We start from the raw sequence: 66827 nt of genomic DNA, 5'->3' as shown, positions 1-66827 counted from the left end.
ACGGTGATCGTTTAAAATTCCATGTAAACACACAGTGTATTTTAGTTTCACGTGTTGTGTACGACGTTTTGAGTGCCAAATCGAACAGAACGCGGCGCGACGACCACCGCCCTTTAAATGTTTATTCTATATTAAGCAGTCATTATTAAAACAATTTTTTGTTAGTAAATAATATAACATTACAATTACTAATATTCAGTTTTAGTTAATTACAGGGGCATTGACACTACGATGTCGCTGTTTGGACTTTGTACATTGCTACTAGTATTATAATTTTCACCATTTAAAGGGCGGTGGTCGTCGCGCTGCGCATGTGCGACATTTGTGTTGACAAACATGGATTTTCCCACAATACGATGCGCTCTTCTAATGGAAATTATGAGTACGATTTTTGACCTGGGCGCGACGTGCACTAATTACCGCTGGTCAATCATACCAAGGAAATTTCATAGTTAAAGCCCAGCAACGTCTCAGTTTGTACTCGTTGTCAAAGACGCCATCTTTGTTCATATAAGTCCCATATGCCCATGCGTGGCGCGACGACCACCACCCTTCAACTCAGTTCTGTGCCTTCTACGCCAAGTGACTGGGTCGGAGAGATGCGTGGTAAGGTTATTACGAGGATACCACAACGTATCCACTCAGGCAGTACGCGGTCGCATCGATACTCCACGCATATTTAGACATGTTACAGAAGTTGTGTTACAGAATGTGAATGGCTAGTTTGAATTGTGTTATGTATTATAGTTCGATGTCATTGCGCCACAGTCACACACGGCATGCCGGTATACACGGGGTAAGATTCACTTAAATGCGCATGCGCTTTGGTTTATTTGGAAATTAGCAGAACTCACTCGCTAAAACCTTCGTGTTCAAACATCCGCCATCTTGGAAATGTAGCGTAACTTGAATAGCGTAACTATGCAGAAACCCCAAGCAAAACCGCAAAATTACGACGCCGTAGCATTTTAACGATATGGTGGCGCATAATAATTATTTTCAATACACTTTTTTGTCGGTTTTTGATTTTTTTTAATAGGATAGCGATGCCATGATTTTCCGACTATTGTTATGATGAGGTTCAGGGGTGGATAACAAGAGACGAACTGGTGTACACTATAACAGATGACTTTATTGAAAACTCCTGCCGTGGTGTGTCAAAGCACCCACTTATATACACAAGTTTTACATTCCTTGCATTTTGGCGAAAAGTGACTTTGGCCTTGTACATGATTGGGTACTAGGGAAACGAGCTGATTGGTAAATAACTATTAAAGACGTTGTTTCATTGGCTAAAATTAACGCACTATGATTGGCTAAATTATTTGCATTATATTTATCGACTAGTTATATTTCCGATACTATTCACCGTAATCAATAAACAAACAAAAATGTGAACGGTTATTAAAATATTATCCGTATTAACCTATCATCACCTGTCTCTCACACCGACCCGTTTCCATTCACAATACGGCTGCCTGCGTTTTAGGATTTACGTCATATGGCGACTACTTCGATGACGTACATTCCGAAATACAATAGCCATGAACTCCCACGCACTACACTTGCAGCTCCAACAACAGCGCCACGGACGACAGCTGTTGAAAACACGATCAGGTCAAGGTGGCCGTGGTTGGGTGATTGCCGAATCGCGACCGTCGGGAGCTGAGGTTCCGTCGCTCAAATCTGTTTTGTTCTGTTTGTGGTGAGTCGTAGGAAAATCAAAAATTTACATGAATAAAAACGGAGGGTGTAACAGAGGGTTACGATCGTCTGGTTATTCGGGTTAATCAGCTCCCTGGTTTAATGGTGTGAAAGCTGGGGTAACAGTGTGTGATTAATAAACAATGGGTACACTATGATTGAAAACAACCATGGTGGGTGTAATGGGCCCGGCCCCCCCACTCAGGATCCATAGGGGGCCGCATGCGCGTTCCCATTTTCTCGGGAAAAAGGGTACTTTTTGACGATCTGTCTCGGGAACATTTTCCCGAGAAAATCGTAGAAAAGGGGGTATTTTTTGCTTGTTTTCCCGAGATTCTCAAAATAGGGGGTGTATTTCAAAACACTTCCCGAGATATACAAAAAAGGGGGGTTTAAAAGGAGTTCTAGACTGAAAAGTTCCCTAGATAGGGGGTGAAATTCATCGGAAAAGCCCGTGAAAGGGGGGGGGGTTAAATTTTCTTCTTTTCCCTAGATGGGGGGGGGGTGTCAAAAAATGAGGGAACAAGCATAGGCCCCCCTAAATATAGGGAGTGGGGGGGCGGGGTAATGGGGTGAACATTTAGTCCGAAACCACCACTGAAAGGAGAGTTATTATTCATACGAAGGTAATGGACCGTCACACCACCCAGGAGAGTTACGTACATCTACTTGTTGTGACACGCCTACCAAATACACGTAATTCAAACGTGCGTTGCCAGGAAACATGGTTTTAAAATGTGAGGGATATCAACATCGGACATAATGATATGCGCTGTTTAGAACTCGAGCGGGCTGCCTCGGCGATCGCCCTCGCCGTGTCCTCAAAGCCGCCCTCGCCGTGTTCTGGTGCGTTCCGAATCGCCCTCCTTTAGCCCCGGTATGCCTAGAACAATTAGACCTGTCCCCGGGTGTTTCCAATCGCCCTCGTCGTGTCTTGTTGTATCCCGAACAAACCCGCAATGTTCCGACGTGCTTCGAACTACCTCGGCGCCTTCCGATTTTCCCCGAACCACTTGCTTACGTCAAATAAAGAGTTAATAATCTTTAGGTTGACACTGACAGATTGTTTTAATGAATAAATAATGAAAACCGTCCTTCCGTGCTGTCGACCATTTTATATTCAACACAAGCGTTTCGAAGCAGAGTTTTTTGTTTTAATTTGTATCAAACGCAATTGAGAATATTTGAAGTCGCTGTATAAGAGGCAACCTTCGGGGATGGGAACGATAAAGTGAAAAGCACTTTATATTCAGGGATCGACCATTTGAAATCATGGAGGGGGATGTTTGTAAAACAATGTACATTTCATACACCTTCGTAATTTCGAATGGTAGATCCCAATATATATATATATTGTAAACAACACTTTTCGTTGGACACCCGTTTTATACAAACCCATAACCTATAGCCTCTGTATGACAAATCCTAAGTAGAGGGAGGGGGGGCATGGGTTATTTTCGTTCAACGTAATTGCAATATTTTTTTGTTCGTACAACGTAAGTAGAAAAAAATAAATTCCGTAATTCTGTAATCACAGGCTAGACGTACAACGTAATCAATCAAATATTTTTTTCGTACACTGTAAAAATGTGTCATTTTTCTCGTACGTACAAAAAATCACATCCGAATAAAAAAATCGTAAAGAATAATCCAGGGAAATTACATTTTAGAAACTGTAAAACGACTAGATGACACAATTCACTACAAAATTGAATGTCACGACGTAAAAGGCCCTCTAACCGAATGAAGAGCATTACGAGGGTAATATGCGCATGCGTCTCTTCACACGGTGCAGCAATGGCGGAGAATTTGAGTCGGAGAGCTCTTCGGACCATTCAATGTTCCATTTGTTAACACTGTAAACTGTAAAAACGTCTTTTTTCTTCGTAAATTGTGAAAAGCCCTTTTTATTTCCCGTAAAACTGTACCAGCTACCCTTGCCTCCCCTCTAAGTAGCGATTGAATGGCAAGGTTGACACCCCACTCCGCGAAGTGCTCACGTCATGATCTACCGTATGACATCATCGCTCATCAGATCAGCGAGGATCATCATTTCAACAAATAGAAGTGGGTAAAAAGAGCCAGCTGCTATCAATTTCTTTTATTTGAAGCAGGAGGATCGTCACCTGCGCACGCGCGGGAATTGAGTCCAAGCGACGATAACAACACACGCTAAAAACGCAAAGGCTCATAGCGATAACGCATTTAATTTTTTTTTGTACTGAGTATTTTTATTATCCTCTTTACTTTTTTTTATTTTACTTGACTATGTTCATCTTCCATAGAAAAAATAATGTCAATAAAGTTATCTTATAAAGACGAAAGATACATTCTTGGTCAGAAACATGACTGGCAAAAATACAACTAATGCTATATTTTGACAAGAAAGTGTTTATAATTCAATGAGTTTTGAGAATGGATGCCAATCCTCGGGGGAGCTACGTCACAAGACGTCCCACCACAGGGAGCCCAGGAACTATAATCAACTGTACGCACTCCCTATGATCGGGGGGGGGGCGAAGCCGTAAAGGGGAGTACTAGATTACTTTCTGTCTCATTTTGAAGTTGCTGCAAGTTATCTCTCACATTTTCTCAGGGACTGTGCAGCAGATGTCAATGAAACTTGACAGGTTGATGAACAAGTATGTGTTACATGGCACTATATATTTTTTTCAAAATCTGAAAATCCTAAGTGGGTCTTTTTCATCCAAAATTACCTCTCTCTACTGCACTGACAGAGCAACTGAGCATGCTCAGAATAATGATTCTGTTATATTCAGATTCAAATTCATGAATTCCTGATTTCAGATTCACAAGTTTTACCAAATGTATTCAATGTATTCAATCGATAGTGCATACTTTTCAGAACTCAGAGCCCCATAACTTAGAACCACAGTCACTTGGGGGCTGAAAATCATTAAATACTAATTTAAAAAATATATCAACTGCTATACGTATATAACAAGTTGTGAAACATGGCACCTAGTAAATCGACACACTGTTGGTTTAAAATTTCGATTTCTTACCTTAAAATGTGCGCATACTCATTTTCAGCCAATCAGGCGTGCCGTAACAGCGAGTATTTCCTTGATTTACCAGAACTCTGTGCGAATCCCCCTTGATTCTGGCTGCTGGCCATTTTCGAAATCGTCGGATATCATCAGAAAACGCGGGATTTGTGCAGTTTTGAATAAAACCAACTTAGCGACTATGAACAGTGGTTATTAACGTAACACCTGATCCCCTCTAAAAACAAAATCGCATTTCAAGGTAAGAAATCGAAATTTGAAACCGCCAGGGTGTCGATTTACGAGGTGCCATGTTTTACAACTTGTTTATTTATATACGTACAGCGGATGATATTTTTTTTAAATTAGTATTTATTGATTTTCAGCCCCCAAGTGACTGTGGTCTCAACAACCATCCCAAAATAACGTTTTCTGAGAGTGTTCGGCCTTTGTTTTCACCCTGATGGTGAGATTTTACACAGCCAGAATCAACACGAACAAGCTGTGCCTGATTGGCTACTTAGCCCTAACACCTAACGATGAGACCAATCAGAAACCAGCTTGTTTGTTGATTTTTTTTTTAAACGTATCACATTCCACCTTGTGTTATATATATGCTCCGACTCATCTGTTACAGATGTCGATTTGAACGGTGTATATTGCTTACCACAATGTATACCAAGTTGATGTTGCAGAAAAACTTTGCTTTGCGGTATTTTTTGTATATACTTGGTTGCGCTACGATATATATCTGTGAAAAGGCAAGTCAACAAAAAAAATACACAAATAAACAAAAATAACAATAAAAAAGATGGGAATTCAACAACAACAAAATAATAATAATAAAAAAAATACACATATTAGAGTTTATGTCTACATAGGGTTTTAATCTGATTAGGTTAATACAATATTGCACAGACTGTTGAATGGCATTATTATTCAAACTAATTGTTTTTTTCCAAACAGACCGTACTGGAATCACGGTTACTCGGTCAGTCGTGGTTGTTTTCAAGAACGCTACACGTTCACACAATTGACTTTTTATTTGTAGATTTTATCTTCAATGTTTGTGAACATAATAGCAGAAACAGAACCTATCGTGGAACACAGAATTTTGGAAAAAACAAACAAAAAAACTCTGTTAAAGCGGAGGGGTCGTCATCTGCGCACGCGCGGGAATTGGGTCCCCAGCGACGATAACAACAAATGCTAAAAACGCAAAGACTTATGAGTAGACACTTGTTTGTAAACAACGACACGCTATGGCCGTCTGCCGCATGAGCAGATGACGACTCCCCCGCTTTAACTATATAATGAGTGAACACACGGCAATGTGATAATATCATTGTGCGTGGCTAGACAAGTATTTTTATTCACACAAATCTATAAGAGCTGTTAGCATGTTCAAAGCCTGTGTGTCTTAACCTTTCACTTCGTGTCTATTTATGTGTTCACAGACGCGGCTCGGATTAAAAAAACAAAACGAAAACAATTGCCCCGTTCCCATAAGTTGCGCCCTCCAGCGACGAAGTACTTCTGTGATGGCAAAATGACGCGGAAGGGTTTGAGCATGATAGAGGGGGCAAGGGGGTAGCTGGTACAGTTTTACGGGAATTAAAAAGGGATTTTTACAATTTACAAGGAAAAAAAGACGTTTTCACAGTTTACAGTGATAAAAAATGGAACATTGAATGGTCCGTAGAGCTCTTCGACTCAAATTCTCCGCCATTGCTGCACCGTGTGAAGAGACGCATGCGCATGTTACCCTCGTAATGCTCTTCATTCGGTTAGAGTGTCTTTTACGTCTTGACATTCAATTTTGCAGTGAATTGTGTCATCTAGTCGTTTTACAGTTTCTAAAATGTATTTTTCCTGGATTATTCTTTACGATTTTTTTATTTGGATGTAAATTCTTGTATGTACCGAGAAAAATGACACATGTTTACAGTGTACGAAAAAAAATATTTGATTGATTACGTTGTACGTCTAGCCTGTGATTACAGAATTACGGAATTTATATTTATATTTTTAGCTCCATGGTGTAAGTAAGTATGGGACACTTTTGATCGTTGTTTTTTTTTATAAATAGTTTTTTTCCCACACAATATTATTCTTTTTCTCAATTTCTGACAACAGATTCTATGATGTCATACTTTACCCACAATCCTTTGCTTGAAAATCAAGATGGCTGACTACATAATACTGATGAAAAGTTGAATATCTAGAGAATGAAAAGTGATATAAAAAAACTGTAAATTGCATTCTCCTACATTTATATAGCTTTTTCTTTAGGGGTCATTATGTTGTTTGGATTGATGTTTCCTTTAATATAATAGTTTACAGTAACAAATATGTACAACACTGAACAACTGAAAATAAAACATGACCGAAATGTGGGATATTATGGCGTTTCTATTTTCAACTCTTCAATGCCAGTTGCCAGGTTTTGTTTGTACTATTTTAATAACAAATAAACCCAAACATTTTTAGCCAGTTCACTGTCTTGATATTTATAGAATTGAGCAGCGTTGACTGCTTATGTTGAATGATCATAATAGACCATTTTCCGTTCACTGCGAGAATCACGCGTTATGCGTGAAATAGAACGTAAAAACCAATCTCCCAGGCAGATTTCTATTCCACTTTCGGTGATCTAACCGCAAGGAACTCTAGGAAGGAGAATGCGTAAAAACAGGACAAACAAAGGTCATAGCGTCGTAGTGGCGTCAAACATCGCGTGGGATTCGACAAACGCGAAAGTATATCGGGGCGCATTTCCATGCTTAATAATGTGCTGTCCACATTTGATGATACGCAATTTCGATTAAGTAATGGTATCCGGAAGCATTATTCTTCTGTCGAAGATCGGCCGGTCGATGTGAGCTACGAAATAAAGAAATTCGAGTTCAAAATCAAATCGTTCGGTTTTTGCGGCAGACGTTCGACGCGCGTCTTTCATGCAACTCGCGAGATCTCGCAGTTGAACGGAAAATCACCTTTTGGCTTCTATTTCTAATAATGATATAATATTTTGCCAATTCATGTTCTATATCTTCGTGGTCTTCAATACGTGCCTTAAAACCAAGAAATGATAAGATTTTCACTTCTCCCCTATATTTGTATATGTATGTTTTTAAACAATAAAATAAATATATTCAGAGGTACATTATTTGGGGTTTGCAACTCGCATAGTACTGTATGGTGACATCATGTCAAGATCCCATTCAAGTCTCTTCTCGTAGATAGCGAGACTGAGGCTACGACCTTCTGACATAACATATATCAATGGTCAAGGTTTGTACTGAAAAAATAAATAAAACTTTTCTTGCCACTATCATAGTGAAAAATGTAATACATCGAAAATGTACAGAAAATATAGTTCTCGTAATCCGTCATTTTGATCCACCTGGACATCCCAGTATCCTAGTTACCTCGAGCATGCGCATTCGCATTTTTCTGAGAACGCTTATGTGAGAGAGAGATTGTAACGGGATCTTGGTATCATGTCACCGTAGTTGCAAACCCCAAGTAATGTACCTCTGATATAATATTTTTCACCACATAAATGCCAAGTATAATATTTTGTACATTACAAACTGTATTTGAAATTAAATTACAGTTTTGCTGCAATTCTTCCCACAGCGACTGTACACAATTGCATTATACAATCACGTGCTCCATGGTTTCAATTTCTGTATGACACATAGTACATCATAGACTGGTGGAGGGCAGTCTACTAACTTCCATTCAAAAAAGCATAAAATAAATTACATTTTCTGGTTCAAAGCACTTATGACTGTTATTATAAATTTGTCCACGTTTTCGGTATTGCAGAATTAAATCCATGAAATATGTAAGTAATCTCCAGCCCTTTGTTTGTCAGTAATTCCAGTTGTGAAGATTGCTCCTATTGTCGATTAAATCAATATTTCCATTAATATTTTCAAATGCCAAGGATTTAAAATAAACGGGGGAAACTTGTAAAAATTTTGCCCATTCAAAGCAGATATCTAGAAAGAATGTAGCTCTGCGTACAGTGCTGTGTGTACGGGGACGCGTTCGGTTGATAGATGTCCCCACCACAGCCCTGCGTACCTCCACAGACAAAGTCCGGGAGCGCACCGTAATTGGTGCGCAAGTTAAAAATAAGTAGTTTCCCAGCCGAAATCGGCTGAAATGACGATAGTTCTCCGTAACAACCATTACAAAATTATCTGAAACTGAAATGTCTTTAAAAAGCGACTAGTAAAGACGGACAAAACGCCGCCATTTTTAATTTCATTCACGCAAGAGAATGTGTTTGTTTTTAGGGCAAAATAGCCGATTTCATTCACAATTGGACTCCGAACTGGGAGTTCTGGATATATCTGGTGATCGATCATCATTTTTGGTACCTGGGTATGTTATTTCATTAAAAAAAATATATTTTTCAAAGTCCCGGACTTTATCTATGGAGTCACTTGGGGGCTGAAAATCAATAAATACTAATTTTCAAAAAAAAAATCATCTGCTATACGTATATAAATAAACAAGTTGTGAAACACGGCACCTAGTAAATCGACACCCTGTCGGTTTCAAATGCCGATTTCTTACCTTAAAATGCGAAACAAAAAGTGTAGAGGGGGTCAGGTGTTATGTTAATAACCATTGTTCATAATCGCTAACTTGGTTTTATTCAAAACTGCACAAATCGCGAGTTTTCTGGTGATATCCGACAATTTCATGATCGAAAATGGCCAGCAGCCAGAATCAAGGGGGATTCGCACAGAGTTCTGGGTAAATCAAGTGCGCATACTCATTTTCAGCCTATCAGGCGTGCCGTAACAGCGAGTATTTCCTTGATTTACCCAGAACTCTATGCGAATCCCCCTTGATTCTGGCTGCTGGCCATTTTCGTTCATGAAATCGTCGGATATCATCAGAAAACGCGGGATTTGTGCAGTTTTGAATAAAACCAAGTTAGCGATTATGAACAATAGTTATTAACGTAACATCTGATCTCCTCTAAAATTTTTGTTTCGCATTTTAAGGTAAGAAATCGACATTTGAAACCGACAGGGTGTCGATTTACTCGGTGCCGTGTTTCACAACTTGTTTATTTATATACGTATAGCCAATGATTTTTATTGAAAATTAGTATTTATTGATTTTCAGCCCCCAAGTGACTGTGGGAGGTACGCAGGGCTGTGGTGAGGGACATCTATTAACCGAACGCGTCCCCGTACACACAGCACTGTACGCAGAGCTAGAAAGAATGGCGAGACAATTTTTTTCAGTTTCTGTACGTACGTAAGTGCAGAGAAAACACATCTTGCACGATCACCTGCCATCCGGACTAACCTCTGTTCTATTATAAATTGTTTATCGGCGGACCATGGAGGTCTGTTTATATCTCCATGGACGGAAGGACGGACGAACGCACATCTAAGCGATGTTGACGATGTTTAATGGCGTCGCCACATCCACCATCACGACACGGTTTACGTCATTGAAGCACGTCGTAAGAGGGCGTGAACACGAAGTGGTTTATTTCGCGGCTCTTATTGAATTCATTCAACCGCACAACGAATTGAATGGAGGGGTCGAATATTTTGATATACTTATCGTTTTTTCGTTCATTTTCTTGTGGTGGTACTGCGCATTTTCCAAGCCTCGACTGATTACAGGCGTTGGTTGTGTAACTGATTCAGCGAGTTCTGCTCGGAGAATGGCCGCTATAGTAGGGGGCGCTGTTTATTTTTTTTACAACGCTATTCAGCTTATACCGGTCGACTGTTGCTGTACGCGACGAGTGGCTGAGATGGCGCCGTGAAATGGACACACAGCTACAGTGTATTAAACATGTCACGGAAGTAAGCGTCTGTAAATGTCTGCGAATGTCTAAAAAAGATGCCCACAACATCAGTAATTTATACAATTTTAATGACATCTGAACCGAACCAAATAATCAACAGCAATTTAGTGATCGCGTTGTCCCAGTTAGAGGTGGAAATATGTATGCAAATCTTTTGTGGCGTGTTGATAATAAATATATCAATCAAATTTGTTCAAATTTAAAGCGCGGTAGTCGTCGCGCTGCACATGTGCGAGATATATGGGTCTCATATAAACAAAGATGGCGACTTTGACTGTTGCGCAGATCAACGAGTACGAACTGAGATGTTTCCAAGATTTAATTAAGTTTAATTTTCATGTTATTGGAAGGCATCGATGGAGTCACCGGCGGTAATCAGTGCAAGTCGCACCCAGGTCAAACCTCATACTTGTGATTGCCATTTGAAGAGCGCATTGGATTGTGGGAAAATCAATGTTTAGCAACACAAATGTGGCACATGCGCAGCGCGACGACTACCGCGCTTTAAGAAAAGAGTGTCTGATCGAAATCACTCGATTGGACGATGGTTGTATATACTGCCATCTTACGGTCGTCCTGTTTTTATTTGTATTTGTACAAATTCTACACAAACCCGTCGCTAGGGGACGCAATTAAGCGACATTAGCTAAACTGCTTCATAAAAACAGTAAAAAGTCTACGTCATGTGCTACCAATATGGGTTACATTCCCGCGAAAATTCTCTCGATATGAGTCGACCTTTTTGGGGTGTAAAATTCTGACCATTTGTCGCATTCGAAAAACCAAATATTTTAAAAATTGAGCTTATTTTTTTTTCTGTGCACATTTTGTTCGCGGCCATCTCTCGCTTTTTTGTAAATTTACGCCAGACGTGTCAAATAGCAGCCCCATAGCAACTCGTTGTTCTTTGCATCAATAGGTAAAGAATATAATTGAACCATTTGAAGTTTTTGGTGGTGGGAGGTTGGGACGGACGAAGAGGACCGTTTTTTTGTGGATATCTAGAAAGTAATGTATATTTATGTGGGGGAAAATGTAGTCTGTCCGGCCACCCCTAAAAAGAAAATGTTCAAAGCTTAATGACTTTTTCAGCGATTGTTCTTCCATCTAAAAATAGTAACTTACTTACGTTGATGTACACGTGACCCATCACTGACCTTCATTTTGCTGACAAATGCCGATTTTGCTTTTTCACTTTAAAATCGGAGCAGACAACGGTTCTTCCGCAAAATAAAATAGTCCTTCCTACTTATTTGATTCAAAATAACTAAACTATAATCATTTTGAGTTGAAAGGTAATTATTTCGTAACATTGAAGTGCCAGAAATAAACGTATTGCGTGAAACATAATAGAATCGTGATTATTTCGTTAGTCGATCGGACGTCGACCAATTACCGCGGAGTAATATTCAAAGCAAAGCGGCGCGTGTAAAGTGTTTTTCAACAATCTATGCGAGTGTGGCCATTATTCTCTTCTTGAAAAGTGGTTGACAGTTTTGCTGACGATATTTTGTCGGACTTCAAGTTCACGTAAGTTTCTATTTCAAGTGTATTTCTTTTGATTTGTTGAGGCAGCTTCGCCCGAATTATTCAGACTTGAGTGGAGTATTTAAAAGTATGCGATGTTGTGATCAAACTTGCCATCTGGATGCGTCCATTTCCGGTGACGCCACCCTTGGTTTGTCGTCTTGTTGAACTTTTCGAAAGCTGTGGCAACTCGAAGTGTACGCTGCCCAATTCAATACATGGCGATTTCACTGAAATAATGAGACGAGATTGAGTGAGTAAGACAGTTTCTAAGACAGCCTCGTATGTTTCAAGGACCAGGTGAACACACATAAAACTGATAAACCGATCTTTGATAGAATTGACGAGTCTGAGTGATTGTATCGGTGACATGCGAAAAGTTAAAACTGAACAACATTTCTCGGTTCTGACTACATGAACTTGTATAACGTTATAACAATATAATCGTTATTGAATTGTATACTTGCTTGTCATTTGATAAAGTTGTACAATGTAAAGCAGAAAAAAAACAAAAACATCTACACACATATGAAAGTTATTTCTTACGATTTTCGCAGCGAGTTCTGTTGCAACATTTTTGTATCATGGTCAAGGTAAATTTATTTTTTGGTTAAAGGTTGATCAATACTAGTTTCACAAAATTATTTCGATTTTATTTTAATATTTTGTTACCAGATTACCTTATGCAAGATGATATGATAAAAAATTCTATAATTTCAACAATTGTCAAATCCAACCAAATGATCAATTTGATTGATTGCTTTTCGAAAATGTTCAGATGCCCATTGATAATTTGTTTCAGTAAGAAGTGTAATATTTATAAATATTTATACAAATCTGTTGTGGTTTTGAGATTAAACAAATCAATAAACTTAGTAGGATATTGATTTTCTTCCTGGCTTGGTAAACTGGTAGCATAGAATATTTTTGTAGTTCCAAATTGTAGTTCACCATTACAGCAATTCCAGGCACTGATTTGACGCTAAAGTAGTGCTAATTGTTGATAACTTACTACAGTAGGTTACACACTTTGTTTTCAAATTTACAGAAGTTGTTACAAATAATGCAGACAGCATGTCTGCAATTTGAAGTGCACTGGAAGGAAGCTCCGCCCATAAAAGTGGCGGTACATTAGATTTGAATTTCTCCTCCAATAAACGATCGAGGCTCTCAACTTAGTTTCGTACTTCAATTTGCGTCACATGTTATGTATGTTCAGTGAGAGGGCATAGAGTGGTGGCACTGTAAAGAACGTTATTTTACAGAACCAGCTGACCGTCTGATCATGACAGAATTATTGATCAAAGTACAGTATTCCTACTATAGAAATATCCGTATCACGCCGATGTATATAACTGAAAGCTGACTGCAACAAATGTCTTGTGAAGACTTCATCCGGTATATCAATAATGAAATTGAATACATAAGTAGAATGGGTGTTATTCAATTATTTGTTCTCGACGATGAGAACCAAAAGGTTGATGTGCCACCAAATAATTGCTTTAAAAAGCTTATCACTGGCAACACACGTCCGGGGAGGGTTGCCAACTTGCCGCCGTACACAAGTAGTTTTTGTCGAATTTCCCGTTCGTAAATGCGCAGTCGCAATGTTGTATAATATTCGACAGTCTATAACGTTGTCAGTTTCCTGGCAGGATGCTCTCGGTGGTAACAAACTGTTTGACGATATTATAAGCTGTCTGCTTTGAAACACCATTTTGATCTCCAATCTCAGCAAATGACAGTCCACGAAAATACAAATCAACAACTCTTGTTCTCATTTCAACTGGTTTTTTGACTCCTTGCTTCTCCATTGTGGTGCTTAAACAACTTTGACAAAAGCCGATTTGTAGACACGCAATCAACACGATGACCGACCAAAAGTGACTGAAAGACAGACGCGCCTCAAAGTCTAGGTGTACCTGACTTTGTAGCAAAAATAGAAAACATTGTGGGCAATATCTGTCAATCATTGCTCTGATTTGCAGCCGATGTTTATATTTCTAGTTACAACTTATGTAAATGTGAAAACAAAGTGTGTAACCTATTGTAGTAAGTTATCAACATCTAGCACTACTTTAGCGTCAAATCAGTGCCTGGAATTGCTGTAACAAATCTGAAAATTAGCTAGAAATGTTCTCCTAAATATCGCTACTGTCAATTAGATTAAAATCTGGTGTAGATAGATAAATAGGAAGGAGTTGTGGTTGCTTTTAATCTGCAATTACCAGTTAATAATCTGGGTGTCAAAGCTGGTTGTCAGCTGTCATTGCCATCTATTTATAGACAGTGCGGGTATATATAGGGGAGTTGTTCAGCACTGAGATCAGATCGGAGATCTCGTTGAATTGTATTGGAGTTTAAGTATCTAGTTATTGGAGTAGTGGAGTTTTACCGCGTTATTGTACTTGATGTTTGCAGAGTATAATAATACCAGTACCAGTTGAAACCTCATCTGTTGGCTCCGTGTTCGTATTTTATCATCGCCGCCAGGGAAGTCTTTCTGTTACTGTTGCCATTTTGGTATTTGAACCATCACACCTGTACTATACCAATTACGGTAATATTACGTTGCGTGTGACAAATATATATGTAATATGAGAAATATTTAGGCAGATTACGCTGCATAATTTACATATGTAGCAATTTTGAGATCAAGCTAAGGTAGTTTCAAGTTAGCTAATTGTTTAATAACTCTGTGAGCATTGTAATATTTATTTTCCGTTGACCCCTTTGTGGCCAACTATTTCTATGGTAGCACCAGCTACAGGAGATGGTTGTTTTAGCCACAGAGGGCGCAACTCTACCCTACTCCACTGTTTGCAAATGAATTGTCTCAGAATCATTTTGTTTGGTGTGGTGTAAATGATATCAAATGATCTAAATAAATAACTATTTCATGTTTATATTTGTAACTGCTGTACGCATCAAAAAAGGATAAACTCTATAGAATCACTAAAAGGAAGATGGTTCATTTGCATAAATTACTACCCAGATAACCTGGGCGTGGCAAGTTAGCAGTTGGGCTGGGTGTGGCAGAGGACTCCTGAACTTTCATTGAGAAGGTACTAGGACCTTGCTGTACATCTGACAATCTAGCTATGCAAATCATGCAGAATCAGCAACCAATCAGAGTTTGTCTTACAGGCTGCTCACTGGAATGATGTGGCCCTTTTCAGTAAGACCTGCTCTAATTGGTTGACAAATCTGGTAAGATATGATTTGCATTGGTAGTTTGGATATGGTCATTCACGGTGACTTTCTTTTCTTTATTCCTCCAAAGTCTTTCAGCTTAGAATATTGTGAAAAATTTATAATTTTTTTTTTTTTAAAGTAATGCTAAGTCTTCTTTTTTCAGAACTTCTGACCTCTGACTCTACTGTGATTGGGTGGAAAGATTGACACAATGGAAAGGTAATTGACCTTGGCATGACCCCTAAAGATTACACATTCTGTCACTGTTTAGGGGGGTTATGTTGTCCGATAACAATAATTTCCAATATTATACTTAAAGTATTCTCATATAGAACTAGAAAGTAAATTTAATAACAGCTGCAATGGGGCCAGCTGGTGGCCACTTTTGTTGAAAAAATTCACAAAAATTAGGTATTTTGACATGTCCACAACCAGAACTTTGGCTTAGAAAGAGTTACCATTACTGGAGGTTGATTTTTAAACAAGTGCAGCGCCCTCATGCAATGGCCATGCACTCCCTTACCCTGGGGAGCAGATCCTCTAGCAACCATAAAATTCTGATTGACCAGGGATCACATGTGGCCATAGTTTCAGCTGTGACCTGTCTGATAGTAATTTTGGCCCCAGGGAAGCCATAGAATGCTCCATTTTAACTTAGAATTAACAAAAACTTCACACCCTGGTAGGGAGAACCCTATATATCCTATAGGAAGAAACGCCACTTGGTGGCACCACTGAATTTGCAGGGCTTCTTCTTGCAGTTTTTTTCTAGAAAAACCCTGCATCTGTCAGATCCCTTAAGTACTGCAGCATTGTATGCTTTTTGCATATTCACAATTCTTGAAGCTAAAAAAGAGCAATGTAAAAATGACTAGGAGCTAAATGTGTAGTTTTGAGATTGAAAACAAAATAAAGTATTTACTCTGGTCATTTTATGAGTCACAATGAATATGAATATTATATTAATAATTTTTCAGTTGATATTTGTTTTTATGTCACACACCAAAACTACTCTTAAGAGGTCATGCATACCAGGATGTGTGACCTTTGAGGGGTCATGCATACCAGGATGTGTGGCTTTTAAGGGGTCATGCATACCAGGATGTGTGGCCTTCAAGGGGTCATGCATACCAGGATGTGTGGCCTTCAAGGGGTCATGCATACCAGGATGTGTGGCCTTTAAGGGGTCATGCATACCAGGATGTGTGGCCTTTAAGGGGTCATGCATACCAGGATGTGTGGCCTTCAAGGGGTCATGCATACCAGGATGTGTGGCCTTCAAGGGGTCATGCATACCAGGATGTGTGGCCTTCAAGGGGTCATGCATACCAGGATGTGTGGCCTTCAAGGGGTCATGCATACCAGGATGTGTGGCCTTCAAGGGGTCATGCATACCAGGATGTGTGGCCTTCAAGGGGTCATGCATACCAGGATGTGTGGCCTTCAAGGGGTCATGCATACCAGGATGTGTGGCCTTCAAGGGGTCATGCATACCAGGATGTGTGGCCTTCAAGGGGTCATGCATACCAGCATGTGTGACCTTTGAGGGGTCATGCATACCAGGATGTGTGGCCTTCAAGGGGTCATGCATACCAGGATGTGTGGCCTTCAAGTGGTCATGCATACCAGGATGTGTGGCCTTCAAGGGATCATGCATACCAGGATGTGTGGCCTTCGAGGGATCATGCATACCAGGATGTGTGGCCTTCGAGGGATCATGCATACCTGGATGTGTGGCCTTCGAGGGGTCATGCATACCAGGATGTCTCGGGGTTCTCCACGAGGGTTTTTTACAGGGCGCTGCACCCTGTTATCTGAAATTGGTGCCCTGTTTAAATTGTCAGCGCCCTGTTATATTTCCTGTGCACCCTGCATGCTCCCAGACAAAGATTTGTTTACAAAACAGGCCAACAACACATTGTCTTACGAAGATGATTCATCGTGCTCAGGGTAACTGGTTCATTGTTTTAAGGTGCAACTGTGAAAATTCCGGTTTGTTATTGTAGCAGGTCACCGTGAGGTGATAACACCACCAAACAAAAATTACAGGTTTTTTCAACACGATTAAAAATGAACATGTGGCCTAGAAAAGTGCATTACCATACCCATATTTTTACTGCCAGGGTGACGTCAAATATATAAAATCGTTATCGTTAAAACCATTCGTTAAACATAAGGTCTATGGTTAAAACAAAGTTCACGTCGTGACAAGGTAGCGGGAACATTGTCACCGCCGAGTGGAACAAAGGCAGCAACCAGGCAGCTATGCACTTGCATGATCGGTAAACGACCAGCGCAGCTGACGTACCATCACATACATTGCTGATCACCAAGAAGTCCACACGAATGCTTGCTTGGGCATGTAAATGTTTATATTTAAATGTCACTATTTAAAGTTGAATTTTCTTTAAATCACGATTTAAAAACCCCGGTAAAATGGCCATGCTTTCAACTCGCATCATAAATGGAGGAAATAAATTTACTTGTGTTCCTTTGGAACAAATATTCTGATTGGTTGTTTTTTGCGTCAATGCGTGCCTTGGCCAATCAAAATCATCGTTACATAGTATCAGGGTGGCACATAGTAGAATGAAGTGTTTCCGGGTCATAGCTGTTTTCAACGAAGCAGACATCAACAAACTTTCGATTCGAATGAAAATTATTGTTTTAAGTATGTATTTTGTTTTTTTTATACCTAATTCTATTATTTTTGATAGTAACTGTTAACTGCAGATCGAAAATCTTCTATTGTGTACATTTTATTTCGTTTGTTTGATCACCTTGGTTTTTGGTGCCATTCATGCAAGTTTTTTAATGAACCAATTACGAACGTTTGTGCGACATACATTTTATTTTGCTTCGTCCAAATAAATATAAATCATAAATATAAATTTTTGCTAAAAATTAAATAAAGCATGTATGTATCTATTTGGGAAAATAAATTAACAAACTTGTTACGTCTTTTTCTGGACGCAATCATTACTTGTAAACAACTGATGTTACCGCTTGAGGAATTGTGCAGCTAAAATCAGCTGATTGTACGTGCTGACGTTTACTTAATAATAGCTCTTCAAAATTCCTATTCATTTTGTAATAATAAATATATATTATGCATATGTAATAATATGTAGATTAAATAGATTTTTTGGTTTCCATTTTTCAACATCCTTGCCAATGATGCACGTTCCACGTGCCACGCCCACTTCACATTGGCGCGCCCTGTTTAATTTTCAAACCGTGGAGAACTCTGTGTCTGGCCTTTAAGGGGTCATGCATACCAGGATGTGTGGCCTTTAAGGGGTCATGTATACCAGGATGTGTGACTTTTAAGGAGTCATGCATACCAGGATGTGACCTTCAAGGGGTCATGCATACCAGGATGTGTGGCCTTTGAGGGGTCATGCTTACCAGGATGTGTGACCTTTGAGGGGTCATGCATACCAGGATGTCTGGCCTTTAAGGGGTCATGCATACCAGGATGTCTGGCCTTTAAGGGGTCATGCATACCAGGATGTGTGACCTTTAAGGGGTCATGCATACCAGAATGTGTGGCCTTTAAGGGGTCATGCATACGAGGATGTGACCTTCAAGGGGTTATGCATACCAGGATGCGTGGCCTTTGAGGGGTCATGCTTACCAGGATGTGTGACCTTTGAGGGGTCATGCATACCAGGATGTCTGGCCTTTAACCCTTTGCGCCCCAATGCGGCCATATACGGCCGCTTATTTCTGACCAAAGATAACCCAATTCGGCCGTAAAAGGCCACCCGTTAATGCACTGTCAAAATCCCAATGCGGCCGTAAACGGCCGGTATTTCATAGATTGAAACAGAAGTTGATTCTGATCTCCCATGATCTTTGCATGAAAAAATAAATTGTTGATGAAAATAATTAGAAATACAGGTACGTTCAGACTGAAAATTATATACGAATTGTCCTCGTACTTTTCTTGTACAACGGGTTTTTTGGACGGTGTCTGTGAAGAGCTGTGACAATTTGCATAAATAAACAAACACAGCGGCATGTTTGGTGAAAGTTCATTTATTCTACCGCAGTTTTTATCCAAAATAAACGCATAATACATATAAAATTTATATTCATCTGAACTGGAAACATTATTTAAATAAATTACCTATATAAAATGTTGTTTTTCCTTGTCGGCGAGTTTTTAATGTCGAAAAATCAGACTGTCATCGCAATCAGTCTTGCGTGCCAGCAGAGGTCAACACGTGAAAATTGCCGTAGTCGCTGGTTCCGTAAAAAAGGCATCCCAGTTTCGTTGCTATTTTTCACTGCAAGTCCTTATTTCGCCTCTGTTGTATTTCCACTGGATATCCATGTATTTTTTTCATTCACAGTGTTCAAATATCGCTTTAAAATGGGGGTTTTAAACGGGAATATCCAATGACCTCTGTAGGCCAAACGACACTGTCATCAATTACCGTTGGTTTGAATATTTAAACACGATCACTGTGTCGTTGCCCCGGCAATTCCCGCCCTATTGTTCCATATGTATATTCCTAATAAAGAATCCTGCCAAATAAGGAATACTTCTTCCGAATATATGAATAAATTACACACTAATTTGACTGTGGCGGGAATATGCAAGGTTTTTCAGTGGTTGACAGACACGATCATTCAGTTGACCTCCACTGCGTATTTGCATTTGTTTGTAAACACAGCTGACTTGTAATCGAACGAATTAAATTCCTGTAGAGTATTTTTGGATTTTTTTATGCAATTATTCACAACTATTTGTGTGATACGTTTAAAGTTTTAACTCAGTGATGAATTTCCAAACTGTGAGCGAGCAGCAGACTGCGGGCCCCAGTACCGGGATGCCACAACAACCGGCCGACTCGGAGCTGTCATCGCAAACTGATCGTGACGTAGCCCTGAGTATCGTGACGCAATTCTGAGATTTTTCGATGAGTCTGATTCAGACACTGAGTTTGAAGGCTTTACAGTGGAAGAAATAGACGAAGGGAGATTGAGATGTGAATTGCTATGTCAAAATACCAACTGTGGCAGTGGCAGTGACATCGATTCTAATGAACTGTTAGACTTGCTGAATGCCGATGCCGACAGTGACTCGGACTCTGATGCCGATGACATCGCCGATACACCAAACATCTGGTCAAATGAAAGGACCGACGTGAACATTCCAGCACATGACGACCAGTTTTCAGGACCAAGACATGTTGTTTGTTTCGACGGGGAACCGCTGGATTTTTTTAAATTATATTTTACGGACGATTTTTTGGATTTGTTGGTCGGGGAAACAAATAAATACGCTAGACATAGACAGGAAGTTACCGGGCGCGTAGACCGGCATTGGTATGAAACGGACAGAGATGAAATGAGCGCCTATTTCGGTGTTATCATAAATTAGAAACCAAGTGAATTGTAAATAAAATGTGTGTTTTTTTTTTAAATGAAATGAAACTACAGTGTCCTAGTCTTCTTTTCCCTGTGTACATGTCAACCTACCTGGCTCACACTGAATTGGTAAAAAGTTTTGGGTAATGGGAGTACAAATATGCAAATTAGTAATGGGCCCTGCAACATTGTTGCAACAAAGTATCTATGGTGTGCAAAGGGTTAAGGGGTCATGCATACCAGGATGTCTGGCCTTTAAGGGGTCATGCATACCAGGATGTGTGACCTTTAAGGGGTCATGCATACCAGAATGTGTGGCCTTTAAGGGGTCATGCATACGAGGATGTAACTGCAAAGGTTTATATTATCACTTGTATGCCAGCTGACTGTGGCCATTCTCAGGTTGAACAGAGAAACTACTTATAAATTATCACACCATTTTATGTCCCCTACTGCAATATAGACTCGCCTCGAGTGGACGCAACCACATGCCGGTGCCAGCGAGATTCGAAAGCCAACCGTTTAGTCAAAAAACAAACACGCTAGCGAGTTTACAAATTGGCTGCCCCAATACTCCTGAGACTTGCTTGTAACACAAGGCTAACGTGCATTAGTGCCTTGAGTAAGCAAGTTTTGAGCTTTACTGTAGGTATAATATTTAATGTTTTCTCTTGTAGATTTAACTTTCCTCGTTCTGCTTGTCGATATGACTATGCTCCTGTGAGGCCAGTCACCTTCACACCAATTTCTCATGGACAACAGAGGGCGCTGTCCCCAGGAATAAGATCACCATTTGTTTTCCCATCTCCGAATCACTTCCCATCTACATGGCCATATCAACAGCAATTTACGACGACAGAGCAACCAATCAGAGAGGAAGCATACTCCAGTGATGCATACAAAGGTTAGATCCATAAATTGTCTTTTTTTCCAAATTTATTTCTTGTATTCTTTAATATTTCTGCAAATGAACCCTACCTAATTTTGAAGCAAACAGACAAAATTTGAGTAAATTTTCAGTTTTTACTTTAAGAAATTTGTTAATTTTTCTATAAACTATAAACTAGTGAGGAAAAAGTTAACAAAAACTATAAATGAGATCATTTTGTGAATTTGTGACAAAAAGTGATGTAAAAATATAAATATTTCCTTTGATTTTTTTGAGCATATTCACTGTGAATTTTCTATCGATATTTCACACGTTCATGTGAATAATAAAATAGTGAATAATAAATGAACATTAATATGCTTAATTGTTGTCTTCAGTAGAAAGTGAACATGGAGTCAGTGAAGATTGTGGTGACAGAGCTGAGGATGGAGCGAATGAAGAATTCCTTTCGCAGGTACCAAACGTCATACCTATTTCAAAAGATGATTCCTCTGATGGTTCATTCTATGACGTTTCTTATTCCGGTAGTGAGATTGGAGCACCATTTGATTTGTACAGTCTCTCTCCACCTCATCGAGCAAGTAAGTTAATAAACCATTTTTCGTTCATTGCAAGATTGTGCATTATGCATATAATCAAATGTAAAAACAGGACAAACAAGTCATAGCTATCAGAACAGAACTTATATGACGTAGTGCCATCAAAACAAACAGAGCTTATATGACGTAGTGCCATCAGAACAAAGCTTATACGACGTAGTGCCATCAGAACAAACAAAGCTTATATGTCGTAGTGCCATCAGAACAAACAAAGCTTATACGACGTAGTGCCATCAGAACAAACAAAGCTTATATGACGTAGTGCCATCAGAACAAAGCTTATATGACGTAGTGCCATTAGAACAAACAAAGCTTATACGACGTAGTACCATCAGAACAAACAAAGCTTATATGACGTAGTGCCAGTAGAACAAACAAAGCTTATACGACGTAGTGCCATCAGAACAAACAAAGCTTATACGACGTAGTACCATCAGAACAAACAAAGCTTATACGACGTAGTACCATCAGAACAAACAAAGCTTATATGACGTAGTGCCAGTAGAACAAACAAAGCTTGTACGACGTAGTGCCATCAGAACAAACAAAGCTTATATGACGTAGTACCATCAGAACAAAGCTTATACGACGTAGTGCCAGTAGAACAAACAAAGCTTATACGACGTAGTGCCATCAGAACAAACAAAGCTTATACGACGTAGTACCATCAGAACAAAGCTTATACGACGTAGTGCCAGTAGAACAAACAAAGCTTATACGACGTAGTGCCATCAGAACAAACAAAGCTTATACAACGTAGTGCCATTAGAACAAACAAAGCTTATACAACGTAGTGCCAGTAGAACAAACAAAGCTTATATGACGTAGTGCCATCAGAACAAACAAAGCTTATACGACGTAGTACCATCAGAACAAACAAAGCTTATATGACGTAGTGCCATCAGAACAAACAAAGCTTATATGACGTAGTGCCACCAGAACAAACAAAGCTTATACGACGTAGTGCCATCAGAACAAACAAAGCTTATACAACGTAGTGCCATCAGAACAAACAAAGCTTATACAACGTAGTGCCATCAGAACAAACAAAGCTTATACGACGTAGTGCCATCAGAACAAACAAAGCTTATATGTCGTAGTGCCATCAGAACAAACAAAGCTTATACAACGTAGTGCCATCAGAACAAACAAAGCTTATATGACGTAGTGCCATCAGAACAAACAAAGCTTATATGACGTAGTGCCATCAGAACAAACAAAGCTTATATGACGTAGTGCCATCAGAACAAACAAAGCTTATATGTCATAGTGCCATCAGAACAAAGCTTATATGTCGTAGTGCCATCAGAACAAAGCTTATATGTCGTAGTGCCATCAGAATAAACAAAGCTTATATGACGTAGTGCCATTAGAACAAACAAAGCTTATATGTCGTAGTGCCATCAGAACAAACAAAGCTTATACGACGTAGTGCCATCTGAACAAACAAAGCTTATGTCGTAGTGCCATCAGAACAAACAAAGCTTATACGACGTAGTGCCATCAGAACAAACAAAGCTTATACGACGTAGTGCCATCAGAACAAACAAAGCTTATACGACGTAGTGTAATCAGAACAAACAGGGCTTATATGACGTAGTGCCATCAAAACAAAGCTTATACGACGTAGTGTAATCAGAACAAACAGGGCTTATATCACGTAGTGCCATCAGAACAAACAAAGCTTATGTCGTAGTGCCATCAGAGCAAAGCTTATACGACGTAGTGCCATCAGAACAAAGCTTATATGACGTATTGTCATCAGAACAAACAAAGCATATATGACGTAGTGTAATCAGAACAAACAGGGCTTATATGACGTAGTGCCATCAGAACAAACAAAGCTTATACGACGTAGTGTAATCTTAACAAACAAAGCTTATACGACGTAGTGCCATCAGAACAAACAAAGCTTATACGACGTAGTGTAATCAGAACAAACAGGGCTTATATGACGTAGTGCCATCAGAACAAACAAAGCTTATACGATGTAGTGTAATCTTAACAAACAAAGCTTATACGACGTAGTGTAATCTTAACAAACAAAGCTTATACGACGTAGTGCCATCAGAACAAACAAAGCTTATACGACGTAGTGCCATCAGAACAAACAAAGCTTATACGATGTAGTGCCATCAGAACAAACAAAGCTTATATGACGTAGTGCCATCCGAACAAACAAAGCTTATAAGTTGAATGTGAAATATAGGAAAAAAGTATATTCGCTGGATTTTTCTTTTCACTGCGTCATTCCTTCAACGAAAATACCGAAAATAAAGTATTCCACAGTATGTATGTCTGTTAGGTCCAAAATTATCAAAATGAATTTGAATACCAACAAAATGTTGCACCAAATGTTGGCAAGAAATATTATAGCACTCAAAGTGTTAATGATCTGAACAGGTATTCACAGTTTTTGTGTCATTCATTTATTTTGAGTGGAATTAATCTTAACAAAAATTGAGGGCGTTATTGGTCACAAATCATTTGGCACTATCAAAAAATTATCATTAACCGGTCACTGGTAGCAGTGGTTGTCGCATCAGACTCGTGACTGGTAGACCCAAGTTCAAATCCTACCTTAGGCTGAATATCAAAGGATCGACCCCGACCCTGGGTGAGTGTGCCACAGACTCAATAGAAAGACCAATTCTATTGGCTGTGATTCATTGACTAACGAATAAGACTTTGGGGGAACCTTGGTTAATGTCCACAGGTGCTTGTGTTCGACCGAGCCTGGTTGACGCCAGGATAGTGCATTAAATTGCCATGTGATAGAGAGATGGCCGCACGGCCCTGTCATGTAGTCCCAAACATGAATATGACTTCTGTGGCAAAATGCACTATGTGTCAGCACTAATACTAGCAATTTGCACATACAAAATAGTCAGGAAAGACAACAGTGACATTCAATGTTCGAAACTGTTTCCTGGCACAAAAAAACTATAACCAAAAAAATTATCATTAGATAATTTGTTCGTATACTGAATAGGCAAATTGTGAAGGCGTTTGCAAGAAATGAGGGCTGCTGATGCTTTATTTATCATTTGTTTTAGGTTCCACAGGTGCCAGACATAACCTTGATGAGGATATGTTATTTGAAGTATCTGCTACTCTCCATGGCATCAAAATCGAAAAAGACGCTAAACCGAACCCCGAGGTAACAGCAACAAGAGATTATGATGCTGACTTCGCCGCAAAAGCTGAACAGTGCGGGATTCAAATCGGCCATAACGTCAAGATGCGAAATGGACGAACAGATGACGAGAAATTAACAAAATCGACAAAAGTTATGAACTCCAATGACTCGTTTGATGAACGTGCAAAAAAACTTGGTATTGTGGTTACAACCCCACCTAGACGAGGCAACAGCAGAAAACAGTTGGATGCTTCTGAAATTAACATGTGTCCCAGCAGTGTACTTTTGAAAGACGCCTCTAAAAGCTGCAGTCAAGGGAAAGAGTGTGGGAATTTTATTGCAAGCTCATGTAAACAAAAAAAAGTCGTTGTAAAACAGGAGGTTCTTGAAAACGAGTCACAAGTAACTGGCAAGGATTCAGAGGACGGAAATGGTGAATATTATGCATCTATGCTTGATCGACTGAATAAGATTAAGTTGGAACCAACTTACAGCCGTGGCAAAGTCGGTGTAATTCACAGAAACGAGAGTGTGGTTGTGATCGAATGTGGAACTCAGCTTAAGGTTGACACATCAGATGCATCTACTAACACTTGTGGACCGGAGGTTAAAGGAATCAAGAAGGAGGCTGAAGATGAAGATGGACCGGAGGTTAAAGATGGTGCTGTTCAGGTTCATTATGTTGCATCAGATGCATCTACTAACACTAGCAGATCAGAGGTTAAAGAAACTGGGGAGAACACAGATAGTGTCATTCATGTTGTAACATCAGAAGCTTGTACAAACACTCTTGGACGTGAGATTAAAGATGAAGCTGTTCAGGTTCGGGTTGCTGCGTCAGATTCTTCTACTAACACTTGTGAGCTGGAGAGTGGAGTAACCAAGAAGAAGACAAAATATGTTCAAACTCGTGTGTTGACATCAGTGGCATGTACAAACACTTGTGTAACAGAGAATAAAGTAACTGAGAAGTGTGGTAAAGATGATGCGGTACAAGTTCAGGTTCTCACATCAGATGCATCTACAAACACTGTGGAATTGAATAATACTTGTGAGCTAAAGATTGAGGAGACAAGAGATGCTGTAAACAAGTACAAGGTAAGAATAAGTTTTTGTTGTTGACATACCTTATACTATGAGGTTATTATGAAGATACCTCAAAGTATGCACGAAGACAGAACAGTGGCAGTATCGACCGGCGCGCAGCGGAGGTCGATGAGACAGGGTACTGTCTGAGTGCATACTTTGAGGTATCTTCGTAATAAACATATTATTATACATCTTTTCCTACCAAGGATACATCATGGGAATGCCGAAATCTAAAAAGTTTAGAACAGAATCAGCGAACTTCTTTGTACGGAGTCCGGTTAAATTCTGGTGGCAGCCATGTTTGTTTTGATTATTAGAGGACGCTTACGCTCGTAATAATTCCATATTTGGAATTCGCATTTCCTAATATGGTAGGATGAAAATACCACAAAATTACGGCACACTGTAACTTTAATATGACAGATGTATAATACTATAACGTTATTACAAGAATACCTCAAAGTATGCACGAAGACAGTACAGCTGTATGTTAAAAGTCATGCATCATTCCATATAAGCGTAAGAAGTGTAGTGATTGTTGTACAGTATAGTCGTAACATTTAGCCAGCTTTCAGCTTGTATTCCAGACTCGCATATATTTTTTTGGAGTCAATAATCCTGGAGTACATTTTATTGCAAAATGAATAAATTCTGGACATGTTCATTAACGAGTAGGCTTCCACGTTAATTCCGCTAATAATGTTACAGTAATACCATTAACTGCATTTAGTGTTTGTGCCCAGCACCCAAATATAAAACTCCTTTATATTCCTGTAACAACCGTGTTATCATTTTTACACTGTAGAAAGCAATAGGTGATTTTCCGTACAATTGCGAGATCTCGCGAGATGTATGAAAAACGCGCGTCGAACGTCTGCCGCAAAAATCAAACGATTTGATTTTGAACTGGAATTTCCTTATTTCGTAGCTCACACCGACCGGCCGATCTTCGACAGAGGAATATTGCTTCCGAATACCCTTACTTAATCGAAATTGCCTATCATCAAATGTATACAGCACATTATTAAGCATGGAAATGTCCCCAAAATACTTTCGCGTTTGTCGAATCCCACGCGATGTTTGACGCGACTACGACGCTATTACCTTTGTTTGTCCTGTTTTTACGTTCGATTTCACGCATAACGCGTGATTCTCGCAGTGAACGGAAAATGGTCTATTATATTCCTGTAACAACCGTGTTATCATTTTTACACTGTAGAAAGCAATTGAGCAACTTGAGGATGAAATAGCATGGTGTGAAGAAACCAAGAACAGGGCACAGGCCAAACTGTTACAGCTGGAAAAATCATACAATAGGTAAGGAGTGGACGACCCATCACATGGAAGTGCACATAAGCAACAACTGCATTTATTAGGTAAGGAGTGGACGACCCATCACATGGAAGTGCACATAAGCAACAACTGCATTTATTAGATAAGGAGTGGACGACCCATCACATGGAAGTGCACATAAGCAACAACTGCATTTATTTATCACTGGATTTTTAAAGTGACAATAGCTCTTTGATTTTATTTATCTAATTTTATTTTTATATATTTATATTTAATTTTTATTTAAATTTTTAATAAAACATTTCCTGTGTCATTAGTGTCAATTTGTACCGACGCTCGCCGAAATTTGGACAGTGAAAGCATAGCTTGTACCAATGTTGTACCGTAAAAAGATGGCCACGGGGCCTCCAGAGAATGTAATTATGTATTAAAATCACGTTGTGTCAAACGAGCTTAAGGGATTGCAGTACAAGATGACAACTTACCAGTGATTACGGGCGAATTGTCAAATATGTCACCATCTTTAAAATGAGTCATTCCCATCATAATTTTCTAGGGTCTGCATCACATGACCATTTTCAACAAAATGATGACTACTCGAACCTTATCGCTGTGTTGTCCTAAGAATTGTTTTTGACTCCTGTGTGCGAAGCACAAAAAGGGAGTCTTTGCAGTTAGTGTGTCTGTCTGTCTGTCTGTCTGTCTGTCTGTCTGTGTGTGTGTGTGTGTGTGTGTGTGTGTGTGTGTGTGTGTGTGTGTGTGTGTGTGTGTGTGTGTGTGTGTGTGTGTGTGCGTGCGTGTGTGCGTGCGTGTGTGTGTGTGTGTGTCTGTCTGTTCCATCGATATCTCAAGAACCAATGTTCGGATTTCAATGAAACTTGGTATATAGCTTGTCTAAAAATGTGCCTTGGTTTTTAATATGCGTTGATATCGTCGCTCAATTTTTGTGTGCGCACAGTTGACAACCCCTATGCTTTGTATTGAATTCGATATAATAATTTGCTTTCTTGAGTCAGTATTGTGTCAATACATGTAACTGAATAAATAATATGAGGTTATTACGAGAATACATTAAAGTATACACAAAGACAGTACAGCTGGACTAACGACTGACGCGCATCGTACTGTCTGAGTGCATACTTTAAGGTATCTTCGTAATAACCTTATTATTATACATCTTTTTCTTCAAAGGATACACCATGGGAATGCCGAAATCCAAAATATTTAGAACAGAATCAGCAAACTTCTTTGTGTTGAGTCCGCTCGACTCTTGTGGCAGCCATGTTTGTTTCTATTATTAGAGGACGCTTACGCACATAATCATTCCATATTTGGAATTAGCATTTCCTAATATGGTAGGATGAAAATACCACAAAATTACGGCACACTGTAACTTTAATATGGCGTTACGGTGACAGATGTATAATAGAAAATACTAAAACATGTCGTTTGCATATCTGTACAATTTGAAAAAAAAAACTGTCTTATTTAAAATAGTTATTTTTTTCCCATTTTCATATCAGTGTACAATTTGAAGTTGTCTATTTGAAGAAAAAACTGGCAGAAGCATGCAAGTCAAACTACCAGTTGTCAGTGAAAGAGCTCAGTCACCAAGTGGAGTTATGTCAACTAATGAGGGCGCTCTTCATAACACATCATACATTCAATACTTCGGAAAGGTAAATATAAATATTGTTATTGTAACATTAGGCATGCCTATATAGAATTATTTTTACCTTGCCCGTGCCATCAAAGATGGAAGGGAAAGGTATATTAAGGAAAAAATTTTGTCCGGCGTTGTCGTCGTCGTCGTCGTTAATAATTGTTATTGTGTGCATAATAACTTTACTAATTCTATTCCAAACTTTATCAAACTTGGTCACCTTATTCATCAGTATAAAGTCTTCCCTGAGTTTGAACAACAGATCTCCTGTATGAAAATATCATGCAAAAATTGAGAAAATCTGATAAAATATTTTGACTGTTTCTACTTGACTGATCACTGGTGATACACATCAAAGGTCACTGATCTCAGTGGAAATATGCATTGTTGTATGTGTTCAATGAAGCAAATGATTTATCTTGTAATACCGTATTTGTCTTCAGTTAAGCGCCACCTTCAATTAGGCGCCAGTGTCACGAAAACGTTGCATTTTACACCCCAATTAGGCGCCAGACAGAATTGAAATTTTGGCACGCAATGATCGTGAATTAGGCGCCAGCGGTCCGACTCGGGAACTTCCTGAAGTTGAACATCCTGTTGACTTCCCGTCCCATCTTATCAATGTTTATTTCAAAATAAAGGGCCCATATGAAGGCGTTTTGTTTTTCTGGCGAAGTGTGAATTATTGAATGACAGACGACTGTCAATCATGACTCGGATTACGACACGTAAGTACATTGTATCATTTTGTGTACAACGCAATAATACATGTAAATAGACAACAGTATTGTACATTCCTTCCCTAGCACATTGATACATAAAAAAAAATATGGAACAAAAAAAATACCATTGACACGAAAACCTGCAAGTTGCGCCTCAAACTCCGAAAGGGTTACCGGTTAGTAGCGATAGATGCAATCGCGGAAGTCCCTCACTTGCTACTGTATGATGGGTTTTTATGCAAAAAAAAAATGTTTTGTTTTGTTTCTAACAAATGTTAAGAGATCGGTTTATATTCACTTTAAACATGTCTCCTTTGTCTATTGTGCATGTAAAACTTGAAAAGGGTTAGTCATGACACGCCACTTCGATATTTATTTTTCTTATATTCACTTCCGTACGTCAGCATGTTTGACCTTCAAGTAGACAACCAATAAAAACGCTTGTAACATGTTTTTCTCTTGTGCTTTTACGCAATAAGACCGATAATTGGTCACCACGCCACAAGTTGTCGCCGTGCATGGCTTCATTTGAGCATGGGGATAACCAGTATTTATTCTTTTTACATCATATAAAAATGCTTTAAAACTGACAATTTTGTCAGCCGTAACAGTGCGTTTGCGTCAAAAAATATTTAAACACCAGTTCTGTATTGAGTTCTTAATTAAAGCATGGCGAACACAATTTCAAGCCTGAAGAATATGTGGCATTCAGAACCTTTTAAAAAATCAAGATTGTTTTCAGTGTTTTGCGGCGGGTCTGTGAAAGCACGTGGTTCCAATGTGGTAAACATTTGACATGCATATAATTAGCATAACATTAACGCGATGTCTGCGTCGTTACCGACAGACAAGCCGCTATTTCTCGGCGACTCAAGCTATTAAAATGTATAGAAAAGGTGTTTTCTATTGTTTTATTGAACATAAATACACGATCATTCCATCATTACTTCACTCATTACTGATTCTCTTGTAGACAGTACATATTATTTCGCAATCGACAATCATGCCAGAGAGTACTCAACCGAATTCCATTCGTAATTATTTTTCTGTACCAACTGCTGGTTCTCGACTGGTTCATCCACCAGCTTCGCAACCTCGAATGTTGTTTCCAGTATTCCAGAGAAAAATTGGCGTCTGCAGAACCAAGCTTGGTAAACAACTGTACCGTGAAACATCAACTAATTCAAATAGTGGTGATGGCGACGATTTGCCAAAATGTGACACGAGACATCGATACACTCTGTCACAAAAACGGCATGTCATTGTGTATGCTAAGCAACACGGTCAGCGTGCAGCTGCAAGACATTACCGTATCCACCACAAGAACGTTGGTCGATGGCTTAAAGAAGACACATCGGGCAAGCTTAACATTCAACGCGTGTCGAGGTATGGCAATGTTCCAGGGGCTGGTGGAAAGCTTTCCTACCCAAAGGAAATTGATGACAACCTCGTGAAATGGATTTTGGAACTTAGAGACAACCAAATTCCAGTGTCTGTCAACATGCTTCGCCAGAAAGCCAAAGGTTTTATTCGCCCACACAATCCAGCATTCAAAGGTTCAACAGGATGGGCACGACAGTTTCTACATAGACACTCGCTATCAGTTCGCCGCCGAACTTCAGTCGCACAACGTTTACCCTCAGAACTTGAAGAAAAAATTACTGCTTTTCACGAGTTCGTCGTACAACAACGGCATAAATTCTGTTTGCCCTTGGAGCTGATAGGGAATATGGATGAAACACCAATGTATTTCGATTTATTGCCAAGCACATCCATTGAACATAAAGGAGCAAAGACTGTCAGTGTACGTGGCACAGGAGCGGAAAAACGTCATTTGACTGTCATTCTAACAGTCTTGGCAAATGGCGTGATGCTCCCTCCCATGATTATATTCAAGGGTGTACGGAAACTGAAACTCAATGTACCTGACGGAATAGTCGTGGAAGTGCAGAAGAAAGGGTGGTGTGATAAAGATATGATGAAGATTTGGTTAAGACGCATATGGCTACCATACACCAAGAGTCGCCAGTCTTTAATCATATTTGATTCATTCCGCGGCCATCTTGAAGACTCTGTTACCGCCAGTCTACAGTCTACCAACACGTACAGGGCCGTAATTCCAGGTGGTTGTACATCTAAGCTACAACCCCTGGATGTGTCCATTAACAAACCTTTCAAGGATTATATAAAGAAGGAGTGGTGCAACTTTATTGAACAACAGCTCCGTACACTGAACCCCGGCGAAAGACCCAAGACGGCGACAAAGCAGGAAATAGTTCATTGGATTGCACATGCCTGTAAGAAACTGAATGAACGACCAGACATGCTGAGAAAATCATTCGCAGTTACTGGTTTAGCTAACAATCTTGATGGTTCTGAGGACGCAATATACAGGTCCGATGAAGCCCAACAACAAATTGAAGAAGCGATAGCATCTCAACTTGGTGTTGGTATCACAGGTGACACTTCATCGGAAAATGAAGATGACATCGACAGCGATGATGACTTACCCAGCGGCTCCGACAGCGATGATGATTTGCCAACATGTGCTGAAATAATTGAACGCTATTTCAACTCTGATGACAGCAGCTCTAGTGACTTTGAAGGGTTTTAACCCATGGACAACAACAACACTAAAATAACTGAAATTGACACTTGACAAAATTGTCCAAGTCTATTTAGAATAAAGTAAAACTCACCGTTAATTTGTTCTTTATTTACAACAAACAAGATTCTCTAAATTATTTTTACCTGTGTTTTTATGCATTTTTTACATGATACATTATTTTTTTTATAATCGTGTGATTTTTCTTTATTTAACATGTTGTAACAATAAAAACATTGTTTTGCAAAATTTTGCTGTCTGCATTATATTATTGAAGCCCTAAATTACCCCTTGAAAAGGAACAGCAGTAGTACAAAATATTACCAATAAGTTGATACAATGTATCACCAGAATGTAGCATGAACATAGTTAAAAAAAATCAATGACTTGAAATAAGCGCCATTTGAAACAAAGTTGCCCAAATTTAACCACAAATAAGCGCCACTATGAAATGAAAGTGTATCAAAGTGGCGCCTAATTGAAGACAAATACGGTAATATCCTTGGTAATGTATCTCAGAATCCCATACTGGGTTTCAAAACCAACTCATGGAGAGAATGCACAGTCCTGATACACATTTGCAAACCTACCAATAAAACAAGATTTACTTTTCATATAATACAGTAGTCACACAATGAGGCAGTTCATATTTGTCTCAGTGAATCATTAATTTTTGACAGACACCTGTACAAAAAACTTGGACAAAAGCCAGCTAAAATTTTCTGTTATCTTGCATGTTTTATGAATCTATTCACATCTAAATGCAGCACTTTTTTTTTGCAATGAGACATTTGTTTTTATACTAAAATATATGAATTACTTTGAATAAAGCTGGAAATTATGTCCCTTAAAATAATTAAACAAATAAGGCACCAATGTTTTTGTAAGATATTTACATCTTTTAAGGACATTCGGTAGACTGATTCCCCACTGTTGGTTCAACCCCAAAACTTGTTTGTATTCAAAATTAATAACAATGCATATTTATATTGAAACAAACTATGATAAAGGGAATTATATTATATAACAAAGGGCAAGGTCACCAGAGTTCAACTATGTTTAGTTTTTGTATTTGAAAAAAGTATTTTACAGTAAGTTATTTTTGTGTGTATGACTACGGTAATGTATGATGATCCTTTGCGCAATATTTTGATTCATTAAGTGTCCCTAACACCATGTGCTGTACTGGTTTTCTTTTTTATTATTGGAGTCAAACCATTAGTCTAAGAAACGTAAAAAAACGTAACAATTTCATGTTCGTTTACAAAAATCTCGTAATTTAATTGCAGAGTATTCAAAATTTTAGAGAACTAAAACGTAACAATTTCGTGTTCGTTTACGAAAATCTCGTAATTTAATTGCAGAGTATTCAAAATTTTAGAGAACTAAAACGTAACAATTTCATGTTCGTTTACGAAAATCTCGTAATATAATTGCAGAGTATTCAAAATTTTAGAGAACTGAAACGTAACAATTTCGTGTTCGTTTACGAAAATCTCGTAATTTAATTGCAGAGTATTCAAAATTTTAGAGAACTAAAATGTAACAATTTCATGTTCGTTTACGAAAATCTCGTAATTTAATTGCAGAGTATTCAAAATTTTAGAGAACTGAAACTTAACAATTTCGTGTTCGTTTACGAAAATCTCGTAATATAATTGCAGAGTATTCAAAATTTTAGAGAACTGAAACGTAACAATTTCGTGTTCGTTTATGAAAATCTCGTAATTTAATTGCAGAGTATTCAAAATTTTAGAGAACTAAAACGTAGCAATTTCGTGTTCGTTTACGAAAATCTCGTAATTTAATTGCAGATTATCAAAAATTTTAGAGAACTAAAATGTAACAGTTTCGTGTTCGTTTACGAAAATCTCGTAATTTAATTGCAGAGTATTCAAAATTTTAGAGAACTGAAACGTAACAATTTCGTGTTCGTTTACGAAAATCTCGTAATTTAATTGCAGAGTATTCAAAATTTTAGAGAACTGAAACGTAACAATTTCGTGTTCGTTTACGAAAATCTCGTAATTTAATTGCAGAGTATTCAAAATTTTAGAGAACTAAAACGTAACAATTTCGTGTTCGTTTACGAAAATCTCGTAATTGCAGAGTATTCAAAATTTTAGAGAACTAAAACGTAACAATTTCATGTTCGTTTACGAAAATCTCGTAATTTAATTGCAGAGTATTCAAAATTTTAGAGAACTAAAACGTAACAATTTCGTGTTCGTTTACGAAAATCTCGTAATTTAATTGCAGATTATCAAAAATTTTAGAGAACTAAAACGTAGCAATTTCGTGTTCGTTTACGAAAATCTCGTAATTTAATTGCAGATTATCAAAAATTTTAGAGAACTAAAATGTAACAATTTCGTGTTCGTTTACGAAAATCTCGTAATTTAATTGCAGAGTATTCAAAATTTTAGAGAACTAAAACGTAACAATTTCGTGTTCGTTTACGAAAATCTCGTAATATAATTGCAGAGTATTCAAAATTTTAGAGAACTGAAACGTAACAATTTCGTGTTCGTTTACGAAAATCTCGTAATTTAATTGCAGAGTATTCAAAATTTTAGAGAACTAAAACGTAACAATTTCGTGTTCGTTTACGAAAATCTCGTAATTTAATTGCAGATTATCAAAAATTTTAGAGAACTAAAACGTAGCAATTTCGTGTTCGTTTACGAAAATCTCGTAATTTAATTGCAGATTATCAAAAATTTTAGAGAACTAAAATGTAACAATTTCGTGTTCGTTTACGAAAATCTCGTAATTTAATTGCAGAGTATTCAAAATTTTAGAGAACTAAAACGTAACAATTTCGTGTTCGTTTACGAAAATCTCGTAATATAATTGCAGAGTATTCAAAATTTTAGAGAACTGAAACGTAACAATTTCGTGTTCGTTTACGAAAATCTCGTAATTTAATTGCAGAGTATTCAAAATTTTAGAGAACTGAAACGTAACAATTTCGTGTTCGTTTACGAAAATCTCGTAATTTAATTGCAGAGTATTCAAAATTTTAGAGAACTAAAACGTAACAATTTCGTGTTCGTTTACGAAAATCTCGTAATTGCAGAGTATTCAAAATTTTAGAGAACTAAAACGTAACAATTTCATGTTCGTTTACGAAAATCTCGTAATTTAATTGCAGAGTATTCAAAATTTTAGAGAACTAAAACGTAACAATTTCGTGTTCGTTTACGAAAATCTCGTAATTTAATTGCAGATTATCAAAAATTTTAGAGAACTAAAACGTAGCAATTTCGTGTTCGTTTACGAAAATCTCGTAATTTAATTGCAGATTATCAAAAATTTTAGAGAACTAAAATGTAACAATTTCGTGTTCGTTTACGAAAATCTCGTAATTTAATTGCAGAGTATTCAAAATTTTAGAGAACTAAAACGTAACAATTTCGTGTTCGTTTACGAAAATCTCGTAATTTAATTGCAGAGTATCAAAAATTTTAGAGAACTAAAATGTAACAATTTCGTGTTCATTTACGAAAATCTCGTAATTTAATTGCAGAGTATCAAAAATTTTAGAGTTTATTTTGTATTGACATCTTATACCAATAAGTATTTAAATTTTTATAATTTGGTATTAAAGATTTACATTGACTTTTGTCCCTTCTGATTTGAATTTTTAGCATCAGGATTTCAGAAAAAGAGCTGTCAGACTTTGAGGTCCAAGTTCAGAGTAAAATAGGATACACTCGACAGCAGTATGAGAATATCTGTGAGAGGATGAAAACAGAAAAGAACCCTGAATACCGGATTAATATGACAGTGCCTGAGCAGCCGGACGTCATGAAGAAGGTCAGTAAGGCCAGACTTTTATTATCCCTTGTTTCGCGAACCCGCTGAATGAACAGGAGTCGAAAATGAAATAAAAATAAAATTTTATATCAGCCTAATATCTCGTGCCCGCCAACTTGTAAGTGCAAAAAATTGCTAAAAAAATATTTTTATCTTTATTTTTTTTTACCACCCGCCGCATAACAAATCCAAGTTGTATTTTTGTGGGGGTATCATGATCAAAGTACCGAAGTCTCACGCAGATGAGAAACATGGTTATACATGGAATAAAATTTTATTTCATTTCTTCTCTTCGATCAATGATCTTTACCCTCCTCTTCCTGGTATTGATTTCAAATGTTTGCAAGTCTACATTGCGCGTTAAAATTTGCATATAACATTAGTGCGTAACAAAGATTGTGATAAAGGAAAGAGTGGTATAAACAAAGATCAGTGATTACTTGAAATCGATACCAGGAAGGGGGGTAAAGAAAAGTTATATAACATTTTATTATTTAATAATTTATTAAAATACATAAGTTTGTCCAACTCCCGTCGGTTAGGCTATTAGGTGTTATAAGGTGTTCAATTTACTGTAAAATACTTTATTTTATCTGCAGTTTTCACTGAATAGACTTTTTAGTCCTCGTTCGGATGTAGTCCGAAAACGGGGACTTATGTTTTGCCCTGTGTGCGTCCGTGCGTCCGTCCGTGATCACCTGTATTTCGAACATGCATTATATGGGACATATGCACATGCATTTTTTTCATGATCCGATTAACGATAGCCGAATAGCGGCCATTTTAAGTCTGAAAATGCATCAAAATCGCACATTTTCACCATTCCGGACCCGGATCTCAGTTATGCATGGACGGATTTCGTTCAAATTTGGTACATACATTAAACATAATAGGACCTTGATGCACGTCTTTTTTTTTTCGGATCAAGTTCGAAATGGCCGACTGGCAAACATTTTGTTTAAAAGAATTCAGTTCTGGATCCGTATCCGAGACATGTCTGGATTGATCAAGTTCAAACTTCACACACACAAGGTACATCATGTCACAAATATGTATGTGCATTTGTTTCATGATCTCATTAACGATGGCCAAATGGCGGCCGCTTTAAGGCCGAAAATGCATTGAAATCGCACATTTTCAGCATTCCGAACCCGGATCTCAGTTATGCATGGACGAATTTTGTTCAAATTTGGTACATACATTAAACATAATAGGACCTTGATGCACGTCTTTTTTTTTTCGGATCAAGTTCAAAATGGCCGACTGGCGTCCATTTTGTTAAAGAATTCAGTTCTGGATCCGTATCCAAGACATGTCTGGATTGATCAAGTTCAAACTTCACGCACAAATGGTACATCATGTCACAAATAGATATGTGCATTTGTTTCATGATCCGCTTAACAATAGCTGAATGATGGCCATGTTAGGGCCGAAAATGCATCAAAATCACGTATTTTCAAAATTCCGGAACCAGATCTCAGTCATGCATGGATGGATTTTGTTCAGATTTAGTACAATGTGTTGTACATATGCAGGTGCATTTCGGTCATGATCTGCTTTGAATGTATATGTCACTCAAATATGAACGGAACGGGGACGTGTCATTGACAATGACTTGTTGGGTGTTTTGTATGGAATTTATTTTCAAGAATTTTTTAAGAGTTAAATGTAAAATATAGGAACAACAGTATATTCGCTTGATTTCATTTTCACTGAATAATTCTTTAAGTGAAAATAGCGAAAATTAATTCTAAACGAAACCATGTGAATTGAACAATGACTAAAATCTTGCTTCAACAACAATAAAACACTTTTTAATTTCATTTTTAATATCACTAATATTTTTTGTTTATATGCTATTGTAGCTGATCAGCCTGGGTGTTCGTAAAGATAATGATGTTTCTATGGTAACAAGGTTAGTAGCATTAATTTTTTTTAGCTCCGCTGTCGACTTTGTCAATCGGAGCTTATCATATGAGTGATTGTCCGTCGTCGTTGTCCGTGTCAATGTTTTACATTTTCAACTTCTTCTTGAAAACTACAAGCCTGAATGCTTTGATACTTGGTGTATATGTACCTTGGGTGGGCCTCTCTCAGATTTGTTCATTTTGTAATATCTTCAATTCTCTAATTTTGGTAAATATTTTTGTCATTTTTGGTAAAAAGTGATATTTTCGACTTCTTGTTAAAAACCGCAAGTTCAATTGCTTGGATATTACATATATAGGTACTACATGTGGACCTCACTCAGATTTGTTCATTTTGTGATATCTTCAATTCTCTAATTTTGATGATTATTTTTGATGATTATGTCTTTTTTGATAAAAATTCATATTTTCGACTTCTTGTTGAAAACAGCAAGTCTGATTGTTTTGATACTACACATATTGTTCATTTTCTGATGATATCTTCAGTTCTTTAATTGCCATGTGCCTTGCTAACAGCGGAGCTATCTCAGCCGAGAGGCAGCTTGTTTGAATTTGTGATAAAAAATGGGAACTGTTGGTGTGCAGGTTTATAACTGATGGTCCCTAAGCAAAAATACTACCAAACGAGTAAATAAGTTATATATTTTGTTTCTCTAAATTTATTTTTCAGTCAAGAATCCGGAACAAATAGAGGCCCTCCAGGATTAGGTAATCTCCAGGTAGATATTATTTATCATTTTTTTTATTTTGAATAAAAGAAAATATTTCTGGCTTTAATGGTTAATTGAAATAAGGCAATCATATCTAATATCTGACCTTGGGATGGTCACTATGCACAGGTTTGATTAGCTTGGGTTGTCACTATGCACAGGTTTGACTGTACCTTGGGTGATCACTATACACAGGTTTGACTGTACCTTGTGTGATCACTATACACAGGTTTGACTTTACCTTGTGTGGTCACTATACACAGGTTTGACCTTAGCTTGGGTGATCACCATACACAGGTTTGACCTTAGCTTGGGTGATCACCATACACAGGTTTGACTTTACCTTGTGTGGTCACCATACACAGGTTTGACCTTAGCTTGGGTGATCACTCTACACAGGTTTTACCTTAGCTTGGGTTGTCATACAGTCAGCTGGCGCACACGTGATAATAAAATAAATACGATATTTATTATATGGTGCCGCCATCTTGAATGATGCAAAAAACTAACACAAAAACGACGAATTAGGCCGAATTTTGTTATCGGTTGGCTTAATATGACCCCCAACGGACCGTATTTTTGTGAAAGATTGGTTGTCCTGATTTGTAGGATTCTGAAAAACATGTTTCACAACTTGTCTCTTATTTAGTTTTATGCGTCATTCAAGATGGCGGCCCCCATATAGTAAATATCGTATTTATTTTATTATCACGTGTGCGCCAGCTGACTGTGGGTTGTCACTATGCTCAGGTTTGACTGTACCTTGGGTGGTCACTTTGCACAGGTTTGACTGTAGCTTGGGTAGTCACTATGCACAGGTTTGACTGTACCTTGTGTGATCACTATGCACAGGTTTGACTGTAGCTTGGGTAGTCACTATACATAGGTTTGACCTTAGCTTGGGTTGTCACCATACACAGGTTTGACTATCTTGGGTGATCACTATACACAGGTTTGACTGTACCTTATGTGGTCACTATGCACAGGTTTGACTGTACCTTGTGTGGTCACTATGCACAGGTTTGACTGTACCTTGGGTAGTCACTATACACAGGTTTGTCTACCTTGTGTGGTCACCATGCACAGGTTTGACTGCAGCTTGGGTGGTCACTATAAACAGGTTTGACTAGCTTGGGTGGTCACTATACACAGGTTTGGCTTACCTTGGGTGGTCACTATACCCAGGTTTGACTGTACTTGGGTAGTCACTATACACAGGTTTGACTGTACCTCGTGTGGTCACCATACACAGGTTTGACCTCAGTTTGGGTTGTCACTATACAAAGATTTGACTGTAACTTGGGTAGTCACTATACACAGGTTTGACTGTAGTTGGGTAGTCACTATACACATGTTTGACTGTACTTGGGTAGTCACTATACACAGGTTTGACTGTACCTCGTGTGGTCACCATACACAGGTTTGACTGTATCTTGGGTGATCACTATGCACAGGTTTGACTGTACCTCGTGTGGTCACCATAAACAGGTTTGACTGTATCTTGGGTGATCACTATACACAGGTTTGACTGTACCTTGTGTGGTCACTATGCACAGGTTTGACTGTACCTTGTGTGGTCACTATGCACAGGTTTGACTGTACCTTGTGTGGTCACTATGCACAGGTTTGACTGTACCTTGGGTAGTCACTATACACAGGTTTGTCTACCTTGTGTGGTCACCATGCACAGGTTTGACTGCAGCTTGGGTGGTCACTATAAACAGGTTTGACTAGCTTGGGTGGTCACTATACACGGGTTTGGCTTACCTTGGGTGGTCACTATACCCAGGTTTGACCTCAGTTTGGGTTGTCACTATACAAAGATTTGACTGTAACTTGGGTAGTCACTATACACAGGTTTGACTGTACCTTGGGTAGTCACTATACACAGGTTTGTCTACCTTGTGTGGTCACCATACACAGGTTTGACTGTACCTCGTGTGGTCACCATACACAGGTTTGACTACCTCGTGTTGTCACCATACACAGGTTTGACTACCTCGTGTGGTCACTATGCACAGGTTTGACTACCTTGTGTGATCACTATGCACAGGTTTGACTGTAGCTTGGGTAGTCACTATACATAGGTTTGACCTTAGCTTGGGTTGTCACTATACACAGGTTTGACTTACCTTGAGTAGTCACTATGCACAGGTTTGACTATACTTGGGTAGTCACTATACACAGGTTTGACTGTACTTGCGTAGTCACTATACACAGGTTTGCCTGTACCTCGTGTGGTCACCATACACAGGTTTGACTGTATCTTGCGTGATCACTATGCACAGGTTTGACTGCAGCTTGGGTAGTCACTATGCACAGGTTTGACTGTATCTTGGGTGATCACTATACACAGGTTTAACTAGCTTGGGTAGTCACTATACACAGGTTTGACTGTAGCTTGGGTAGTCACTATACACAGGTTTGACTGTAGCTTGGGTAGTCACTATATGTAGGTTTGACCTTAGCTTTGGTTGTCACTATACACAGGTTTGACTTACCTTGAGTAGTCACTATGCACAGGTTTGACTGTACTTGGGTAGTCACTATACACAGGTTTGACTAGCTTGGATGGTCACTATACACAGGTTTGGCTTTAACTTGGGTGGTCACTATGCACAGGTTTGACTGTACCTCGTGTGGTCACTATGCACAGGTTTGACTGTATCTTGGGTGGTCACTATGCACAGGTTTGACTGCAGCTTGGGTGGTCACTATACACAGATTTGACTAGCTTGGGTGATCACTATGCACAGGTTTGACTAGCTTGGGTGATCACTATGCACAGGTTTGACTGCAGCTTGGGTAGTCACTATACACAGGTTTGACTGTACTTGGGTAGTCACTATACACAGGTTTGACTTACCCTGAGTGGTCACTATGCACAGGTTTGACTATACTTGGGTCGTCACTATACACAGGTTTGACTGTACTTGGGTAGTCACCATACACAGGTTTTACTGTACCTCGTGTGGTCACTATACACAGGTTTTACTGTACCTCATGTGGTCACCATACACAGGTTTGACTACCTCGTGTGGTCACTATACACAGGTTTGACTGTACCTCGTGTGGTCACCATGCACAGGTTAGACTACCTCGTGTGGTCACCATACACAGGTTTGACTGTACCTCGTGTGGTCACTATGCACAGGTTTGACTGTACCTTGGGTGGTCACTATGCACAGGTTTGACTGCAGCTTGGGTAGTCACTATATACAGGTTTGGCTTTACCTTGGGTGGTCACTATACACAGGTTTGGCTTTACCTTGTGTAATCACTATACACAGGTTTGACTGTACCTTTGACGGTCACTATATCCAGGTTTGACTGCACCTTTGGCGGTCACTATACACAGGTTTGACTACCTTGGGCAGTCACTGTACACAACAAATAATGGAATTGAAAATACACAAATGATAAGTTGTGTTAACCATGCAAGTGTTACCACTAATCCAGTATTCATACTGCCTTGTGTAATATCTCTGATATTATGTTGTTTTTCAGGAGCAAGTTAGCCATCCAAGTTGTGTTAACCATGCAAGTGTTACCACTAATCCAGTATTCATACTGCCTTGTGTAATATCTCTGATATTATGTTGTTTTTCAGGAGGAGCAAGTTAGCCATCCAAGTTGTATTAACCATGCAAGTGTTACTACTAATCCAGTATTCATACTGCCTTGTGTAATATCTCTAATATTATGTTGTTTTTCAGGAGCAAGTTAGCCATCCAAGTTGTGTTAACCATGCAAGTGTTACCACTAATCCAGTATTCATACTGCCTTGTGTAATATCTCTGATATTATGTTGTTTTTCAGGAGCAAGTTAGCCATCCAAGTTGTATTAACCATGCAAGTGTTACTACTAATCCAGTATTCATACTGCCTTGTGTAATATCTCTAATATTATGTTGTTTTTCAGGAGCAAGTTAGCCATCCAAGTTGTATTAACCATGCAAGTGTTACTACTAATCCAGTATTCATACTGCCTTGTGTAATATCTCTAATATTATGTTGTTTTTCAGGAGCAAGTTAGCCATCCAAGTTGTATTAACCATGCAAGTGTTACTACTAATCCAGTATTCATACTGCCTTGTGTAATATCTCTAATATTATGTTGTTTTTCAGGAGCAAGTTAGCCTTCCAAGTTGTGTTAACCATGCAAGTGTTACTACTAATACAGTATTCATACTGTCTTGTGTAATATCTCTAATATTATGTTGTTTTTCAGGAGCAAGTTAGCCTTCCAAGTTGTGTTAACCATGCAAGTGTTACCACTAATCCAGTATTCATACTGTCTTGTGTAATATCTCTGATATTATGTTGTTTTTCAGGAGCAAGTTAGCCTTCCAAGTTGTATTAACCATGCAAGTGTTACCACTAATCCAGTATTCATACTGTCTTGTGTAATATCTCTAATATTATGTTGTTTTTCAGGAGCAAGTTGGCCTTCCAAGTTGTGTTAACCATGCAAGTGTTAGCACTAATCCAGTATTCAGATTGCCTAGTGTAACATCTCTGACAAAACAAGGGAACGTTGCATCTCACCCAATGTGCGCAGAGGTCAGGAGTATTCTTCCTCAAGTTCCTGTATTGCGGTTTGGTACGCCAGCTATGAGTGGTGTAGTTTTCAAAACTTTCTCTCCTCTTGAAAATGTTGTCCACAAATACGGATTGCTAAATCAGACCCCGCAGTTCCGTGGACACCCTGTAACCCAGCAAACCACACTGCCTGTTGAGTCTCTGCAACAAAATGTATTATCAGCTCCTAGAACATTGACCTCGCAAATAACGATGGAAAGTCGTCTACCTGCAAGTTTTAGTAAACTGCACCAAGCTGTACTTTTTCAGCAGCAGCAGCAGCAACAACCCAGCCAGCCTGTTGTTGTGCCAAAGGTAACGCCTCGTAATGAACTGAAAACATCTGGAGATTCACAACAGACTCCAATTCCACCATTAATGTCGATCCAACCGTTTTTGCCGATCCAACCTGGTGGTGGCTCACATCAGATCCCGATTGAACCGAAAATGCCACGTTGCCAACCGAAATTAGTTGCGGAACCAAATCAGAAGTTGACACAACCATCACAACCGTATGGCCAATCAAAATCAGTTGGCAGTTCTTCCACTCATGTGCAGTCGTCATTATCTGGAGCAGTCCCTTCTTCGGTTAAAAATAAAGTAAACCCACCGAATACCAACAGTGAGGTAACGTCTGTGAAATCCAATGATCTTCCTGCGAGTCTTCCATCCATTCCCTCAGGTACATCACACACTCACACCAGTTTGGGCAAAACTGATGTCAGATTGCCGGACAGTATCAGTCAGCTGAATAAAAATGCAAATAACAATCGAACGGCCATACGAAAGTTGCCAAGGAAACTCAAGTCCCCTTCTGAAATCAAAGAAAGGAACGTTGATGACAACTCAAAAGTTTTATCAGAGAAAGCAACCGAAGAAGATGAATGGACAGTTCAGGTAAATTATTATTTTGACGCAGATTACTTCAAAATACTTTTTGAAAACTGCAAGCCTGATTGATTTAATACTTAGTGTATATGTACCTCGGGCAGACCTCTCAAAGTTTTGTTTATTTCATGATGATATCTATAATATTCTAGCTTTAATGAATATTTTTGTCATTTTTGACTATACTATACAGGTACCTCAGGTAAACTCTCAGATTTGTTCATTTGATGAATAATGATATTTTCAGTTTTTTAATAGACCATTTTCTGTTCACTGCGAGAATCACGTGTTATGCGCGAAATCGAATGTAAAAACAGGACAAACAAAGGTCGTAGTGGCGTCAAACACCGCGTGGGATTCGACAAACGCGAAAGTATTTCGGGGACATTTCCATGCTTAATAATGTGCTGTCCACATTTGATGATAGGCAATTTCGATTAAATAAGGGTATTCGAAAGCAATATTCCTCTGTCAAAGATCGGCTGGTCGATGTGAGCTACGAAATAAAGAAATTTGTGTTCAAAATCAAATAGTTCGATTTTTGCGACAGACGTTCGCCACGTGTCTTTCATGCATCTCGCGAGATCTCGCAGTTGAACGGAAAATCACCCATTGAAATGTGCATTGCTAACAGTGGGGCTATCTCAGCCGAGAGGCTGCTTGTTTATTTCATATCCTTCCTTTCTTTGAAGATTTGAAGGTCAGTGAAAATTCCTTTTTCCTAATATTTTTTTTCAACTCTTAAGTGAAAACCATCTTCGTACAGAATTGGCAAAATGTTGTTTAATGAAAATCAATTCAAGCTAAAATTAATTATTTTACAGTGAAAGATATCCTGAAACTCTAGAATAAATTTACGCTTGACATTTTTCACTTGGGAATAATCAATGAGCGCAAATTATCGTTCAAATACTTCAAGAACTTCTATATGTAACATTTGAAATACCATAATTTTCCCTACACGTAGCCTAGTGGTTGTCGCTTCAGACTCAAGTTAAATCCTACCTTAGGCTGATCAACAAAGGGGTGACCACAGACCCAATGGGAGGGCCAATTCCACTGGCCGAGATTCATTCACTAACGAATGCGACTTGGGGGGGGGGGGGGCTTAATTAAGGTTAAGGTGCTTGTGTTCGAACAAGCCTGGTTGACGCCAAGATAGCGCATTAAAATTGCCATTTGATGGAGAGATGGCCACACAGCCCTGTCATGTAGTCCTAAACATGATTATGACTTCTGAGGCAAAAATGCGCTACGTGTCAGCATTAGCACTTGCAACTTGCACATACAGAAATAAGGTCAGAAGAGACAACATTGACATTCAATGTCGGAACTGTCACCTAGCACAAAAACACTATTTAAAAAAAAAAAAATTGTCCCCTACTAATATTTTGCTGCATCTTCCGACAAATTTAAAAACATATTTTCTAACTTTCTATCCAGCCTGATTTGAGTACCGGTCACTAATTACCATTCATGTGCTCTTAAGGTAGCGGGACTATTATTTGCATACTTGTTTTCATCTTCTAATTGTGACTAAATGACTACAAATAGACCCAGGAAAGTATATATTTTTAGAATCGCCAGACTTCAAGCTTTTCACAAGTGTATTTTGCATGCCCGTATCTTCATTCTACGATGCGTTACTCAATCAAAGGTGAAAAATGACTTTTTCTGTAAAAAAAATAATTACGCATTTATGCTGGCGATAAGAAGTATTTTTTTCACTTTTCCTAGTTGTTCAATAGTCTGGTAAATTGAATGTGTCTGGTCAGTTTTATTCAAGCAACGCGTTTTAAAAAATAGTGTGCTGAATTTTAATTACTGTTTTAGTCGCATTGCCCCCAACTCAAACCACAACTCGTTGGTAAATAATCGATGAAATAGTTTGTCTGGACACATTCAAGTTCCTCTCGCTGTCACCTTAAAGCTGTGAAAATTTGGTGTTAATCCGACGACAATAAGTATACGTTATTTTTTGTTAAAGACCTTGTATTTTGAAAAACATAAACTCCTAGAAAACGTCCATGAAGTAACAGCAAAGATTTTCAAGCTTGTTTATCGCCACAATCAATTTGTTTTCCCATCAAGGTCTGTTTTAACATGTGTAGGGACACCCAAATGTGTAAGGCTATTGGAAACCAAAAAAATAAAGGAATGGGATAGTTATAATTGGATAAATTCGGCATATGAAAACACCAAAATAAATGATTTTTTTTCAGTGGCTGTGTGACCTTGTGTCTGACACATTCATATGCAAATGACTAATCTGTGAAACAAACAGGGGCGGGGAGACAAACCACTCAAATGTTTGGAAACACTCATTGTGTGTCAGATAGCTACTGATAACAAATCCTAACATTGCTTTGTCTTGAGTTTATCTTTGAAACTTATAGGCACACAGATTAAACCTGTGTTGTTGATTTTGGAAAACACTACTGAGGCTGCCTTGCTTCCCTTCAGAAAATCTACATTTTAACCAACTTACATGACATTCTATGTTTTGCCCTGTGTGCGTCCGAGCGTCCATGCGTCCGTGCGTCCGTCCGTGATCACCTGTATCTCGAACATGCATGGACCGATTAAGTTCAAACTTCACTCATACATCACACATTATATGGGACATATGCACATGCATTTTTTTCATGATCCGATTAACGATAGCCGAATAGCGGCCATTTTAAGGCCGAAAATGCATCAAAATCGCACATTTTCACCATTCCGGACCCGGATCTCAGTTATGCATGGACGGATTTCATTCAAATTTGGTACAATAAACATAATAGGACCTTGATGCACGTCATTTTTTTTTCGGATCAAGTTCGAAATGGCTGTCTGGCGGCCATTTTGTTTTAAAGAATTCAGTTCTGGATCCGTATCCAAGACATGTCTGGATTGATCAAGTTCAAACTTCACACACACATGGTACATCATGCCACAAATATGTATGTGCATTTGTTTCATGATCTCATTAACGATATCCAAATGGGGGCCGCTTTAAGGCCGAAAATGCATTGAAATCGCACATTTTCACCATTCCGGACCCGTATCTCAGTTATGCATGGATCGATTTTGTTCAAATTTGGTACATACATTAAACATAATAGGACCTTGATGCACGTCTTTTTTTTTTTTTTCGGAACAAGTTCGAAATGGCCGACTGGCGGCCATTTTGTTTTAAAGAATTCAGTTCTGGATCCGTATCCAAAACATGTCTGGATTGATCAAGTTCAAACTTCACACACACATGGTACATCATGCCACAAATAGATATGTGCATTTGTTTCATGATCTGCTTAACAATAGCGGAATGATGGCCATTTTAAGGCCGAAAATGCATCAAAATCACATATTTTCACAATTCCAGAACCGGATCTCAGTCATGCATGGATGGATTTTGTTCAGATTTAGCACAATGTGTTGTACATATGCAGGTGCATTTCGGTCATGATCTGCTTTGAATGTATATGTCACTCAAATATGAACGGAACGGGGACGTGTCATTGACAATGACTTGTGTTGACTTTATCACGTGAAAGTTTATAGTGCATTTCATCAATTAATAAATAAATGTGAAAATTGTAATTTTCAACACAAATAATAGTCTCGCTACCTTAAGTACTGTAGAAAGGTTAATTATTCACTGGGTTTTAATTTTGCTTATTTCGCTGACTGGAAAATGCGCTAAATTTAAACCCAGTGAATATGTAAAATTTAGCATAGAACACAATTATCTAAATGATAAAACCGTGAATTTAAAACCCAGTGATAATGCCTGAAATGCTAAATCAGCGAAATTTAAACCCATTGAAAATTAGTCATTTTACAATATTCATGAGCTAATTAATATTCATATTGCCATCGTACTAGTTATGATTTAACCTATTTCCATGTAAAATTACTGTAAAACGCATAACTAATGACTTCATTATAATACCCCTTGCTAATAGATTATGCAACCTTTGTGATCAAAATGAAGTAGAAGATGAGTATCACCTCATGATATCATGTAAAAGATATACCCCGAAAGAAATGTCCTATTCGAAATGGCAAAAAACCAAAATCCAAAACTTTAATAATTTGCCACCAAAGACACAATTCATAGTCTTGCTAAACAACAGCGGCCTCGCACTCCCCGTAGCAAGGTACCTAAAGAAGTGTTTTGAAATAAGACAGCAACCCCAGTGACAACCTTCTTTCACTATTTGAGTTTTGCATTTTGTTTTCTATCTATCGTAGTATCATAATTTTATACTAGCTATTATCTGTAATGTATTAGCCTAGTTTTTTTGTTTTTTTTGTTTTTTTTATCTATTGACTGTTTTGTAACCTTTTATTCCTTCTTAAACTTTTGTAACCATTGCCAATCCCTCCGGGGAATGTGTAAGTGTAAATAAAATTATTATTAAAAATTCAAAATGGCGGCGAAACAACGTCTTGTTCTCCACACCACAGACTACTTTACAGTCCCTATATCCCTCTATACAGGGCCTGTGTCCACACACACAATTTGTAAACACAGAAAACATAATAATCTGGAGGGCTTTCTTGACAGTTTTCTTAGTTTTTATGGAGGTGATAACTGCACATTTGTGAAAACACTAAATCTACGCTATTACGTCATTTTACCACAATTTGCTAAAATAGTATGTCGCTTTTTCAACATGTTTTACAGTAATCTGCTTTGATAAAAATGAAAAATAGATACTTTATTTGCAAATTGCATCTAAAATAAGTTTTTGAGACATTGACCTCTGACCTGGCAGCCATTATTTGTTCAAAGCATATCATCAGTGGAAACAAGAATTTGGTCTGTTATCTCATGGAATGCTCATAAATCACATTGATAGTGAGAAATTCCTTGTATTCCTTGAATATAGCTTATGAATTTAATTTTATAAAAAAGTCAAAAACATCAACAAAGGTAACTACGCTCGAGTGCAAGTATAGATTAAACAAACGACAGCTTGGCGCGCATCCCTGTCGGTGACGTGATTGTTCAACTCAGCAAATCCCACCCACAACTAAACCTTCTGTTTATTACTTTCTTCCATTCCATTATCTTGATGTATGACTTATTCCAATCTGGTTTGTTTGTTAAAACAGATTGTTAATCGGAGGTGATTAAAATATGTTGATTTTGAACAGTGGTTTCCGTTTTATTCAAGTTTTGTTCTGTGTTAATTTTTGCATTGTGTTGTTGTGTTAAAACCAACAAGGACAATAGAATGATGGTCTAGTGGCAGACATCCTGTGTGTATCCATAAGGAAATGGAATAGTGCTGGTTGGCAACTCACTGGCAATTGGCTTGGCAGGGTCCATAGCATTGGGAAAATCTTAGGATTTTTTTGAGGTCTGGGAAGTCTTTGAGTTGTCTTTAAATTACAGGAAAAATAAAAAAATCTTTGAAAAGTCTTTAAATTTCATAGTTATTAATTCATGTTAGAAAGGCCCGTTTTCTCCAGGAACTATCATATCCTCAAAACTTTGATGAGCTTTGGTGATGATGTTGGCCTGAATTAAGGGTAAAAATGTCTTGGGGGGGGGGGGGGATGCAAGACAGTTTTGGAAAACGTCTGGAAAAATCTTTGAAATCATTTGGCTCTTGGTGCTCTGGACCCTGCATGGGAAAATCTCCGCTTCTTATTATATTCACATTGGCTTGAATAAATTATTGCAAAAAGTACTTAGATTAAATATTTTGTTCTAATGTTTCAGATGAGTAGGAAGAAGAAAAAGAAATTAGCTCTGGTTAAAATATGCAGAGTGAACACAAGTCTCTACCGATTGCGAGTAAGCCAACTGCACATCAGGATAGGCCACCACGATTTCTAAGGAAGCCAAAAGCAGAGGCACCCAATCCTCCTCAGAGTGGATGCTTTGCTAAATTGCTTGAAAAGCTGAAAGTCAAGTTTCCATCAGCTACGGCGTAAGTATGTCTTCCACCCCGCTCAGAGGAGTAGAAATAAAACGACCACCCTGAAAATCTGGATGTTCACATGAAAGTGTCGTCCAATTAAACTTTTTGCCAATAGACACAGAGTTAGAAGGCTTTTGTTTGTACTTCGAGCTCATAAGGCCCTCCAGTACTCTCAAAATAAACATACAATGTAGCTGCTAAAGTGAAAACAGGATCAAATTTTGATATATCATACTACCCGGGTATTATACATCTGTCACCGCAACGCCGTAAGTTACAGCGTGCCGTAATTTTGCTGTATTTTACAGGGTATTTTCATCCTACCATATTAGGAGACACGAATTCCAAATATGGAATGATTACTCGCAAGCGTCTTCTAATTATATAAACAAACATGGCTGCCCCCAGGGTTTGACCAGACCCCACGCAAAGAAGTTCGCTAAATCTGTTCTAAACATTTGTATTCCTGGGAGGAAAAGATGTATAATAATAAGGTTAATACTAGGATACTGTAAAGTATGCATTCAGACAGCACGCGCTAGAAACCACATCCGCTGCGCGTTGGTTGATACTTCCGCTGTACTTTTTAAAGTAAAATTGGGAGGAAAAGATGTATAATAATAAGGATATCGCAATGTATGCACTCAGTCAGTATGCTGTTGCTGCGTGTCGGTTGATACTTCCCCTGTATTGTCTTCGTGCATACTTTTTCGGTATCCTCATAATAACCTCATATTATAGGACAATGCAGACTTCATCAGTTTGGGTTAAAATATTTGCATAATAATTCATGAGTTCATTATCTCGAGTTCGGGGCTAATTTTGATACGTTTTGGAAATCTTATCAATCAATATAAAATGTGTCATTTAATATCTTGATTCTCAAATGATAATTTTAAAGTAGTTAGGAACAACGTCAAAAGTTCGATGTCGAATAAAAAAATTATTTTCTTTAGTTTGGGGGTGGGGGGTTTGACCTCAAAAAGTTTCTATCCAATCATGGACAAAAATAACATAAAATGTGCGTCAAATGAACTGCTATGCCATACAACTGTTCGATTTTCAATTTGTATTTAATGGTGAATGTAGTCTGACGCCATGATCAATATTTATCAATTAAGTTTCAGTGGGGGGTAGGGGTGTTTGGGGAAAAAACTAAAGGAATTAAGTTTTTTATCCTACATTGAACTTTTTGTTCAACATGTCATGTGACAATGACAATGTTGATGTAAGTTATACTATGTTTGTTTTCAGTGAGGAACTAAGCCCATACATTAAAAAAGTGCGACAGTCACATGGCGGCTCTATGTGCGGTTTACACATGGCTACAATCATACAGGAAGTGACCCATCTAATGAGCAGTGCTGAGGTACGCAGAAGAAGCAGGATGCCTGGCAGTGGTATCACAAACCAGATTAAACCGGTGAGTTTCAATCGTATTATCGAAATTATTTTATAAAGGTCACACTTCCTGAAACTGTCATTTTGTCTTGTGTGTAGCCATTATTGAAGGTCACACATCCTGGTACTTTTATTGGCTCTTTTACATAAAGGTCACACATCCTGGTACTTTTATTGGTTCTTTTACATAAAGGTCACACATCCTGGTACTTTTATTGGTTCCTTTTCTTAAAGGTAACACATTCTGGTACTTTTATTGGTGCTTTTACATAATGGTCACACATGCTGGTGCTTTTATTGGTTCCTTTACATAAAGGTCACACATCCTCGTACTTTTATTGGTTCTTTTACATAAAGGTCACACATCCTGGCACTTTTATTTGTTCTTTTACATTAAGGTCACACATCCTGGCACTTTTATTGGTTCCTTTACATAAAAGTCACACATCCTGGCACTTTTATTGGGTTCTTTACATAAAGGTCACACATCCTCGCACTTTTATTGGTTCTTTAACATAAAGGTCACACATCCTGGTACTTTTATTGGTTCCTTTACATAAAGGTCACACATCCTGGCACTTTTATTGGTTCTTTAACATAAAGGTCACACATCCTGGTACTTTTATTGGTTTTTTAACATAAAGGTCACACATCCTGGTACTTTTATTGGTTCCTTTACTTAAAGGTCACACATCCTGGCACTTTTATTGGTTCCTTTACATAAAGGTCACACATCCTGGTACTTTTATTGGTTCTTTAACATAAAGGTCACACATCCTGGTACTTTTATTGGTTCCTTTACTTAAAGGTCACACATCCTGGCACTTTTATTGGTTCTTTTACATAAAGGTCACACATCCTGGCATTTTTATTGGTTCCTTACATAAAGGTCACACATTCTGGTACTTTTATTGGTTCCTTTACACAATGATTACACATCCCGATACTTCCATTGGTTCACACTTGTGCACCTGAAGATCACGTATCTCAATACTTCCATCAGTACTTTTATTGGTTTCTTTGTGTCAAGGTCACATTTTGGCTCTTTCATTTGTTCTCTAAAGGCTGCACATTTCCATTGTCGTAAAATTTGTTTCTTCAACATTTCTGTTGTCTGAAAATATATCCATTGCCAGGTAGTCTGATACAGGACAGTTATTCAAACATATATTGTGACCTTCAACTGTTGACCTTTTGATCTGACTTCTGAACTTTACCTTTTGACCTTTGAATGTCAATTGTCACGAAATATATAGGTGCATAATTGTTTGCCATAATCTAAACATTTTGATCAAGCCCTGTCGCCATTTCGACATTATGTCCAATATTAACAATAAAGATTAAACTTTCAAAATGTAGCACTAAAATTTGAGTGGGAAAATTTATTGTATTTTGATTATTTTAATATATTGTTTATTTGCAAATGATTTGCTTTTGTGTTTGCATGTGATGGTAACTTTAAGCGGTCACTGAAAGCCTCGTGGTTGTTGCATCAGACTCATGGCAGGTAGACCCAAGTTCAAATCCTACCTTAGGCTGAACATCAAAAAGGTCGACCCCTACCCTGGGTGAGTGTGCCACAGACTCAATTCCACTGGTCAGATTCATTCACTAACGAATGCGACTTTGGGGGAACCTCTGTTAAGGTCCACAGGTGCTTGTGTTTGACCAAGCCTGGTTGACGCCAGGATAGCGCATTAAAATTGCCATTTGATAGGAAGATGGCCACACAGCCCTGTCATGTAGTCCCAAACATGAATATGACTTCTGTGGAAAAATGCACTGTGTGTCAGCACTAGCATTTGCAATTTGTTCATACAAAAAAAAAGTCAGGAGAACAACAGTGACACTCAGTCCGGAACTGTCGCTTGGCACAAAAAAAAAATTAAAAAAAACACAATTGTTGCACAGCTCAGGTTTAAATTTCATACATGGGACCCACACCTCTGTAGTAACTTTAAACACCACAGTTTTTGCACACCTCGGGTTTGAATTCCATACAACAAACAAAATATGGTGTGACAACTGCTTCACTTTAATAAATGATTTTGCATTTCTATGATAGAACAATGTGGAATACAGAGAGGAAGAATGTCCTATATGTATTGGTAGTTTACGCGAACAGAAGACCAGGACTTTAGACTGTGGACACGTATTTCATGACCAGGTCAGTTTTTCATTGGTTAATAAAAATCCCATATACTGTGGAATACTTTATTTTCGCTGGAATTAATTTTCGCTGAAAAGGCTTTTTGGGCGTTCTTTGTGGAATTTATTTTCACTGATTTTTGGATGAGTTGAATGTGAAATATAGGAAAAAAATTTCACGGAATCATCCCTTCAGCGAAAATAGCGAAAATAAATTCCAAGCGAAAATAAAGTATTCTACAGTATTTCTTAAATGTGTCCCAGACAATTCTGTACATATCAATTACATAGCTACTGTCTGGGTTGTCCCATTTTTCACCCTCTTACGGCTGTAGTGTAGTTTATCATATCACAGATTGTCTTTCATTGATCTGTTGAAATATCATGTGATTGTATATGCCTTACTTGTGAACATGACTACTTTTTTGGGTGTCCCAACCAGGTCATTTTTCACCCTCTTACGGCTGTAGTGTAGTTTATCATATCACAGATTGTCTTTCATTGATCTGTTGAAATATCATGTGATCGTATATGCCTTACTTGTGAACATGACTACTTTTTTGGGTGTCCCAACCAGGTCATTTTTCACCCTCTTACGGCTGTAGTGTAGTTTATCATATCACAGATTGTCTTTCATTGATCTGTTGAAATATCATGTGATCGTATATGCCTTACTTGTGAACATGACTACTTTTTTGGGTGTCCCAACCAGGTAATTTTTCACCCTCTTACGGCTGTAGTGTAGTTTATCATATCACAGATTGTCTTTCATTGATCTGTTGAAATATCATGTGATCGTATATGCCTTACTTGTGAACATGACTACTTTCTTGGGTGTCCCAACCAGGTCATTTTTCACCCTCTTTCGGCTGTAGTGCAGTTTATCATATCACAGATTGTCTTTCATTGATCTGATAAAATACTATGTGATGGTATATGCCTTACTTGTGAACATAACTACTTTCTTGGGTGTCCCAAGCAGCTGGCTTGTTCATAGCAACCTCAACTCAGAAAATGAAACCAGTCATTGTAAATTACATTGTGTGTTTGATATCATGCTGTGGTAAAATTGTAATTGCACCTATGAGAAATATGATGAGTTCTTTATGGACTTTATGGCTTTTGCAGCCCTCTGTCGTGCAGCTTACATGTCCTAGCAAGCTCGGGCACCTCTGCACACGACCTCTAGTCCATAAGAATATTCACATGCTAGTTGGCAAAAATGTAAGCATTCTATATGACGTTGCATTGTATTGTGGGTAAAAATTAAACACATTACGTTACAGTGCATTGTTGGTTCTTGTGTATCTGTTCCTTGTTGGTAGTGAGACAAAGATATTATAATGATGTTGATTATGTATGGCGATCTTCTTATGAGATAGTGTAAAGTACAAACTTAGGCTATGTTCAGCATAACCTTAAAGTGCAGTGACAGTCTCGCAGTGTGTATTGAATTTCACGTAAACAATAGGTGATTTTCCGTACAATTGCAAGATCTCGCGAGATGCATGAAAGACGCGCGTCGAACGTCTGCCGCAAAAATCGAACAATTTGATTTTGAACTCGAATTTCTTTATTTCGTAGCTCACATCGACCGGCCGATCTTCGACAAAGGAATATTGCTTCCGAATACCCTTATTTAATCGAAATTGCCTATCATCAAATGTGGACAGCACATTATTAAGCATGGAAATGTCCCCCCAAAATACTTTCGCGTGTGTCGAATCCCACGCGATGTTTGACGCCACTACGACGCTATGACCTTTGTTTGTCCTGTTTTTACGTTCGATTTCACTCATAACGCGTGATTCTCGCAGTGAACGGAAAATGGTCTATCGCATATGTTGCTATAAGTCCTATATTGAACACAACATGGGATGGAGTCCACATTGTTCCTCTGCATGTATAATATTACAAAATGATCCTTGGCTATCATCGAGCAAAAAAATCTCAGGCTGGATTTTAAGGGAGCCATACAACTTATTTTTTGCCCCAAATAGCTGTCCACTGTTTTAAGTATTTTATTTAGTCAGGACAATGGTCCTATGGTTCTCATTATTTGGCAAGGGATGAGAAGAGGACAATGGTCATATGGTTCTTATTATTTAGCAAGGGATGAGAAGAGAACAATGGTCCCATGGTTCTCATTATTTAGCAAGGGATGAGGAGAGGACAATGGTACTATGGTTCTCATTATTTAGAAAGGGACGAGGAGAGGACAATGGTACTATGGTTCTCATTATTTAGAAAGGGACGAGGAGAGGACAATGGTCCTATGGTTCTCATTATTTAGCAAGGGATGAGGAGAGGACAATGGTCCTATGGTTCTCATTATTTAGCAAGGGATGAGAAGAGAACAATGGTCATATGGTTCTCATTATTTAGCAAGGGATGAGGAGAGGACAATGGTCATATGGTTCTCATTATTTAGCAAGGGATGAGGAGAGGACAATGGTCATATGGTTCTCATTATTTAGCAAGGGATGAGGAGAGGACAATGGTCCTATGGTTCTCATTATTTAGCAAGGGATGAGGAGAGGACAATGGTCCTATGGTTCTCATTATTTGGCAAGGGATGAGGAGAAGACAATGGTCCTATGGTTCTCATTATTTGGCAAGGGATGAGGAGAGGACAATGGTCATATGGTTCTCATTATTTAGCAAGGGATGAGGAAAGGACAATGGTCCGATGGTTCTCATTATTTAGCAAAGGATGAGTAGAGGACAGTGGTACTATGGTTCTCATTTATTATCAAGGGATGAGAAGAGGACAATGGTCCTATGGTTCTCATTATTTAGCAAGGGATGAGGAGAGGACAATGGTCATATGGTTCTCATTATTTAGCAAGGGATGAGGAGAGGACAATGGTCCTATGGTTCTCATTATTTAGCAAGGGATGAGGAGAGGACAATGGTCATATGGTTCTCATTTATTATCAAGGGATGAGAAGAGGACAATGGTCCTATGGTTCTCATTATTTAGCAAGGGATGAGGAGAGAACAATGGTCATATGGTTCTCATTATTTAGGAAGGGATGAGGAGAGAACAATGGTCATATGGTTCTCATTATTTAGCAAGGGATGAGGAGAGGACAATGGTCCTATGGTTCTCATTATTTGGCAAGGGATGAGGAGAGGACAATGGTCCTATGGTTCTCATTATTTGGCAAGGGATGAGGAGAGGACAATGGTCATATGGTTCTCATTATTTAGCAAGGGATGAGGAGAGGACAATGGTCCTATGGTTCTCATTATTTGGCAATGGATGAGGAGAGGACAATGGTCATATGGTTCTCATTATTTAGCAAGGGATGAGGAGAGGACAATGGTCCTATGGTTCTCATTATTTGGCAAGGGATGAGGAGAGGACAATGGTCATATGGTTCTCATTATTTAGCAAGGGATGAGGAGAGGACAATGGTCCTATGGTTCTCATTATTTAGCAAGGGATGAGGAGAGGACAATGGTCCTATGGTTCTCATTATTTGGCAAGGGATGAGGAGAGGACAATGGTCCTATGGTTCTCATTATTTGGCAAGGGATGAGGAGAGGACAATGGTCCTATGGTTCTCATTATTTGGCAAGGGATGAGGAGAGGACAATGGTCATATGGTTCTCATTATTTGGCAAGGGATGAGGAGAGGACAATGGTCATATGGTTCTCATTATTTGGCAAGGGATGAGGAGAGGACAATGGTCCTATGGTTCTCATTATTTGGCAAGGGATGAGGAGAGGACAATGGTCATATGGTTCTCATTATTTAGCAAGGGATGAGGAGAGGACAATGGTCCTATGGTTCTCATTATTTGGCAAGGGATGAGGAGAGGACAATGGTCATATGGTTCTCATTATTTAGCAAGGGATGAGGAGAGGACAATGGTCCTATGGTTCTCATTATTTAGCAAGGGATGAGGAGAGGACAATGGTCCTATGGTTCTCATTATTTGGCAAGGGATGAGGAGAGGACAATGGTCCTATGGTTCTCATTATTTGGCAAGGGATGAGGAGAGGACAATGGTCATATGGTTCTCATTATTTAGCAAGGGATGAGGAGAGGACAATGGTCCTATGGTTCTCATTATTTAGCAAAGGATGAGTAGAGGACAGTGGTACTATGGTTCTCATTATTTGGCAAGGGATGAGGAGAGGACAGTGGTCCTATGGTTCTCATTATTTAGCAAGGGATGAGGAGAGGACAATGGTCATATGGTTCTCATTATTTAGCAAGGGATGAGGAGAGGACAATGGTCCTATGGTTCTCATTATTTAGAAAGGAATGAGGAGAGGACAATGGTCATATGGTTCTCATTATTTAGCAAGGGATGAGGAGAGGATAATGGTCCTATGGTTCTCATTATTTGGCAAGGGATGAGGAGAGGACAATGGTCATATGGTTTTCATTATTTGGCAAGGGATGAGGAGAGGACAATGGTCATATGGTTCTCATTATTTGGCAAGGGATGAGGAGAGGACAATGGTCATATGGTTCTCATTATTTAGCAAAGGATGAGGAGAGGACAATGGTCCTATAGTTCTCATTATTTGGCAAGGGATGAGGAGAGGACAATGGTCCTATGGTTCTCATTATTTGGCAAGGGATGAGGAGAGGACAATGGTCCTATGGTTCTCATTATTTGGCAAGGGATGAGGAGAGGACAATGGTCATATGGTTCTCATTATTTAGCAAGGGATGAGGAGAGGACAATGGTCCTATGGTTCTCATTATTTAGCAAAGGATGAGTAGAGGACAGTGGTACTATGGTTCTCATTATTTGGCAAGGGATGAGGAGAGGACAGTGGTCCTATGGTTCTCATTATTTAGCAAGGGATGAGGAGAGGACAATGGTCATATGGTTCTCATTATTTAGCAAGGGATGAGGAGAGGACAATGGTCCTATGGTTCTCATTATTTAGAAAGGAATGAGGAGAGGACAATGGTCATATGGTTCTCATTATTTAGCAAGGGATGAGGAGAGGATAATGGTCCTATGGTTCTCATTATTTGGCAAGGGATGAGGAGAGGACAATGGTCATATGGTTTTCATTATTTGGCAAGGGATGAGGAGAGGACAATGGTCATATGGTTCTCATTATTTGGCAAGGGATGAGGAGAGGACAATGGTCATATGGTTCTCATTATTTAGCAAAGGATGAGGAGAGGACAATGGTCCTATGGTTCTCATTATTTGGCAAGGGATGAGGAGAGGACAATGGTCCTATGGTTCTCATTATTTAGCAAGGGATGAGGAGAGGACAATGGTCATATGGTTCTCATTATTTAGCAAGGGATGAGGAGAGGACAATGGTCCTATGGTTCTCATTATTTGGCAAGGGATGAGGAGAGGACAATGGTCATATGGTTCTCATTATTTAGGAAGGGATGAGGAGAGAACAATGGTCATATGGTTCTCATTATTTATCAAGGGATGAGGAGAGGACAATGGTCCTATGGTTCTCATTATTTGGCAAGGGATGAGGAGAGGACAATGGTCCTATGGTTCTCATTATTTGGCAAGGGATGAGGAGAGGACAATGGTCATATGGTTCTCATTATTTAGCAAGGGATGAGGAGAGGACAATGGTCCGATGGTTCTCATTATTTAGCAAAGGATGAGTAGAGGACAGTGGTACTATGGTTCTCATTTATTATCAAGGGATGAGAAGAGGACAATGGTCCTATGGTTCTCATTATTTAGCAAGGGATGAGGAGAGGACAATGGTCCTATGGTTCTCATTATTTGGCAAGGGATGAGGAGAGGACAATGGTCCTATGGTTCTCATTATTTGGCAAGGGATGAGGAGAGGACAATGGTCATATGGTTCTCATTATTTAGCAAGGGATGAGGAGAGGACAATGGTCATATGGTTCTCATTATTTGGCAAGGGATGAGAAGAGGATAGTGGTTCTATATTTTAAAATGAGAAACATCATTATATGCATGGTTCACATACATTATTTAAAATTTAAATTTCTTTTCTCGTATGTTTTTGCAGTGTATATGTAAATGGGTTCTTCAGAAAGATAGAATATGTCCAATATGTAGAAGACTGACACTACTGCCTGAAGAGTTTCCCGCACTATGTTGAACAAGCCTGGTTATCTAGTGTATGTGCCAGCAGGATATGTCTATATATACATGTATGCCTTCTGGTAACACTTGACTTTCCAATTTGTAGAGAACTGACCTGAAGAGTTTCCTGCACCACTATGCTGAACCAGCCTGTTTTATTCAGTGTATATGTTGACAGAATATGTCCTTCTGGTAACCCTTGAAAGCTGCGACTTTCCAATTTGTAGAGAACTGACCTGAAGAGTTTCCTGCACCACTGGATCTCAAATTTCATGTGCAGAGTGTTAAAGCCAGACCTCTGCTCTGCTTTAAGAATGCAGAAACTCTCTTCAGGTCAGTTCTCCACAAATCGGAAAGTCGCAGCTTTCAAGGGTTACCAGAAGGACATATCCTTGCTCCCCTTTAACGCTATATACATGTAGGCCTTCTGGAATACTGGATTTGACTGTCAATGCGCAGCTACTTCCTACCTGCACCCTTACAGCTAACATTCTGACCAATCAGTGAACAGTCCATTTGTTGACAAGTTTTTTCGACATATTAAATTATGCTATGACACATTCTGGAGGTCATTTATTTCTTTTGTAAAATATAGATACTTAATTATACTCAAATTATAATAAGAAGCTTGTTATTGAATTATTGTCAAATTTTTACTTTAATCAGGTAGTTTAAATTGGGGGCTATTCGATCATGAAAACGCAAGTCGTTCAATTTCTAGGTAACGGTTAATTTTGTATTGTGTGAATCCTGTTTGTAATAAGGAGCTATGCAAAACTCGTACCATACTCAAAACAGACAAGAGTGAATTGTACATGTGATTGAAAAAAAAACAGGCAACATACAAAGTGTAAATGCAAACTAAGCTAATATACAAGGAGTTTTAACAAAATTTTGTCTTAAGAAACTATTCAAAAATATCAGCAAAAAATGTTGTATCTGCCACTTGAACTCATAACATTGGTAAGCCAGTAGAATGCCAGGTTCTGAATGAACTGTTTATTCACATTTGTGTGTTATGGCAATCTTAAAAAAACACTTTCGAAAATAAAATATATTTCAAGAAAAAAAATTAAAACTAAAGAATATGAAAAGCATTGTTTATTGGTATATATAAAAATATTATTTTATTAACATACTATGTATTTGTTAATTCCATCCAATATATTCACTCTTTTTTGTATGTTTCATTAAACTCATTAATTGAAAAAGAAATTGAATTGTTGTTTGCTTGCTTGATTATGAAATTTGAAGGAATGTGTGGGATATGTTCATTTAGCTTCCCAGGTTGAGGGCTTCACACCCGTAATCGTCTGGCCCTTGGCAGTGAAATCAAAAGTACATAATGCTCACTTCACAGGTTCAAGGCATGTTTGGAATATCACACAGGAAGCAGGGATGGAATGATTTTTGTTCAAAGGTTCTCTGCATTATCCCTTAAACTTAACCTTACTCTGTCCCACAACTTAACCTTGGTTTTCCCTGATTTTACCTTGATTTTATTATGTCCACTACATTACCCCTACTTTATCAATTACTTTACCCCTACTTTGTCCACGACTTTACCCCTACTTTGTCCACTACTTTACCCCTACTTTGTCCCTACTTTGTCCACTACCTTACCCCTACTTTGTCCATTACTTCACCCCTACTTTGTCCACTACTTCACCCCTACTTTGTCCACTACTTTACCCCTACTTTGTCCACTACTTTGTCCACTACTTTGTCCATTACTTTACCCCTACTTTGTCCACTACTTTGTCCACTACTTTGTCCATTACTTTGTCCATTACTTTACCCCTACTTTACCCCTACTTTACCCCTACTTTGCCCACTACTTTACCCCTACTTTGTCCATTACGTTACCCCTACTTTGTCCATTACGTTACCCCTACTTTGTCCATTACTTTACCCCTACTTTGTCCACTACTTTACCCCTACTTTGTCCATTACTTTACCCCTACTTTGTCCACTACTTTACCCCTACTTTGTCCACTACTTTGCCCACTACTTTGTCCACTACTTTACCCCTATTTTGTCCACTTCTTTACCCCTACTTTGTCCACTTCTTTACCCCTACTTTGTCCACTACTTTGTCCATTATTTTGTCCATTACTTGACCCCTACTTTGTCCACTACTTTGTCCATTACTTTATCCCTACTTTGTCCACTACTTTACCCCTACTTTGCCCACTACATTACCCCTACTTTCTCCACTACTTTATCCCTACCTTGTCCATTACTTGACCCCTACTTTGTCCTCTACTTTACCCCTACTTTGTCCTCTACTTTGTCCTCTACTTTGCCCACTACTTTGCCCACTACTTTGCCCACTACTTTGCCCACTACTTTGCCCACTACTTTGTCCACTACTTTGCCCACTACTTTGTCTACTAATTTGTCCACTACTTAATTCCTACTTTGTCCACTTCTTTACCCCTACTTTGTCCACTACTTTATCCCTACTTTGTCCACTTCTTTACCCCAACTTTGTCCTCTAACTTACCCCTACTTTGTCCATTACTTAATTCCTACTTTGTTCACTACTTAATTCCTACTTTGTCCTCTACCTTACCCCTACTTTGTCCATTACTTAATTCCTACTTTGTCCACTACTTGACCCCTACTTTCTCCTCTACTTTACCCCTACTTTGTCCACTACTTAATCCCTACTTTGCCCACTACCTTACCCCTACTTTGTCCACTACTTGACCCCTTACTTTGTTCACTACTTTGTCCACTACTTTACCCCTACTTTATCAATTACTTTACCCCTACATTGTACACTACTTTACCTGTACATTGTCCACTGCTTTACCCCTACTTTGTCCATTACTTCACCCCTACTTTGTCCACTACTTCACCCCTACTTTGTCCACTACTTTACCCCTACTTTGTCCACTACTTTGTCCATTACTTTACCCCTACTTTGTCCACTACTTTGTCCACTACTTTGTCCATTACTTTACCCCTACTTTGTCCATTACTTTACCCCTACTTTGTCCATTATGTTACCCCTACTTTGTCCATTACTTTACCCCTACTTTGTCCACTACTTTACCCCTACTTTGTCCATTACTTTACCCCTACTTTGTCCATTACTTTACCCCTACTTTGTCCACTACTTTACCCCTACTTTGTCCACTACTTTACCCCTACTTTACCCCTACTTTGTCCACTACTTTGTCCATTACTTTACCCCTACTTTGCCCACTACTTTGTCCACTACTTTACCCCTACTTTGTCCACTTCTTTACCCCTACTTTGTCCACTACTTTGTCCATTACTTGACCCCTACTTTGTCCACTACTTTGTCCATTACTTTATCCCTACTTTGTCCACTACTTTACCCCTACTTTGCCCACTACGTTACCCCTACTTTCTCCACTACTTTATCCCTACTTTGTCCACTACTTGACCCCTACTTTGTCCACTACTTGACCCCTACGTTGTCCTCTACTTTACCCCTACTTTGCCCACTACTTTATCCCTACTTTGCCCACTACTTTGCCCACTACTTTGTCTACTAATTTGTCCACTACTTAATTCCTACTTTGTCCACTTCTTTACCCCTACTTTGTCCACTACTTTATCCCTACTTTGTCCACTTCTTTACCCCAACTTTGTCCTCTACCTTACCCCTACTTTGTCCATTACTTAATTCCTACTTTGTTCACTACTTAATTCCTACTTTGTCCTCTACTTTACCCCTACTTTGTCCATTACTTTACCCTTACTTTGTACTCTACCTTACCCCTACTTTATCCATTACTTAATTCCTACTTTGTCCACTACTTGACCCCTACTTTGTCCATTACTTTACCCCTACTTTGTCCTCTACCTTACCCCTACTTTGTCCATTACTTAATCCCTACTTTGTCCACTACTTTACCCCTACTTTATCAATTACTTTACCCCTACATTGTACACTACTTTACCCGTACATTGTCCACTGCTTTACCCCTACTTTGCCCACTACCTTACCCCTACTTTGTCCTCTACCTTACCCCAACTTTGTCCACTACTTAACCCGTACTTTGTCCACTACTTTACCCCTACTTTATCAATTACTTTACCCCTAAATTGTACACTACTTTACCCCTACATTGTCCACTACTTTACCCCTACTTTGTCCACTACTTTACCCCTACTTTGTCCACTACTTTGTCCATTACGTTACCCCTACTTTGTCCACTACTTTACCCCTACTTTATCAATTACTTTACCCCTACTTTATCAATTACTTTACCCCTACATTGTGCACTACTTTACCCCTACTTTGTCCACTACTTTACCCCTACTTTGTCCACTACTTTACCCCTACTTTGTCCACTACTTTACCCCTACTTTGTCCACTACTTTGTCCATTACGTTACCCCTACTTTGTCCACTACTTTACCCCTACTTTATCAATTACTTTACCCCAACATTGTCCACTACTTTACCCCTACTTTGTCCACTACTTTACCCCTACTTTGTCACTACTTTACCCCAACTTTGTCCACTACTTGACCCCTACTTTGTCACTACTTTACCCCTACTTTGTCCACTACTTTACCCCTACTTTGTCCACTACTTGACCCCTACTTTGTCCACTACTTTGTCCATTACGTTACCCCTACTTTGTCCACTACTTTGTCTATTACTTTACCCCTACTTTGTCCACTACTTCACCCCTACTTTGTCCACTACTTTACCCCTACTTTGTCCACTACTTTGTCCATTACTTTACCCCTACTTTGTCCACTACTTTGTCCATTACTTTACCCCTACTTTACCCATACTTTGTCCACTACTTTACCCCTACTTTGTCCATTACGTTACCCCTACTTTGTCCACTACTTTACCCCTACTTTGTCCACTACTTTACCCCTACTTTGTCCATTACGTTACTCCTACTTTGTCCATTACGTTACCCCTACTTTGTCCATTACTTTACCCCTACTTTGTCCACTACTTTACCCCTACTTTGTCCATTACTTTACCCCTACTTTGTCCACTACTTTGTCCATTACTTTACCCCTACTTTGCCCACTACTTTACCCCTACTTTGTCCACTACTTTGTCCACTACTTTGTCCATTACTTTACCCCAACTTTGTCCACTACTTTACCCCTACTTTGTCCACTTCTTTACCCCTACTTTGTCCACTTCTTTACCCCTACTTTGTCCAGTACTTTACCCCTACTTTTTCCACTACTTTACCCCTACTTTGTTCATTACTTTACCCCTACTTTGCCCACTACTTTGTCCACTACTTTACCCCTACATTGTCACTACTTTACCCCTACTTTGTCCACTACTTTACCCCTACTTTCTCCACTACTTTATCCCTACTTTGTCCATTACTTGACCCCTACTTTGTCCACTACTTTACCCCTACTTTGTCCATTACTTTACCCCTACTTTGTCCACTACTTTACCCCTACTTTGTCCACTACTTTACCCCTACTTTACCCCTACTTTGCCCACTACTTTGTCCACTACTTTACCCCTACATTGTCACTACTTTACCCCTACTTTGTCCACTACTTTACCCCTACTTTCTCCACTACTTTATCCCTACTTTGTCCATTACTTGACCCCTACTTTGTCCTCTACTTTACCCCTACTTTGTCCACTACTTTACCCCTACTTTGTCCATTACCTTACCCCTACATTGTCCATTACTTTATCCCTACTTTGTCCATTACTTTATCCCTACTTTGCCCACTACTTTACCCCTACTTTGCCCACTACTTTGCCCACTACTTTGTCCACTACTTTGTCCACTACTTTACCCCTACTTTGTCCACTACTTTACCCCTACTTTGTCCACTACTTTGTACCTACTTTGTCCACTACCTTACCCCTACTTTGTCCACTACCTTACCCCTACTTTGTCCATTACTTCACCCCTACTTTGTCCACTACTTCACCCCTACTTTGTCCACTACTTTACCCCTACTTTGTCCACTACTTTGTCCATTACTTTACCCCTACTTTGTCCACTACTTTGTCCATTACTTTACCCCTACTTTACCCCTACTTTGTCCACTACTTTACCCCTACTTTGTCCATTACGTTACCCCTACTTTGTCCATTACGTTACCCCTACTTTGTCCATTACTTTACCCCTACTTTGTCCACTACTTTACCCCTACTTTGTCCATTACTTTACCCCTACTTTGTTCACTACTTTACCCCTACTTTGTCCACTACTTTACCCCTACTTTACCCCTACTTTGTCCACTACTTTGTCCATTACTTTACCCCTACTTTGCCCACTACTTTGTCCACTACTTTACCCCTACTTTGTCCACTTCTTTACCCCTACTTTGTCCACTACTTTGTCCATTACTTTGTCCATTACTTGACCCCTACTTTGTCCACTACTTTGTCCACTACTTTGTCCATTACTTTATCCCTACTTTGTCCACTACTTTACCCCTACTTTGCCCACTACGTTACCCCTACTTTCTCCACTACTTTATCCTTACTTTGTCCATTACTTGACCCCTACTTTGTCCTCTACTTTACCCCTACTTTGTCCTCTACTTTACCCCTACTTTGCCCACTAATTTACCCCTACTTTGCCCACTACTTTGCCCACTACTTTGCCCACTACTTTGCCCACTACTTTGTCCACTAATTTGTCCACTACTTAATTCCTACTTTGTCCACTTCTTTACCCCTACTTTGTCCACTACTTTA

The 66827-nt window shown here is 38.7% G+C and overlaps 2 protein-coding genes and 1 long non-coding RNA gene across 3 annotated transcripts; all 3 read left to right on the top strand.

The window, feature by feature from the left end:
- Nucleotides 1-11983: 11983 nt before the first annotated feature.
- LOC144350022 (uncharacterized) lies at nt 11984-15489 on the top strand. The gene is made up of 2 exons (XR_013420134.2): nt 11984-12096; nt 15452-15489. It is a non-coding gene; the product is annotated as an uncharacterized LOC144350022 (long non-coding RNA).
- Nucleotides 15490-17219: 1730 nt separating this feature from the next.
- On the top strand, nt 17220-50514 carry LOC102805928 (uncharacterized). Its single transcript, XM_085494388.1, has 12 exons — nt 17220-17238; nt 20232-20469; nt 21345-21571; nt 21937-22137; nt 25212-26392; nt 27603-27700; nt 29200-29355; nt 36317-36485; nt 38351-38400; nt 39084-39132; nt 43561-44601; nt 50312-50514. Exons 1-12 carry the CDS (start codon nt 17220-17222, stop codon nt 50426-50428), a joined length of 3546 nt encoding a protein of 1181 aa, XP_085350514.1. The 3' UTR covers nt 50429-50514.
- A 1200-nt stretch (nt 50515-51714) lies between these two features.
- On the top strand, nt 51715-60150 carry LOC146730032 (E3 ubiquitin-protein ligase DZIP3-like). The gene is made up of 3 exons (XM_085494387.1): nt 51715-51936; nt 53980-54081; nt 60058-60150. Exons 1-3 carry the CDS (start codon nt 51715-51717, stop codon nt 60148-60150), a joined length of 417 nt encoding a protein of 138 aa, XP_085350513.1.
- The last annotated feature ends 6677 nt before the right edge of the window (nt 60151-66827 follow it).

This window comes from Saccoglossus kowalevskii, chromosome 20 (genome assembly GCF_978046115.1).
Source record: "Saccoglossus kowalevskii chromosome 20, keSacKowa6.1, whole genome shotgun sequence".
In the NCBI taxonomy this organism is placed as follows: domain Eukaryota; kingdom Metazoa; phylum Hemichordata; class Enteropneusta; family Harrimaniidae; genus Saccoglossus; species Saccoglossus kowalevskii.
The sequence above is the reverse complement of the archived record's forward strand: the minus strand, read 5'-3'. Positions and strand labels throughout refer to the sequence as shown.

Coding starts and splice junctions, on each gene's coding strand:
- LOC102805928 (XM_085494388.1), top strand. Junction 38,401..39,083: donor GATGTTTCTATGGTAACAAG/GTTAGTAGCATT, acceptor TTTATTTTTCAG/TCAAGAATCCGGAACAAATA. Junction 44,602..50,311: donor AAGATGAATGGACAGTTCAG/GTAAATTATTAT, acceptor CTAATGTTTCAG/ATGAGTAGGAAGAAGAAAAA.
- LOC146730032 (XM_085494387.1), top strand. CDS start 51,715: ATGTCATGTGACAATGACAATGTTGATGTAAGTTATACTATGTTTGTT. Junction 51,937..53,979: donor TCACAAACCAGATTAAACCG/GTGAGTTTCAAT, acceptor TTTCTATGATAG/AACAATGTGGAATACAGAGA. Junction 54,082..60,057: donor GACACGTATTTCATGACCAG/GTCAGTTTTTCA, acceptor ATGTTTTTGCAG/TGTATATGTAAATGGGTTCT.